This window comes from Taudactylus pleione, unplaced genomic scaffold (genome assembly GCF_031769625.1).
Source record: "Taudactylus pleione unplaced genomic scaffold, aTauple2 ptg001704l, whole genome shotgun sequence".
Classification (NCBI taxonomy): domain Eukaryota; kingdom Metazoa; phylum Chordata; class Amphibia; order Anura; family Myobatrachidae; genus Taudactylus; species Taudactylus pleione.
In genome coordinates this window covers 105,822-177,910 of record NW_028286101.1, presented here as the reverse complement: position 1 = coordinate 177,910, position 72,089 = coordinate 105,822, and the positions used below count along the sequence as shown (strand labels likewise).

General features: G+C 46.9%; 1 pseudogene; it reads left to right on the top strand.

Moving 5' to 3' along the window:
* The first annotated feature begins 56,370 nt into the window (after window positions 1–56,370).
* Window positions 56,371–58,498, top strand: LOC148439559 (E3 ubiquitin/ISG15 ligase TRIM25-like; annotated as a pseudogene).
* The last annotated feature ends 13,591 nt before the right edge of the window (window positions 58,499–72,089 follow it).

Genomic DNA, 72,089 nt, shown 5'->3' with positions numbered 1-72,089 from the left:
CCAGCAATCACCCCGCCCTGTCCCTGCAAATCATCAGAGACCACCGGGGCCCCAACTGGACAAGAAATGTTATGACTGTGGGAAAATCGGACATCTGAGGATGAACTGTCCCACACCCCAAGCACACCAGACTCGAGCCCCAAATCCGAGTGCTGGAGCCCGGCTTGCCTGACCCAGAGAGGTGAGCCCAAAGAGACTGTTCCTACTCCAGTCAGTCCAATGGAGTGTGGGGAGAATCAGGCAAACTCTACGGAGTCACCTGCATGGCCAAGGGGCCACCCCAAAATATGTGGCAGCACCTGCAGATGGTCCAAGTGGGGCCCCTGCAGGGACAAGGATTAAGAGACTCTAGGGCCTCAATCACTGTTGTGAGCCCCTGCCTAATTGATCCTGCTGCAGTACTGCCAGGTTGCACTGCCAAAGTGACCGTGACAGGCGGAATGGAGCGAGAGGTACCTATGGCGAGAGTCTACCTGGACTGGGGAGCTGGCCCAGAGTTGAGGGATGTTGCCATCATGGCTGGCCTTCCAACCGATGTGGTCCTGGGGAATGACCTTGGTGGTGGAATCGTTACCACGTTTGCTGACGACATCACCCAGAGTCAAGTTTCCAGATCACCGTCTACATCAACTGCACCAGAACAGCCCATCCGAAAGGAAAAGACTACAGCGGCTAGACAACTGCCAGTGCAGCTTACCACAGCATCAACCAGCCCAGAGGATAAGATTACAGCGGCTAGATCAGCACATCTACCCAGCATGCCTTTTGCCTCTGGTATGCCTACGTCCCCTAGCAACGCAGAGGATGTTGGTTCCGGCTCGTTGGATCCTATGAGGGTGCCCAGTGATGCTACTGCCCCTAGTGGTTTGCCAACTCTGGCGGTGAGTATGAATGACCACACTGACTTCCCTTTGACTGACCTCAACCAGACTGACCCTAGTAATCCCAACCCATATCCCCCTGTAGACTGTCCCTACTTAGAAGGAAGTGAGGGCCCCAGACAGGAGTTCAGGGAAGCTCAGCTTGCTGATCCATATCTGGAAGGCATATCGTGCCAAGCTGGCAGCGGCCTTCCAGGGATAGCAGCAGTGAGTGTGACCTGGCGGGAAGGGTTAAGGTACAGGATAGCCAGGAAGGTAGAAGGGGATAGGCAAGTTAGGGAGCAAGGTCCCCTGCTTGCACCAAGTAGATCGGGGAAGACACGCAGCCTACCCGTGGTGGATGTCACACGGAGTTCAGAGGCTGGTGATCTGTCCGCCATCACTGTGGAACAGGTAGCGGACAAGGTGGTGAGAGAAGGCCTAGGTGACAGGGTAGGTTCCCTTAGTCATAGGTCGTTGGAGGAGGATGGTAGGGCAGGTCTGACAGGTAGTGCAGACAGATGCCAGGTGGAGATGACAGAGGTGCAGTGCCCAGGGTATAGAGTGGGGGGAGACAGTGGTAGGCCCAGACCAGTGGGGGTGGAGGCAACCAGAAACTGTCCCCGTCCCACAACCCCAAGACAGGTACTGACCTTAGAAACTGTAAGGCCCTACGGACGAGTTGTCCCTGACCTTAGTGCTGTAGTGACACCCCTTACAGAGTTGACCAGGGAGGGACTTCCCAAGTCAGTGGACTGGATATCCGCTTGTGAGTTGGCATTCCAGTCATTGACAGAGGCTCTGATACCAGCTCCAGTGCAGATGGCGCAATTTCAGGACCAGGACATTGTGGTACGAACTAATGCATCATTGCACAGACTGGGAGCAGTACGGAGCAAGGAGGGGCCATATGGGCAGGAGCACCCTTTGGCTTGTTTGAGCAGGATACTGCTATGGTGGGAGGTGGGGTATGCCACAATTGGAAGACAGTGGTTGGCAATTGTTTGGGCATTAGACCTCCTTCGGCACTATGTGTGCGACCGGCTCCCCAAAAGGGAAACTGACAGACTGTTGTGGTGGAGCCTTGGACTTCACTGTGACTATTTGGACATTGTGCACAGACAAGGAAAGGCCCACTGCAATATGGATGAACTGTCCAGGCCAGAGCCGAAGCCCCCCAGGTAGCTTCCCTGAACCCCCAAAGAGACTGCGGGACCAGGAGCAAAATCGTTGGGACATGGCCCTCTGGTTGCCCGCTTGAGGGGGGGGGAGAGAAGTGTGGCTGGAGGCCGACCACAAGTGATTAAAATGGCTGCCAAGGCATTGAGGGGATTAACCCTCATGCTGTTGCACCATTTTTAAAAGGATAGTATAAAAGCACACTGCACATGGTTTATAATAAACTGGATTAAAGTATATATGTATTGCTGTAATGCACTGCAGCTGATCTGTAATGCATTAGTGCATGAAGCAACGTATATTTAATAGGCTATGCACTTTAAATGTATATTTTGTAGAGAAAATGCACTTCTTGAATATATGCCTGAATATGACATGACCAGCCTTTGTGTCTGCAGAAACTAGCAGGAGGTCTGATGAAAAGAAAGACCTGTTATGGTCAGTGAACTCTGGCTGGAAGCTTTCTGTATGAAGGTGTGAAGACAGTCAAATTGCCATATCTTCCTGCGAAATGGCCTGAGACTATCTCCTGTGTGTGTGCACTTCTGAGGAAAAAATTTTGTTTTTTCATGATTATTGCAGGAAGACCAAAACGAATACTATTGCTGGTTATTCTACTACATAGATATTTTGTCACTGTGTGATACATGTATCAAAGGATGAGAGTACATGTATCAAAGGATGAGAGTAAATGTCCAGTTCCTGTGGAATGTGAGTTGTAATTACATTTGGGACAGATGGTCTGATTGGGTTACAAGACCAACTGTGGGTGGATGTCACCATGCTGTAGTGTGTTTTCTGACTATATATACAGGGCCTGTGAGCCTCTGTTTGTAGTACAACCCTGTAACTTCTTTGAGGAGAAGAACTGATGACTTGATAAGAATACTGTATGCTGATTATTCCCCTTCATTCGGAAGGTTGAGTCTTCTTTAAGACTGTGAGCAATAAACACCTTTTGCCGTTTACTTCGACTACGTCCGTACCCTGCGACAACAGAATTGCGCAAAACGCTATTCCGTTCTCCTGCTGTTCTGGGTAAGAGCTCAGCATCTCCAAGTTCAAGCCCTCTGCCAAGCTACAGTGCAGACTTGGTCCACTGCGTGGGATCAGGTGGGAACAACCGACACCAAACAGGAGGTGTGTCTGCAGTTAGTCGACGCATACACAGCAGAGCGGTTCCAGGCGCCGGCGGTAGGAGCCTGAGGGTAACTAAGAAGCGGTTCCAAATGCCGATGGTAGAGTTTGGTGGTGGCAGCATCGTTACACGCCCGCAGTGCAGTGGGCGGAGTCAGTGACAGGCGGTCACTGACGGTGAGTGGGAGTCCAAAAGCGCTAACCCGTGACCAGGGCCGGCCTAGACGAAAGGCGTCCGGTCACACTGGTCCTGTATATGGTAGAATTATGACACACAATACACTATGTATGACACATATAATGGGTTACTGTGATCGCTGGGCCTGTATATGCTGGAATTATGACACACAATACACTATGTATGACACATATAATGGGTTACTGTGATCGCTGATCCTGTATATGCTGGAATTATGACACACAGTACACTATGTATGACACATATAATGGGTTACTGTGATCACTGGTCCTGTATATGCTGGAATTATGACACACAGTACACTATGTATGACACATATAATGGGTTACTGTGATCACTGGTCCTGTATATGCTGGAATTATGACACACAATACACTATGTATGACACATATAATGGGTTACTGTGATCGCTGGTCCGGTATATGCTGGAATTATGACACACAATACACTATGTATGACACATATAATGGGTTACTGTGATCGCTGGTCCTGTATATGCTGGAATTATGACACACAATACACTATGTATGACACATATAATGGGTTACTGTGATCGCTGGTCCTGTATATGCTGGAATTATGGCACACAATACATTATGTATGACACATATAATGGGTTACTGTGATCGCTGGTCCTGTATATGCTGGAATTATGACACACAGTACACTATGTATGACACATATAATGGCTTACTGTGATCACTGGTCCAGTATATGCTGGAATTATGACACACAATACACTATGTATGACACATATAATGGGTTACTGTGATCACTGGTCCTGTACTTCCTGGAATTATGACACACAATACACTATGTATGACACATATAAGGGGTTACTGTGATCGCTGGTCCTGTATATGCTGGAATTATGACACACATACATTATGTATGAAACATATAATGGGTTACTGTGATCGCTGGTCCTGTATATGCTGGAATTATGACACACATACATTATGTATGAAACATATAATGGGTTACTGTGATCGCTGGTCCTGTATATGCTGGAATTATGACACACAATACACTATGTATGACACATATAATGGGTTACTGTGATCACTGGTCCTGTATATGCTGGAATTATGACACACAATACACTATGTATGACACATATAATGGGTTACTGTGATCGCTGGTCCTGTATATGCTGGAATTATGACACACATACATTATGTATGAAACATATAATGGGTTACTGTGATCGCTGGTCCTGTATATGCTGGAATTATGACACACAATACACTATGTATGACACATATAATGGGTTACTGTGATCGCTGGTCCTGTATATGCTGGAATTATGACACACAATACACTATGTATGACACATATAATGGGTTACTGTGATCGCTGGTCCTGTATATGCTGGAATTATGACACACAGTACACTATGTATGACACATATAATGGGTTACTGTGATCGCTGGTCCTGTATATGCTGGAATTATGACACACAATACACTATGTATGACACATATAATGGGTTACTGTGATCACTGGTCCTGTATATGCTGGAATTATTACACACAATACACTATGTATGACACATATAATGGGTTTCTGTGATCACTCGTCCTGTATATGCTGGAATTTTTACACACAATACACTATGTATGAGGCATATAATGGGTTACTTTGATCACTGGTCCTGTTTATGCTGGAATTATGACACACAATACACTATGTATGATGCATATAATGGGTTACTGTGATCACTAGTCCTCTATATGCTGGAATTATGACACACAATACACTATGTATGATACATATAATGGGTTATTGTGATCACTAGTCCTGTATATGCTGGAACTATGACACACTATACACTATGTATGACACATATAATTAGGGGTGAGCGGGTTCGGATTTCTGAAATCCGAACCCCCCCGAGCCCCCCCGATCCGAGTCCGATCCGAGTCAGGCTCGACTTTTCCCGCCTGACTCGGATCTGACATCGAGGCAAAACGTCATCATCCCGCCTTCCGAGTCTCGCGGGTTTTGGATCCTATATAAGGTACCCGCGTCGGCGCCATTTTCTCACTCGGCTGTGGACAGTGAAGAGGGAGGGTGGGAGTTAGTGCTGTGTAGTGTAGTGTAGTGTAGTGCTGCTGTTGTCCACTACTTCAAAGTCCATAGGGGCTGGCTGTGTTGTGCTGTGCTGCTGTTGTTAATAGGGGCTGTGTCCACTACTTCAAAGTCCATAGGGGCTGGCTGGACTGTGTTGTGCAGTCAGTTCCAAAGTCCTGTGCAGTGTCCCAGTCCTAAAGGGGTGCTGTAGTGTTGTCCAGGGGGTGCTCTGTCCATCAGGGGTGCTCCCCCCAAGTGCTAAAAAAATAATATATTTTCTGTGTTTGTGAATTGTGTGCGCAGTAGCCGCACGTGCATCAACAAAGTAGTGCCAAGCGTGCGCCTGTGTCATAAGTAAAGGGCCGGCTGGCTTGACCGTTAAGGGTGCTGTAACCCCCGAAAGTACACTCCAGTCCAAACCAAAAAAAAAATTATTTTCTGTGTTTGTGAATTGTGTGCGCAGTAGCCGCACGTGCATCAACAAAGTAGTGCCAAGCGTGCGCCTGTGTCATAAGTAAAGGGCCGGCTGGCTTGACCGTTAAGGGTGCTGTAACCCCCGAAAGTACACTCCAGTCCAAACCTAAAAAAAAATTATTTTCTGTGTTTGTGAATTGTGTGCGCAGTAGCCGCACGTGCATCAACAAAGTAGTGCCAAGCGTGCGCCTGTGTCATAAGTAAAGGGCCGGCTGGCTTGACCGTTAAAGGGTGCTGTAACCCCTGAAAGTACACTCCAGTCCAAACCAAAAAAAAATTATTTTCTGTGTTTGTGAATTGTGTGCGCAGTAGCCGCACGTGCATCAACAAAGTAGTGCCAAGCGTGCGCCTGTGTCATAAGTAAAGGGCCGGCTGGCTTGACCGTTAAGGGTGCTGTAACCCCCGAAAGTACACTCCAGTCCAAACCTAAAAAAAAATTATTTTCTGTGTTTGTGAATTGTGTGCGCAGTAGCCGCACGTGCATCAACAAAGTAGTGCCAAGAGTGCCCCTGTGTCATAAGTAAAGGGCCGGCTGGCTTGACCGTTAAAGGGTGCTGTAACCCCCGAAAGTACACTCCAGTCCAAACCAAAAAAAAATTATTTTCTGTGTTTGTGAATTGTGTGCGCAGTAGCCGCACGTGCATCAACAAAGTAGTGCCAAGCGTGCGCCTGTGTCATAAGTAAAGGGCCGGCTGGCTTGACCGTTAAAGGGTGCTGTAACCCCTGAAAGTACACTCCAGTCCAAACCAAAAAAAAATTATTTTCTGTGTTTGTGAATTGTGTGCGCAGTAGCCGCACGTGCATCAACAAAGTAGTGTCAAGCGTTCGCCTGTGTCATAAGTAAAGGGCCGGCTGGCTTGACCGTTAAGGGTGCTGTAACCCCCGAAAGTACACTCCAGTCCAAACCAAAAAAAAAATTATTTTCTGTGTTTGTGAATTGTGTGCGCAGTAGCCGCACGTGCATCAACAAAGTAGTGCCAAGCGTGCGCCTGTGTCATAAGTAAAGGGCCGGCTGGCTTGACCGTTAAGGGTGCTGTAACCCCCGAAAGTACACTCCAGTCCAAACCAAAAAAAAAATTATTTTCTGTGTTTGTGAATTGTGTGCACAGTAGCCGCACGTGCATCAACAAAGTAGTGCCAAGCGTGCGCCTGTGTCATAAGTAAAGGGCCGGCTGGCTTGACCGTTAAGGGTGCTGTAACCCCCGAAAGTACACTCCAGTCCAAACCTAAAAAAAAATTATTTTCTGTGTTTGTGAATTGTGTGCGCAGTAGCCGCACGTGCATCAACAAAGTAGTGCCAAGCGTTCGCCTGTGTCATAAGTAAAGGGCCGGCTGGCTTGACCGTTAAGGGTGCTGTAACCCCCGAAAGTACACTCCAGTCCAAACCAAAAAAAAAATTATTTTCTGTGTTTGTGAATTGTGTGCGCAGTAGCCGCACGTGCATCAACAAAGTAGTGCCAAGCGTGCGCCTGTGTCATAAGTAAAGGGCCGGCTGTCTTGACCGTTAAGGGTGCTGTAACCCCCGAAAGTACACTCCAGTCCAAACCAAAAAAAAAATTATTTTCTGTGTTTGTGAATTGTGTGCGCAGTAGCCGCACGTGCATCAACAAAGTAGTGCCAAGCGTGCGCCTGTGTCATAAGTAAAGGGCCGGCTGGCTTGACCGTTAAGGGTGCTGTAACCCCCGAAAGTACACTCCAGTCCAAACCTAAAAAAAAATTATTTTCTGTGTTTGTGAATTGTGTGCGCAGTAGCCGCACGTGCATCAACAAAGTAGTGCCAAGCGTGCGCCTGTGTCATAAGTAAAGGGCCGGCTGGCTTGACCGTTAAAGGGTGCTGTAACCCCCGAAAGTACACTCCAGTCCAAACCAAAAAAAAATTATTTTCTGTGTTTGTGAATTGTGTGCGCAGTAGCCGCACGTGCATCAACAAAGTAGTGCCAAGAGTGCGCCTGTGTCATAAGTAAAGGGCCGGCTGGCTTGACCGTTAAAGGGTGCTGTAACCCACAAAGTACACTCCAGTCCGAACCAAAAAAAAAATTATTTTCTGTGTTTAGCCGCACGTATATATCAAATCGATATAACATAAATGGAGGACCAAACTTTCTCCGATAAAAATAAAATAGAGAAAGATCAAGAACCACTTCCTCCTAGTGCTGAAGCTGCTGCCACTAGTCATGACATAGACGATAACATGCCATCAACGTCGTCTGCCAAGGCCGATGCCCAATGTCATAGTAGAGGGCACATACAATCCCAAATGGCAAAGTTCAGGAAAATGACCTTGAAAAAGACATTTAAATCAGCTGAAGAGAAACGTAAACTTGCCAATATGCCATTTACGACACGGAGTGGCAAGGAACGGCTAAGGTCGATCCCTAGTATGTTCATGACTAGTGGTTCAGCTTCACATGACGATGGAAGCACTCCTCCCACTAAAAAAATCAAAAGAGTTAAGCTGGCAAAAGCACAGCGAAGAACTGTGCTTTCTAAGAAGATATCACAAATCCCCAAAGAGAGTCCAAGTGTGGTGGTGGTTGCGATGCCTGACCTTCCCAGCACTGGACGGGAAGAGGTGGCTCTTTCCACCATTTGCACGCCCCCTGCAAGTGCTGAAAGGAGCACCCACAGTCCACTTGCTGATATGCAAATTGAAGATGTCACTGTTGAAGTACAACAGGATGAGGATACTGGTGTAGCTGGCGCTGAGGAGGAAGTTGGCGAGGAGGATTCTGATGGTGATGTGGTTTGTTTAAATCAGGCTCCGGGGGAGACAGTTGTTGTCCGTGGGATGAAAAAGCCCATCACGGTCATGCCTGGGCAGAAGACCAAACATTCCACCTCTTTGGTCTGGCAATATTTCTATCCAAATCCGGATAACAACTGTCTTGCCATATGTACCATATGTAAAGGTGAAATAAGTAGGGGTAGGGACGTCAACCACCTAGGAACATCCTCCCTTATACGGCACCTGCAGCGCGTTCATAAAAAGTTACTGTCAAGTTCAGAAACTTTGGCTCAGACCGTAAGCAGTCCAGGGACACCTAAATCCCGTTGTCCTGTTGTATCCAAGCGCCTGCAAACCACACCGTCAACTCCCTCCTCGTCAATTTCCTCCTTAGTCAGGATCGGAAGTAGTCCTGCAGGCCATATCACTGGCATGACTGACTCTCCTATCCGGGATTCCTCCGGAGGATCCTGCATTGCTACGCCTACTGCTGCCGCTGCTGCTGTTGCTGCTGCTGCTGGGAGTCGTTCATCATCCCAGAGAGGAAGTAGGAACACCACTACTTTTACTAAACAATTGACCCTCCAACAGTCCTTAGCGAGGAGGATGAAGTACGACAGCAGTCATCCTGAAGCAAAACGTATAACTGAGGCCTTGACTGCTATGTTGGTGTTAGACGTGCGTCCGGTATCCGCCATTAGTGCAGTGGGATTTAGACAATTGATGGAGGTAGTGTGTCCCCGGTTCCAAATCCCGTCTAGATTCCACTTCACTAGGCAGGCGATACCGAGACTGTACAGAAACGTCAGAAAAAGTGTCCTCAGTGTCCTGAAAAATGCCGTTGTACACAATGTCCACTTAACCACGGACATGTGGACAAGTGGAACAGGGCAGACTAAGGACTATATGACTGTGACAGCCCACTGGGTAGATATATCACCTTACGCAGCAACAGCAGCAGCGTCACCAGTAGCAGCATCTCAGAAACGCCAGCTCGTTACAAGGCAGGCTACGCTGTGTATCACCGGTTTCAGTAAGAGGCACACCGCCGACAACCTCTTAGAGAAACTGAGGGAAATCATCGCCCAGTGGCTTACCCCACTTAGACTCTCCTGGGGATTTGTGATATCTGACAACGCCACCAATATTGTGCGGGCATTACATCTGGGCAAATTCCAGCACGTCCCATGTTTTGCTCACACAATAAACTTGGTGGTGCAGAATTTTCTGAAAAGCGACAGGGGCGTGCAGGAGACGCTTTGGGTGGCCCGAAAAATTTCTGGCCACTTTCGCCATTCAGCGACTGCGTGCCGAAGACTGGAGCGCCAGCAAACACTCTTGAACCTGCCCCGCCATCACCTGAAGCAAGAGGTTGTGACGCGGTGGAACTCAACCCTCTATATGCTTCAGAGGATGGAGGAGCAGCAAAAGGCCATACAAGCCTATACATCCACCTATGACATAGGCAAAGGAGGGGGTATGCACCTGACTCAAGCGCAGTGGAGAATGATTTCCGTGTTGTGCAAGGTTCTTCAGCCCTTCGAACTTGCAACACGTGAAGTCAGTTCAGACACTGCCAGCTTGAGTCAGGTCATTCCCCTCATCAGGCTTTTGCAGAAGCAGCTGGAGAAAGTGAAGGAGGAGCTAAGACGGAGCGATTCCGCTCGGCATGTGGGACTTGTGGATGAAGCCCTTCATTCGCTTTGCCAGGATTCCAGGGTGGTCAATCTGTTGAAATCAGACCACTACATTTTGGCCACCGTGCTCGATCCTAGGTTTAAAGCCTATGTGGTGTCTCTCTTTCCGGCCGACACAAGCCTGCAGAGGTGCAAAGACCTGCTGGTGAACACACTGTCAGCTGAAGCGGAACGTGACACGTCAACGGCTCCTTCTTCATTTTCTCCCGCAACTGGGGCTGCCAGGAAAAAACTTAGGTATCCTAAGCAACCCGCTGGCGGTGATGCAGGGCAGGCAGGACCAAGTTTGGACATCTGGTCCGGACTGAAGGACCTGGCAACAATTTCTGACATGTCTACTGTCACTGCATATGATACTGTCACCATTGACAGAATGGTGGAGGATTACATCGGTGACAGCATCCAAGTAGGCATGTCAGACAGTCCATACCTGTACTGGCAGGAAAAAGAGGCAATTTGGAGGCCCCTGTACAAACTGGCTCTATTTTACCTGAGTTGCCCCCCCTCCAGTGTGTACTCCGAAAGAGTGTTTAGTGCAGCCGGGAACCTTGTCAGCGAAAGGCGTAGGAGGTTGCTTCCACAGAATGTGGAGAAGATGATGTTCATCAAAATGAATTATCAGCTCTTCCAGGGAGACCAGCCTCCAGAAGGTACAGAGGGACCTGTGGTGGTGGATTCAAGTGGGGACGAGTTAATACTTTGTGAGGATGAGGATGTACACACTGAAGAGGGTGAGGAATCGGTGGATGAGGAGGATGAGGATGACATCTTGCCTCCGTAGAGCCAGTTTGTGCAGGGACACATTAATTGCCAGCTTGTTTTGTGGGGGCCCAAACGAACCAATCATTTCAGCCACAGTTGTGTGGCAGACCCTGGCGCTGAAATGATTGATTTGTTAAAGTGTGCATGTCCTGTTTATACAACATAAGGGTGGGTGGGAGGGCCCAAGGACAATTCCATCTTGCACCTCTTTTTTTCTTTGCATTATGTACAGTTTGGGGCCTAGTTTTTCTAACTGCCATCCTGCCTGCCACTGCAGTGTCACTCCTAGATGGGTCACGTGTTTGTGCCGCCCACTCGTGTCGCTTAGCATAGTCATCCAGCTACCTCGGTGCAACCTTTTGGACATAAAAACACTATTGTGAGGTGTGAGGTGTTCAGAATAGACTGGAAATGAGTGGAAATTAAGGTTATTGAGGTTAATAATAGCATAGGAGCAGAAAAACCTACAAATTCTGTGATTTTAGCTGTTTTTATGCTTTTTTTCAAAAAAATACAGATCCAAAACACAAAACCCAGAACCCAAAACACGGAAGGGTGGTTTTGGCAAAACCAATCCAGATCCAAAACACGAAGAAAGATCCAGATCCAAAACCAAAACACAAAACACGAAAAGTGGCCGGTGCACACCCCTACATATAATGGGTTACTGTGATCACTGGTCCTGTATATGCTGGAATTATGACACATAATACACTATGTATGACACATATAAATGGTTACTGTGATCACTGGTCCTGTATATGCTGGAATTATGACACACAGTACACTATGTATGACACATGTAATGGGTTACTGTGATCACTGGTCCTGTATATGCTGGAATTATGACACACAGTACACTATGTATGACACATGTAATGGGTTACTGTGATCACTGGTCCTGTACTTGCTGGAATTATGACACACAATACACTATGTATGACACATATAATGGGTTACTGTGATCGCTGGTCCTGTATATGCTGGAATTATTACACACAATACACTATGTATGACACATATAATGGGTTACTGTGATCGCTGGTCCTGTATATGCTGGAACTATGACACACTATACACTATGTATGACACATATAATGGGTTACTGTGATCACTGGTCCTGTATATGCTGGAATTATGACACATAATACACTATGTATGACACATATAATGGGTTACTGTGATCGCTGGTCCTGTAAATGCTGGAATTATGACACACAATACACTATGTATGACACATATAATGGGTTACTGTGATCACTGGTCCTGTACTTGCTGGAATTATGACACACAATACACTATGTATGACACATATAATGGGTTACTGTGATCGCTGGTCCTGTATATGCTGGAATTATTACACACAATACACTATGTATGACACATATAATGGGTTACTGTGATCGCTGGTCCTGTATATGCTGGAATTATGACACACATACATTATGTATGAAACATATAATGGGTTACTGTGATCGCTGGTCCTGTATATGCTGGAATTATGACACACAATACACTATGTATGACACATATAATGGGTTACTGTGATCACTGGTCCTGTATATGCTGGAATTATGACACACAATACACTATGTATGACACATATAATGGGTTACTGTGATCGCTGGTCCTGTATATGCTGGAATTATGACACACATACATTATGTATGAAACATATAATGGGTTACTGTGATCGCTGGTCCTGTATATGCTGGAATTATGACACACAATACACTATGTATGACACATATAATGGGTTACTGTGATCGCTGGTCCTGTATATGCTGGAATTATGACACACAGTACACTATGTATGACACATATAATGGGTTACTGTGATCGCTGGTCCTGTATATGCTGGAATTATGACACACAATACACTATGTATGACACATATAATGGGTTACTGTGATCACTGGTCCTGTATATGCTGGAATTATTACACACAATACACTATGTATGACACATATAATGGGTTTCTGTGATCACTCGTCCTGTATATGCTGGAATTTTTACACACAATACACTATGTATGAGGCATATAATGGGTTACTGTGATCACTAGTCCTCTATATGCTGGAATTATGACACACATTACACTATGTATGACACATATAATGGGTTATTGTGATCACTAGTCCTCTATATGCTGGAACTATGACACACTATACACTATGTATGACACATATAATGGGTTACTGTGATCACTGGTCCTGTATATGCTGGAATTATGACACATAATACACTATGTATGACACATATAAAGGGTTACTGTGATCACTGGTCCTGTATATGCTGGAATTATGACACACAGTACACTATGTATGACACATGTAATGGGTTACTGTGATCACTGGTAATGTACTTGCTGGAATTATGACACACAATACACTATGTATGACACATATAATGGGTTACTGTGATCGCTGGTCCTGTATATGCTGGAATTATTACACACAATACACTATGTATGACACATATAATGGGTTACTGTGATGGCTGGTCCTGTATATGCTGGAACTATGACACACTATACACTATGTATGACACATATAATGGGTTACTGTGATCACTGGTCCTGTATATGCTGGAATTATGACACATAATACACTATGTATGACACATATAATGGGTTACTGTGATCGCTGGTCCTGTAAATGCTGGAATTATGACACACAGTACACTATGTATGACACATATAATGGCTTACTGTGATCACTGGTCCAGTATATGCTGGAATTATGACACACAATACACTATGTATGACACATATAATGGGTTACTGTGATCACTGGTCCTGTATATGCTGGAATTATGACACACAATACACTATGTATGACACATGTAATGGGTTACTGTGATCACTGGTCCTGTATATGCTGGAATTATGACACACAATACACTATGTATGACACATATAATGGGTTACTGTGATCACTGGTCCTGTACTTGCTGGAATTATGACACACAATACACTATGTATGACACATATAATGGGTTACTGTGATCGCTGGTCCTGTATATGCTGGAATTATTACACACAATACACTATGTATGACACATATAATGGGTTACTGTGATCGCTGGTCCTGGATATGCTGGAATTATGACACACATACATTATGTATGAAACATATAATGGGTTACTGTGATCGCTGGTCCTGTATATGCTGGAATTATGACACACAATACACTATGTATGACACATATAATGGGTTACTGTGATCACTGGTCCTGTATATGCTGGAACTAATACACACAATACACTATGTATGACAAATATAATGGGTTACTGTGATCGCTGGTCCTATATATGCTGGAATTATGACACACAATACACTATGTATGACACATATAATGGGTTACTGTGATCGCTGGTCCTGTATATGCTGGAATTATGACACACAATACACTATGTATGACACATATAATGGGTTTCTGTGATCACTGGTCCTGTATATGCTGTAATTTTTACACACAATACACTATGTATGAGGCATATAATGGGTTACTGTGATCACTGGTCCTGTTTATGCTGGAATTATGACACACAATACACTATGTATGACAAACATAATGGTTAATGTGATCGCTGGTCCTGTATATGCTGGAATTATGACAAACAATACACTATGTATGACGAACATAATGGTTACTGTGACCGCTGGTCCTGTATATGCTAGAATTATGACACACAATGCACTATGTATGACACATATAATGGATTACTGTGATCACTGGTCCTGTATACGCTGGAATTATGACACACTATGTATGACACATATAATGGGTTACTTTGATTGCTGGTCCTGTATATGCTGGAACTATGACACACTATACACTATGTATGACACATAATGGTTACTGTGATCTCTGGTCCTGTATATGCTGGAATTATGACACACAATACACTATGTATGACACATATAATTGGTTACTGTGATCGCTGGTCCTGTATATGCTGGAATTAAGGCACACAATGCACTATGTATGACACATATAATGGTTACTGTGAGCTCTGGTCCTGTATATGCTGGAATTATGACACACAATACACTATGTATGACACATATAATTGGTTACTGTGATCGCTGGTCCTGTATATGCTGGAATTATGACACACAATGCACTATGTATGACACATATAATGATTACTGTGATCTCTGGTCCTGTATATGCTGGAATTATGACACACAATACACTATGTATGACACATATAATGGGTTACTGTGATCGCTGGTCCTGTATATGCTGGAATTATGACACACAATACACTATGTATGACACATATAATGGGTTACTGTGATCGCTGGTCCTGTATATGCTGGAATTATGACACACAATACACTATGTATGACACATATAATGGGTTACTGTGATCGCTGGTCCTGTATATGCTGGAATTAAGGCACACAATGCACTATGTATGACACATATAATGGTTACTGTGATCTCTGGTCCTGTATATGCTGGAATTATGACACACAATACACTATGTATGACACATATAATGGGTTACTGTGATCACTGGTCCTGTATATGCTGGAATTATGACACACAATACACTATATATGACACATAAAATGGGTTACTTTGATTGCTGGTCCTGTATATGCTGGAACTATGACACACAATACACTATGTATGACACATATAATGGTTACTGTGATAGCTGATCCTGTATATGCTGGAATTAAGACACACAATACACTATGTATGACGAACATAATGGTTACTGTGACCGCTGGTCCTGTATATGCTGGAATTAAGGCACACAATGCACTATGTATGACATATATAATGGGTTACTGTGATCGCTGGTCCTGTATATGCTGGAATTAAGGCACACAATGCACTATGTATGACACATATAATGGTTACTGTGATCTCTGGTCCTGTATATGCTGGAATTATGACACAGAATACACTATGTATGACACATATAATGGTTACTGTGATCGCTGGTCCTGTATATGCTGGAATTAAGGCACACTATACACTATGTATGACACATATAATGGGTTACTGTGATCGCTGGTCCTGTATATGCTGGAATTATGACACACAATACACTATGTATGACACATATAATGGTTACTGTGATCTCTGGTCCTGTATATGCTGGAATTATGACACACAATACACTATGTATGACATATATAATGTGTTACTGTGATCGCTGGTCCTGTATATGCTGGAATTATGACACAGAATACACTATGTATGACACATATAATGGGTTACTGTGATCGCTGGGCCTGTATATGCTGGAATTATGACACACAATACACTATGTATGACACATATAATGGGTTACTGTGATCGCTGGGCCTGTATATGCTGGAATTATGACACACAATACACTATGTATGACACATATAATGGGTTATTGTGATCACTGGTCCTGTGTATGCTGGAATTATGACACACAATACACTATGTATGACACATATAATGGGTTACTGTGATCGCTGGTCCTGTATATGCTGGAATTAAGGCACACAATGCACTATGTATGACACATATAATGGTTACTGTGATCTCTGGTCCTGTATATGCTGGAATTATGACACACAATACACTATGTATGACACATATAATGGGTTACTGTGATCACTGGTCCTGTATATGCTGGAATTAAGGCACACAATGCACTATGTATGACACATATAATGGTTACTGTGATCTCTGGTCCTGTATATGCTGGAATTATGACACACAATACACTATGTATGACACATATAATGGGTTACTGTGATCACTGGTCCTGTATATGCTGAAATTAAGGCACACAATGCACTATGTATGACACATATAATGGTTACTGTGATCTCTGGTCCTGTATATGCTGGAATTATGACACACAATACACTATGTGTGATACATATAATGGGTTACTGTGATCGCTGGTCCTGTATATGCTGGAATTAAGGCACACAATGCACTATGTATGACACATATAATGGTTACTGTGAGCTCTGGTCCTGTATATGCTGGAATTATGACACACAATACACTATGTATGACACATATAATTGGTTACTGTGATCGCTGGTCCTGTATATGCTGGAATTATGACACACAATGCACTATGTATGACACATATAATGATTACTGTGATCTCTGGTCCTGTATATGCTGGAATTATGACACACAATACACTATGTATGACACATATAATGGGTTACTGTGATCGCTGGTCCTGTATATGCTGGAATTATGACACACAATACACTATGTATGACACATATAATGGGTTACTGTGATCGCTGGTCCTGTATATGCTGGAATTATGACACACAATACACTATGTATGACACATATAATGGGTTACTGTGATCGCTGGTCCTGTATATGCTGGAATTAAGGCACACAATGCACTATGTATGACACATATAATGGTTACTGTGATCTCTGGTCCTGTATATGCTGGAATTATGACACACAATACACTATGTATGACACATATAATGGGTTACTGTGATCACTGGTCCTGTTTATGCTGGAATTATGACACACAATACACTATGTATGACACATATAATGGGTTACTTTGATTGCTGGTCCTGTATATGCTGGAATTATGACACACTATACACTATGTATGACACATATAATGGGTTATTGTGATCACTGGTCCTGTGTATGCTGGAATTATGACACACAATACACTATGTATGACACATATAATGGGTTACTGTGATCGCTGGTCCTGTATATGCTGGAATTATGACACAATACACTATGTATGACACATATAATGGTTACTGTGTTCGCTGGTCCTGTATATGCTGGAATTATGACACACAATACACTATGTATGACACATATAATGGTTACTGTGATCACTGGTCCTGTATATGCTGGAATTATGACACACAATACACTATGTATGACACATATAATGGGTTACTGTGATCACTGGTCCTGTGTATGCTGGAATTATGACACACAATACACTATGTATGACACATATAATGGGTTATTGTGATCACTGGTCCTGTATATGCTGAAATTAAGGCACACAATGCACTATGTATGACACATATAATGGTTACTGTGATCTCTGGTCCTGTATATGCTGGAATTATGACACACAATACACTATGTGTGATACATATAATGGGTTACTGTGATCGCTGGTCCTGTATATGCTGGAATTAAGGCACACAATGCACTATGTATGACACATATAATGGTTACTGTGAGCTCTGGTCCTGTATATGCTGGAATTATGACACACAATACACTATGTATGACACATATAATTGGTTACTGTGATCGCTGGTCCTGTATATGCTGGAATTATGACACACAATACACTATGTGTGATACATATAATGGGTTACTGTGATCGCTGGTCCTGTATATGCTGGAATTAAGGCACACAATGCACTATGTATGACACATATAATGGTTACTGTGAGCTCTGGTCCTGTATATGCTGGAATTATGACACACAATACACTATGTATGACACATATAATTGGTTACTGTGATCGCTGGTCCTGTATATGCTGGAATTATGACACACAATGCACTATGTATGACACATATAATGATTACTGTGATCTCTGGTCCTGTATATGCTGGAATTATGACACACAATACACTATGTATGACACATATAATGGGTTACTGTGATCGCTGGTCCTGTATATGCTGGAATTATGACACACAATACACTATGTATGACACATATAATGGGTTACTGTGATCGCTGGTCCTGTATATGCTGGAATTATGACACACAATACACTATGTATGACACATATAATGGGTTACTGTGATCGCTGGTCCTGTATATGCTGGAATTAAGGCACACAATGCACTATGTATGACACATATAATGGTTACTGTGATCTCTGGTCCTGTATATGCTGGAATTATGACACACAATACACTATGTATGACACATATAATGGGTTACTGTGATCACTGGTCCTGTTTATGCTGGAATTATGACATACTATGTATGACACATAAAATGGGTTACTTTGATTGCTGGTCCTGTATATGCTGGAACTATGACACACAATACACTATGTATGACACATATAATGGTTACTGTGATAGCTGATCCTGTATATGCTGGAATTAAGACACACAATACACTATGTATGACGAACATAATGGTTACTGTGACCGCTGGTCCTGTATATGCTGGAATTAAGGCACACAATGCACTATGTATGACATATATAATGGGTTACTGTGATCGCTGGTCCTGTATATGCTGGAATTAAGGCACACAATGCACTATGTATGACACATATAATGGTTACTGTGATCTCTGGTCCTGTATATGCTGGAATTATGACACAGAATACACTATGTATGACACATATAATGGTTACTGTGATCTCTGGTCCTGTATATGCTGGAATTATGACACACAATACACTATGTGTGATACATATAATGGGTTACTGTGATCGCTGGTCCTGTATATGCTGTAATTATGACACACAATGCACTATGTGTGATACATATAATGGGTTACTGTGATCGCTGGTCCTGTATATGCTGGAATTATGACACACAATACACTATGTAGGACACATATAATGGATTACTGTGATCACTGGTCCTGTATATGCTGGAATTATGACACACAATACACTATGTATGACACATATAATGGGTTACTTTGATTGCTGGTCCTGTATATGCTGGAATTATGACACACTATACACTATGTATGACACATATAATGGGTTATTGTGATCACTGGTCCTGTGTATGCTGGAATTATGACACACAATACACTATGTATGACACATATAATGGGTTACTGTGATCGCTGGTCCTGTATATGCTGGAATTATGACACAATACACTATGTATGACACATATAATGGTTACTGTGTTCGCTGGTCCTGTATATGCTGGAATTATGACACACAATACACTATGTATGACACATATAATGGTTACTGTGATCACTGGTCCTGTATATGCTGGAATTATGACACACAATACACTATGTATGACACATATAATGGGTTACTGTGATCACTGGTCCTGTGTATGCTGGAATTATGACACACAATACACTATGTATGACACATATAATGGGTTATTGTGATCACTGGTCCTGTGTATGCTGGAATTATGACACACAATACACTATGTATGACACATATAATGGGTTACTGTGATCGCTGATCCTGTATATTCTGGAATTATGACACAATACACTATGTATGACACATATAATGGTTACTGTGTTCGCTGGTCCTGTATATGCTGGAATTATGACACACAATACACTATGTATGACACATATAATGGTTACTGTGATCACTGGTCCTGTATATGCTGGAATTATGACACACAATACACTATGTATGACACATATAATGGGTTACTGTGATCACTGGTCCTGTGTATGCTGGAATTATGACACACAATACACTATGTATGACACATATCATGGGTTACTGTGATCACTGGTCCTGTATATGCTGGAATTATGACACACAATACACTATGTAGGACACATATAATGGATTACTGTGATCACTGGTCCTGTATATGCTGGAATTATCGCACACAATACACTATGTATGACACATATAATGGTTACTGTGATCTCTGGTCCTGCATATGCTGGAATTATGACATACAATACACTATGTATGACACATATAATGGGTTACTGTGATCGCTGGTCCTGTATATGCTGGAATTATCGCACCCAATACACTATATATGACACATATAAAGGGTTACTGTGATCACTGGTCCTGTATATGCTGAAATTATGACACACAATGCACTATGTATGACATATATAATGGGTTACTGTGATCGCTGGTACTGTATAAGCTGGAATTATGACACACAATACACTATGTATGACACATATAATGGGTTACTGTGATCGCTGGTCCTGTATATGCTGGAATTATGGCACACAATACACTATATATGACACATATAATGGCTTACTGTGGTCACTGGTCCTGTATATGCTGGAATTATGACACACAGTACACTATGTATGACACATATAATGGGTTACTGTGATCGTTGGTCCTGTATATGCTGGAATTATGACACAAAATACACTATGTATGATACATATAATGGTTACTGTGATCACTGGTCCTGTATATGCTGGAATTATGACACACAATACACTATGTATGACACATATAATGGGTTACTGTGATCACTGGTCCTGTATATGCTGGAATTATGACACACAATGCACTATGTGTGATACATATAATGGGTTACTGTGATCGCTGGTCCTGTATATGCTGGAATTATGATACACAATACACTATATATGACACATATAATGGCTTACTGTGATCACTGGTCCTGTATATGCTGGAATTATGACACACAATGCACTATGTGTGATACATATAATGGGTTACTGTGATCGCTGGTCCTGTATATGCTGGAATTATGACACACAATACACTATGTAGGACACATATAATGGATTACTGTGATCACTGGTCCTGTATATGCTGGAATTATGACACACTATGTATGACACATATAATGGGTTACTTTGATTGCTGGTCCTGTATATGCTGGATATATGACACACAATACACTATGTATGACACATATAATGGGTTACTGTAATCGCTGGTCCTGTATATGCTGGAATTATGACACACTATACACTATGTATGACACATATAATGGTTACTGTGATCGCTGATCCTGTATATGCTGGAATTATGACACAATACACTATGTATGACACATATAATGGTTACTGTGATCGCTGGTCCTGTATATGCTGGAATTATGACACACAATACACTATGTATGACACATATAATGGTTACTGTGATCGCTGGTCCTGTATATGCTGGAATTAAGGCACACAATGCACTATATATGACACATATAATGGGTTACTGTGATCGCTGGTCCTATATATGCTGGAATTATGACACACAATACACTATGTATGACACATATAATGGTTACTGTGATCACTAGTCCTGTATATGCTGGAATTATGACACACAATACACTATGTATGACACATATAATGTTTTTCTGTGATCACTGGTCCTGTATATGCTGGAATTATGACACACAATACACTATATATGACACATATAATGGGTTACTGTGATCGCTGGTCCTGTATATGCTGGAATTATGACACACAATACACTATGTATGACACATATAATGGGTTACTGTGATCGCTGGTCCTGTATATGCTGGAATTATGACACACAATACACTATGTATGACACATATAATGGGTTACTGTGATCGCTGGTCCTGTATATGCTGGAATTATGACACACAATACACTATGTATGACACATATAATGGGTTACTCTGATCACTGGTCCTGTATATGCTGGAATTATGACACACAATACACTATGTAGGACACATATAATGGATTACTGTGATCACTGGTCCTGTATATGCTGGAATTATCGCACACAATACACTATGTATGACACATATAATGGTTACTGTGATCTCTGGTCCTGCATATGCTGGAATTATGACACACAATACACTATGTATGACATATATAATGGGTTACTGTGATCGCTGGTCCTGTATATGCTGGAATTATGACACACAATACACTATGTATGACACATATAATGGGTTACTGTGATCACTGGTCCTGTATATGCTGGAATTATGACACACAATACACTATGTATGACACATTTAATGGTTACTGTGATCTCTATTCCTGTATATGCTGGAATTATGACACACAATACACTATGTATGACATATATAATGGGTTACTGTGATTGCTGGTCCTCTATATGCTGGAATTATGATACACTATACACTTTGTATGACACATATAATGGGTTACTGTGACCGCTGGTCCTGTATATGCTGGAATTATTACACATAATATTGTTTGTATGATGCATATTAAAGCTGGATAAGTGCTAATTATGCCCTCTTCATGGACTGGCCACACTCACTCTAAAATCAAGCATTTGGAAACCCCCCTCTAGAAATCCTGCGTTTGCCACTGCTGCGTATGGCATAATGTGTTTATGAAGGGCATTACTACATGTGGCATAATGTGTTATAAAGGGCATTTCTATGTAAGGTGCATTACTGCCACATGGCAATTATTCGCCACAAGGGTAGAGCTTGGGGGAAGCACAGCACCTTCGTAAGTGCTGGGCACGCCCCACAGTGTGATGAATTGGGAGTGTTCCTCAAGGACATGCCCCCTTTCCGGTAGCATGTGCGCTTTTAACGCACGCAGAGGAATGCCATTTAAAAATATGTTATGGAGGGGGGCGCAACAGTGAACTTTTGCCCTGAGCTCCACAATGTCTAGAACTGGCCCTGATCACAGGAGCACCTATAGGGATCACTAGTGGATATATTGGTCACTGGAGAGCAGAGTATTGAAATAGTGTAACTGTACTGGTGACGTAAATATTCTTTATTATCACTTAGAAATGAGAATATATGGTTATACAGGCAGCAGGGAACAGGAAAGGATACACCTTTGCACACAATTGTTTCCACTAGTAACCACTGCTGGTATTTCGCTTGACTTATATGAGGCCCTGATTCAGAGCCGGACGCTCTGACAGAGTGCTCGCTCTGAATCAGGGCCGGGCTATTTTTTTTTTAGAGCGGCCTCCTGCTATAGCGAGCGGCCATGATGATGGTCGCGATGGTCAAGACCATCGCGACCATCGGGCTTGCGACGACACCCTTGTGGTAGGGTCTCGTTCCCGCAAGTCCCAGAGAAATTTAGGCTCTACTAGAGCCGGAATCTCTCCACTGACATCACTCATGATGTCAGTGGGGCCATCCCCAAATGGGAGGCGTTCTTATGGGAACGCCTCCGTTTGGCCGGCCACGCCCCCGGCCCACCTACCAAAGGGGGTGAGCTGTCACTCACCATCGACAGCTCGCCCCCTTTGTTACGAGACCCGGAGCGATGGAGCGCCCGTCGCTATCCGGGTCTCACGCATGCGCACGATGGAGCCGGCTAAATCGTGCGCATGCCCAGTGGGCCACCATCGACCCGTTTGCGAGTGCTCAGCGTTTGCGACTGGGTCTGAATCAGGCCCTGTATCCATTCACCTTTCCAGTCATTTCCAGACATTTCAATTAATTGAGAAAGGGAGTTGAACTGACTACTCAGGACTAGGATTAATGTAAATGGTGCCAGACTACTTGATATAGTTATGGACGACTATGGTTACCATATAAATTATACTAGTGAAATGTAATGTTCATAAATGTATAATGTAATGTATTATTTGAATGTGTTATGTAATGTGTTGTGGGTACTAAGGGTAGTTATATATATATTTTGTGATGTAATGTAGTAATTATTGTAACTACAGGATATCAGAAGGGAAGAGGACTTGGTAAGAATTGTAATACTGTAACAAATTATCTGTATTCACTCTGTGTAATGCATAAAATTACAAACTGTGACCTCCAATTGGTTGTTTAAATACATGACTTACCTCTAAAAACATCCAGGAGAAGAGTTGGACTATTGTAGTCAAAATCTATTAGAGAAAACATAAATATTACTAAAAGCTAATTAATAGTCATCAATATCAATATCTACACCTAAAGCATTAAATTCCCCATTTAGTAATGGATAGCAGGAGATAGGTCTCCCAAGCGGTATGCAATCGGGAAGCCGAGTGCCTAAATACCGGCAGCCGGCTTCCCGACTGTCATATCCCAGCAAGGGTGAAATGCCGGGCATCTAGATGTAGACGCCCGCATTTCCCCGATGCCAGGAGACCGGCGCCCGGCATCCCGATCGTAGTGATGCCGGGCGCCGCGAGCGGACAGCTGCGGGGGGGGAGGGTTAGGTTTAGGGCTCCCGGGGGGAACTTAGGGTTAGGCACCCCCCCGGGAGGGTTAGGGTTAGGCTAGGGGGAGAGAGGGTTAGGGTTAGGCACCCCCGGGGGGGACTTAGGGTTAGGCGCCCCCCCGGGGGACTTAGGTTTAGGCAGCGGGGAAGGGGGTGGTTAGGGTTAGGCACTTGGGGGGGGAAGTTAGGGTTAGGCACCCCTAAGGAGGGTTAGGGGGGTTAGGTTAGGTTAGTAGATACTCACCTATCCACGATCAGGATTTCCAGCGCTGTCGGGCTTCCGCTGCTCGGAACTCTGCTCATGTCAGGCTACCGCTGACGGGAATCGAACCATGCAGCCGGCGGTATTTCATACCAATTCCCTCCCAAGCATTCCTCCATCTACAAATACCAGTAGACTAAAGCAGGGGTGGAGGCAGAACCCTTTTTGTTGTTGTGAATAACTCGAGTGCTGGCGGCACCGACTGCACCGCCGCTAGTTTCGCCCCTGCCCTGTAATATAGCACACACACCCCCTGTAATATAGCACACACACCCCATGTAATACAGCACATACCTCCTGTAATACAGCACACACCTCCTGTAATACAGCACACACACCCTGTAATATAGCACACACACACACCCTGTAATATAGCACACACACCCCATGTAATACAGCACACACCTCCTGTAATACAACACACACACACTGTAATACAGCACACACCTCCTGTAATACAACACACACACACTGTAATACAGCACACACCTCCTGTAATACAGCACACACACCCTGTAATATAGCACACACACCTCCTGTAATACAGCACACACATCCTGTAATACAACACACACACACTGTAATACAGCACACACCTCCTATAATACAGCACACACCTCCTATAATACAGCACACACCCCCTGTAATACAGCACACACCTCCTGTAATACAGCACACACCTCCTGTAATACAACACACACACACTGTAATACAGCACACACCTCCTATAATACAGCACACACCTCCTGTAATATAGCACACACCCCCTGTAATACAGCACACACCTCCTGTAATATAGCACACACCCCCTGTAATACAGCACACACCTCCTGTAATATAGCACACACCTCCTATAATACAGCACACACCTCCTATAATACAGCACACACCTCCTGTAATATAGCACACACCCCCTGTAATACAGCATAAACACCTCCTGTAATACAGCACACACCTCCTGTAATATAGCACACACCCCCTGTAATACAGCACACACCTCCTGTAATATAGCACACACCCCCTGTAATACAGCACACACCTCCTGTAATATAGCACACACCTCCTATAATACAGCACACACCTCCTGTAATATAGCACACACCCCCTGTAATACAGCATAAACACCTCCTGTAATATAGGACACACCCCCTATAATACAGCACACACCTCCTATAATACAGCACACACCTCCTATAATACAGCACACACCTCCTATAATACAGCACACACCTCCTGTAAAACAGCACACACCCCCTGGCTGTAATACAGCACACACCTCCTGTAATACAACATACACACCTCTTGTAATATAGCACACACCTCCTGTAATACAGCACACACCTCCTATAATCTATACTACAGCACACACCCTGTAATACAGCATAAACACCTCCTGTAATATAGGACACACCTCCTGTAATACAACACACACCTCCTGTAATACAGCACACACAACCCCTGTAATACAGCACACACCCCTGTAATACAGCACACACCTCCTATAATACAACATACACACCTCTTGTAATATAGCACACACTCCCTGTAATACAGCACACACCTCCTGTAATACAGCACACACAACCCCTGTAATACAGCACACACCTCCTATAATACAACATACACACCTCTTGTAATATAGCACACACCTCCTGTAATACAGCACATACAGCCCCTGTAATACAGCACACAGACCTCCTGTAATACAGCATACACACCTCTTGTAATATAGGACACCCCCCTGTAATACAGCACAAACCTCCTCTAATATAGCAAACACACCACATGTAATTGAAAAATAGGAAATGAGCGCTTAATTGGAATTAAAGAAAACAATTTGGCTGCGCTCATTCAATCACACTTGTATAAATATTGTAAGCAGTTGCTCCTGATGAAGGTGTGCGGACACACAGAAACACGTTGAGCAACCAAACTTGAACTTGTGGCATTCGACTTACAAGAAGCAACACTTTTTCTCTTTAGAGCCGATCTATCATCTAAAGATCATCACCCAGCTAACCACCACCTCCAATAGGGAGATCCCGGCAACAGTCTAACCTGCACAAAGTCTTCACTGTCAGCCACGTAATTACATTGTGACCGCAAGAACCTGCCCACAAGCGGGTCCCCAGTCAAGCCGGCCGGTGGCTCCAATAGCCAGGGACACATTGCCTGATACAGAGCGGAGCTTCAATATCGGGAGTTCCCGCGATGAGAGGGGATAAGGTTTCCATCCAGTGACTGATACACTTTCGGAGGAACGAAGGAATATGCTGCAGCCACCGGGATTTATACAGCCATCTACACGTGAATATTGGTGTATCTGATCTGCAGATCACAGGCTGTCACGCATATCAGCATAATAAGAGACACAACCAACAAAAAGCAGAATCGGGTGAGCTCATTCCATGTTGCCTTAACTTTCATAGCAACACCTAACAAGATTGTTGCATTAGCCACATTATTGCCACAGAAACAGTGTATCTTTATTTAAAGGACACATGCCCTCATTCAGAGGCGGTCGGAGGATGCAAGCGGTCGCTCAGAAACTGGGCGGCCGCTTGCATCCTGACCGCCCGACTCTGTTTCAGTCGTTAGGCTGTGGGTTAACAACCACAGCTCTAACGACCGCTCGGGTGACGGTCGCGATGGCCATAAACCATCGCGACCATCGGGGCTTATGATGAGACCCTAGGGTAGGGTCTCACTTGTCCTAAGCCCAGGAGAGCTTCTGGCTCTGTCAGAGCCGGAAGCTCTCCACTGACATCACTAGTGATGTCAGTGGGGCCTCCCCCAAACGGTAGGCGTTCCCATGGGAACGCCTCTGTTTGGGCTGCCACCCCCCGGCCCGCCTTCCAAACAGGGCGAGCTGTCAATCAACATCGACAGCTTGCCCCCTTTGGAAAGAGACCCGCTACGACCGGCACTGTCGGTCGTAGCGGGTCTCACGCATGCGCACGAGGGAGCCGGCTCCCTCGTGCGCATGCGCACTGGCAAAACATCGAGGTGGCCGTGCGGTCGTAGACCGTATGGCCGCTTCTGAATAAGGTCCACAGTTCTGATCTCTAGCCTGCTCACAATCTAACCAGGATAAACTGACTATACCCATTGATCTTATTTTGGATATTAATTCAATGTCTTGTATATGTATTTATGTTTTTTAATTTCTGTAGGAGTATATATATATATATATATGTTCCAATCAGGTCCTGAATATTTTTATATATATATCTATGTATGAGATTGTCTAATTAAAATTATTTTATACTCCATACCAAAGATACGGTTCACAATATTTATACAAGTGTGATTGAATGAGCGCAGCCAAATTGTTTTCTTTAGTTTCTGAAGTAAATACACACATTCTTCTCAATGGTAGCAGCCTCTTCTCACCCTCAACAGATCATTAATGAAACGCTATTTTCTTCAGGTTTTTTTTGTATTTTAGCTTAATTGAAATATGTAGCTATGTTTATGTGGCACCTGTAAAAGAATTGGATTAAATTGATGTTTACAGCTCCTTTTATGGAGATAAAAATGGGTGGGTTCCGTATAGCAATCACTGTGCCTGATGATGGAAATGGAACTAACTCTAACTATCTTACCCTTACTGGTAGATCCAGTTCCTCCATTCTCTCTCCAGAGAGTCGGTCCGGGCTACGCTCAGGGGGCTGTTGGCTTGAGCTGGGTCCTGGCTCTTGGCTCCATGTGGACCACCAGCGCCAGGCTGTGAGCGGCCGATGTTGATGACAGCAGCGGGAGAGTGAGCGGCTGTGCGGCCGAGGCATGCAGTGTGCAGGGAAAAAGACCACCAGTTGCCTCCAACGCTTTTCGTGCACATGCGCACTTTGTCATGGATGGCATCATAGTCAGCAAGTTGCCTTTATATACATTCTAAACTTTTATTGATTTTTTTTTTTAAAAATTCAACTTCCTCCCGGAAATGTATTTAAAAAAAGCGGTAACCATGTGCTTTTCTTCCATTTTGGAGTCTTTATCCTCCTCCAGAATGTTTTTTTTTTTTGAGAATAATTAAAAAATCATAATAGATCTGTTTTTAAGGTGCCACATAATATAAAAATATAAATGATGAAATATGTCATCAACATCGGCCGCTCACAGCCAGGCGCCAGTGGTCCACATGGAGCCAAGAGCCAGGACCCAGCTCAAGCCAACAGCCCCCTGAGCGTAGCCCGGACAGACTCTCTGGAGAGAGAATGGAGGAACTGGATCTACCAGTAAGGGTAAGATATGTAGAGTTAGTTCCATTTCCATCATCAGGCACAGTGATTGCTATACAGAACCCACCCATTTTTATCTCCATAAAGGAGCTGTAAACATCAATTTAATCCAATTCTTTTACAGGTGCCACATATATATATAGCTATATATTTCAATTAAGCGCTCATTTCCTATTTTTCAGTTTAATTATTACATTGGGCTGCTGCACATACCAAAGCGCGGAAGTTACCTCACCTTTTTTTACACCACATGTAATACAGCACCCACCTCCTATAATACAGCACACATCCCCTGTAATACAGCACACACCTCCTATAATACAGCACACACCTCCTATAATACAACACACCTCCTGTAATACAACACATCCCCTGTAATATAGCACACACCTCCTATAATACAGCACACACCTCCTATAATACAACACACCTCCTGTAATACAACACATCCCCTGTAATATAGCACACATCCCCTGTAATATAGCACACATCCCCTGTAATGCAGCACACACCTCCTATAATACAGCACACATCCCCTGTAATACAGCACACACCTCCTGTAATACAGCACACATCCCCTGTAATACAGCACACATCCCCTGTAATATAGCACACATCCCCTGTAATACAGCACACATCCCCTGTAATATAGCACACATCCCCTGTAATACAGCACCCACCTCCTATAATATAGCACACACCTCCTGTAATATAGCACACACCTCCTGTAATACAGCACACATCCCCTGTAATACAGCACACATCCCCTGTAATATAGCACACATCCCCTGTAATATAGCACACATCCCCTGTAATACAGCACACACCTCCTGTAATACAGCACACATCCCCTGTAATACAGCACCCACCTCCTATAATATAGCACACACCTCCTGTAATATAGCACACACCTCCTGTAATACAGCACACATCCCCTGTAATACAGCACACATCCCCTGTAATACAGCACACATCCCCTGTAATATAGCACACATCCCCTGTAATACAGCACACACCTCCTGTAATACAGCACACATCCCCTGTAATACAGCACACATCCCCTGTAATACAGCACCCACCTCCTATAATACAGCACCCACCTCCTATAATATAGCACACACCTCCTGTAATATAGCACACACCTCCTGTAATACAGCACCCATCCCCTGTAATACAGCACCCACCTCCTATAATACAGCACCCACCTCCTATAATACAGCACACACCCCCTGTAATACAGCACACACCTCCTATAATACAGCACACACCTCCTATAATACAGCACACATCCCCAGTAATACAGCACACATCCCCAGTAATACAGCACACACCTCCTATAATACAGCACACATCCCCTGTAATACAGCACACACCTCCTATAATACAGCACACACCTCCTATAATACAACACACCTCCTGTAATACAACACATCCCCTGTAATATAGCACACACCTCCTATAATACAGCACACACCTCCTATAATACAACACACCTCCTGTAATACAACACATCCCCTGTAATATAGCACACATCCCCTGTAATATAGCACACATCCCCTGTAATGCAGCACACACCTCCTATAATACAGCACACATCCCCTGTAATACAGCACACACCTCCTGTAATACAGCACACACCTCCTGTAATACAGCACACATCCCCTGTAATACAGCACACATCCCCTGTAATATAGCACACATCCCCTGTAATACAGCACCCACCTCCTATAATATAGCACACACCTCCTGTAATATAGCACACACCTCCTGTAATACAGCACACATCCCCTGTAATACAGCACACATCCCCTGTAATATAGCACACATCCCCTGTAATATAGCACACATCCCCTGTAATACAGCACACACCTCCTGTAATACAGCACCCACCTCCTATAATATAGCACACACCTCCTGTAATACAGCACACACCTCCTGTAATACAGCACACATCCCCTGTAATACAGCACACATCCCCTGTAATACAGCACACATCCCCTGTAATATAGCACACATCCCCTGTAATACAGCACACACCTCCTGTAATACAGCACACATCCCCTGTAATACAGCACACATCCCCTGTAATACAGCACCCACCTCCTATAATACAGCACCCACCTCCTATAATACAGCACCCACCTCCTATAATATAGCACACACCTCCTGTAATATAGCACACACCTCCTGTAATACAGCACACATCCCCTGTAATACAGCACCCACCTCCTATAATACAGCACCCACCTCCTATAATACAGCACACACCCCCTGTAATACAGCACACACCTCCTATAATACAGCACACACCTCCTATAATACAGCACACATCCCCAGTAATACAGCACACATCCCCAGTAATACAGCACACACCTCCTATAATACAGCACACACCTCCTATAATACAGCACACATCCCCTGTAATACAGCACACATCCCCTGTAATACAGCACACATCCCCAGTAATACAGCACCCACCTCCTATAATACAGCACACACCCCCTGTAATACAACACACACATCCTATAATACAGCACACACCTCCTATAATACAGCACACATCCCCAGTACTACAGCACACATCCCCTGTAATATAGCACACACCTCCTATAATACAGCACACATCCCCTGTAACACAGCACCCACCTCCTATAATACAGCACACATCCCCTGTAATACAACACACACCCCCTATAATACAACACACACCCCCTATAATACAGCACACACCTCCTATAATACAGCACACATCCCCAGTAATACAGCACACATCCCCAGTAATACAGCACACACCCCCTATAATACAGCACACACCTCCTATAATACAGCACACACCTCCTATAATACAGCACACACCTCCTATAATACAACACACACCCCCTATAATACAACACACACCCCCTATAATACAGCACACACCTCCTATAATACAGCACACATCCCCAGTAATACAACACATCCCCAGTAATACAGCACACACCCCCTATAATACAGCACACACCTCCTATAATACAGCACACACCTCCTATAATACAGCACACATCCCCTGTAATACAACACACACCCCCTATAATACAACACACACCCCCTATAATACAGCACACACCTCCTATAATACAGCACACATCCCCAGTAATACAGCACACATCCCCAGTAATACAGCACACACCCCCTATAATACAGCACACACCTCCTATAATACAGCACACATCCCCTGTAATACAACACACACCCCCTATAATACAACACACACCCCCTATAATACAGCACACACCTCCTATAATACAGCACACATCCCCAGTAATACAGCACACATCCCCTGTAATATAGCACACACCTCCTATAATACAGCACACACCTCCTATAATACAGCACACATCCCCTGTAATATAGCACACACCTCCTGTAATACAGCACACACCTCCTATAATACAGCACACACCCCCTATAATACAACACACACCCCCTATAATACAACACACACCCCCTATAATACAGCACACACCTCCTATAATACAGCACACACCCCCTGTAACACAGCACCCACCTCCTATAATACAGCACACACCTCCTATAATACAGCACACACCCCCTATAATACAACACACACCCCCTATAATACAGCACACACCTCCTATAATACAGCACACACCCCCTGTAACACAGCACCCACCTCCTGTAATACAGCACACACCTCCTATAATACAGCACACACCCCCTATAATACAACACACACCCCCTATAATACAGCACACACCCCCTGTAATACAGCACACACCCCCTGTAATACAGCACACACCCCCTGTAATACAGCACACACCTCCTGTAATACAGCACACACCCCTTGTAATGTAGCACACATCCCCTGTAATACAGCACACACCTCCTATAATACAGCACACACCTCCTGTAATACAGCACACACCCCTGTAATGTAGCACACATCCCCTGTAATACAGCACACACCCTGTAATACAGCACACACCTCCTGTAATACAGCACACACCCCTTGTAATGTAGCACACACACCCTGTAATACAGCACACACCTCCTATAATACAGCACACACCCCCTATAATACAACACACACCCCCTATAATACAGCACACACCCCCTGTAATACAGCACACACCCCCTGTAATACAGCACACACCTCCTATAATACAGCACACACCTCCTATAATACAGCACACACCCCCTATAATACAACACACACCCCCTATAATACAGCACACACCTCCTATAATACAGCACACATCCCCTGTAATACAGCACACACCTCCTGTAATACAGCACACCCCTCCTGTAATACAGCACACACCCCTGTAATGTAGCACACATCCCCTGTAATACAGCACACACCCTGTAATACAGCACACACCTCCTGTAATACAGCACACACCCCTTGTAATGTAGCACACACACCCTGTAATACAGCACACACCTCCTGTAATACAGCACACACCCCCTGTAATGTAGCACACACACCCTGTAATACAGCACACACCTCCTGTAATACAGCACACACCCCTTGTAATGTAGCACACACACCCTGTAATACAGCACACACCTCCTGTAATACAGCACACACCCCTTGTAATGTAGCACACACACCCTGTAATACAGCACACACCCTGTAATGTAGCACACATCCCCTGTAATACAGCACACACCTCCTGTAATACAGCACACACCTCCTATAATACAGCACACACCCCTTGTAATGTAGCACACACACCCTGTAATACAGCACACACCTCCTGTAATACAGCACACACCCCCTGTAATGTAGCACACATCCCCTGTAATACAGCACACACCTCCTGTAATACAGCACACACCTCCTGTAATACAGCACACACCCCCTGTAATACAGCACACACACCCTGTAATACAGCACACACCTCCTGTAATACAGCACACATCCCCTGTAATGCAGCACACACCCCCTGTAATGCAGCACACACCTCCTGTAATGCAGCACACATCCCCTGTAATGTAGCACACACCCCCTATAAAGCAGCACACACACCCTATAATACAGCACACACACCCTATAAAGCAGCACACACACCTCCTGTACTACAGCTCACACCTATTGTAATACAGCACACATCCCCTGTAATGTAGCACATATCCCCTGTAATGTAGCACATATCCCCTGTAATACAGCACACATCCCCTTTAATACAGCACACACCCCCTGTAATGCAGCACACACCCCCTGTAATGCAGCACACACCTCTTATAATACAGCACACATCCCCTGTAATGTAGCACATATCCCCTGTAATGTAGCACATATCCCCTGTAATACAGCACACATCCCCTTTAATACAGCACACACCTCCTGAAATACAGCACACACCCCCTGTAATGCAGCACACATCCCCTGTAATGCAGAACACATCCCCTGTAATACAGCACACATCCCCTGTAATGCAGCACACACACCCCCTGTAATACAGCACACACCCCCTGTAATGCAGCACACACCCCCTGTAATGCAGCACACATCCCCTGTAATGCAGAACACATCCCCTGTAATACAGCACACATCCCCTGTAATGCAGCACACACCCCCTGTAATACAGCACACACCCCCTGTAATGCAGCACACATCCCCTGTAATGCAGCACACATCCCCTGTAATACAGCACACATCCCCTGTAATGCAGCACACACCCCCTATAATACAGCACACACACCCTATAAAGCAGCACACACACCTCCTGTAATACAGCTCACACCTATTGTAATACAGCACACATCCCCTTTAATGCAGCACACATCCCCTGTAATGCAGCACACACCTCCTGTAATACAGCACACACCTCCTGTAATACAGCACACACCTCCTGTAATACAGCACACATCCCCTGTAATACAGCACACGCCCCCTGAAATACAGCACACACCCCCTGTAATGCAGCACACACCCCCTGTAATGCAACGCACACACCTCCTGTAATGCAGCACACACCTCCTGTAATACAGCACACACATCTCCTGTAATACAGCACACACCTCCTGTAATACAGCACACACCTCCTGTAATACAGCACACACCTCCTGTAATACAGCACACACCTCCTGTAATACAGCACACATCCCCTGTAATACAGCACACACCTCCTGTAATACAGCACACACCTCCTGTAATACAGCTCACACCTCCTGTAATACAGCACTCACACCCCCTGTAATACAGCACACACCCCCTGTAATACAGCACACACCTCCTGTAATGTAGCACACACCCCCTGTAAAGCAGCACACACCTCCTGTAATGTAGCTCACACCTCCTGTAATACAGCACACACCCCCTGTAAAGCAGCACACACCTCCTGTAATACAGCACACATCCCCAGTAATACAGCACACGCCCCCTGAAATACAGCACACACCTCCTGTAATGCAGCACACACCTCCTGTAAAGCAACGCACACACCTCCTGTAATGCAGCACACACCCCATGTAATACAGCACACATCTGTTATAATGCAGCACACACCCGCTGTAATCCATCACACATCCCCTGTACTACAGCACACACCCCCTGTAATACAGCACACACCTCCTGTAATGCAGCACACACCCCCTGTAATACAGCACACACCTCCTGTAATACAGCTCACACCTCCTGTAATACAGCACACACCCTGTAATGTAGCACACACCCCCTGTAATGCAACATACACCCCCTGTAATACAGCACACACCTCCTGTAATACAGCACACACCTCCTGTAATACAGCACACACCCCCTGTAATACAGCACACACCTCCTGTAATACAGCACACACCCCCTGTAATACAGCACACACCTCCTGTAATACAGCACACACCTCCTGTAATACAGCACACACCCTCTGTAATACAGCACACATCCCCTGTAAAGCAGCACACACCCCCTGTAATGCAGCACACACTTCCTGTAATGCAGCACACACCTCCTGTAATACAGCACACACCCCCTGTAATACAGCACACACCTCCTGTAATACAGCACACACCCCCTGTAATATAGCACACACCTCCTGTAATACAGCACACACCTCCTGTAATACAGCACACTCCTCCTGCAATACAGCACACACCTCTTGTAATGTAACACCCCCCCTGTAATATAGCACACACCTCCTGTAATACAGCACACACCACCAGTAATACAGCACACATCCCATGTAATACAGCACACACCCTTGTAATACAGCACACACCCCCTGTAATACAGCACACACCCCCTGTAATACAGCACACTTCCCCTGTAATACAGCACACATCCCCTGTAATGCAGCACACACCTCCTGTAATGTAGCACACACCTCCTGTATGTATCCCCCCTCTACCTCTATAAAGGGAATATGGGTTACTAATTACCTTGGTGCCTAATATATATCCACCTTTAATTTTTATACTGGTGGTGTACCCTAATATCAGTGCCTCCACCCAAGTATTGGTAGTAGTTATGGGCCTACTTGGGAAAACCCACCAATATCAGTAATATCTTACTACCTCCAAATGTACGGTGAACATATATAATTTAAACGTATTGTACCACTTACACAAACCTCTGAGTGTATCTCATATGATACTAGTTTATTTCCTTCTTCGATCTTCAGTATAATTCATATAGGAATTTATACAAAGAGTAAAAGAAAATACAACAATAACAATCTATCCATCTACAATGGTAACAAACTTGTATATTGTATATGAGCTCATATAACTACGATATTGAATAGTCTTTCATCAGTGTTCATATGCTGTATGTAGATATTTTATACTGGGTATATATATGCATATATATCTATTGAGTTAGATGAAGCCTACGTGCAGGTAATATTTCAGTTTATTTCATGAGCCGAGCCTGAACATTAAAGTCACGGACTTAGTAAAACTTTGTATCCTTCCCGTAGCCTTTTTTCAGTTCTTTAGCTATATTCCTTTGTAAGATATGTTCATTAAAAGTTAGTTAGATGTTATACCACTTTTGGTCACTAGATGGCGATCTTAGTCCAGATATGAATTTTACAGTCCAGGGCTATATGGAGTGGCAGTGTAACAGTAACGTTTGGTATAGTCACCAAGCTCTGGATTACTAGCACAAGCAGGCAGTTATATGGCAGCAATTATGTAGCTATAAGCCTTAGTGTTCTCTCCTGCACTATCTCAGCCCCTGTCTCCTGTGTTCTGTATATGTGGTGCTGGTGTCATTAATATTCACTCTCACCACTCGATGAAGCAGCTTTGTGATTGGCTGAGGGGGACACTCCCTTCTGCTGCTGCTGCTGAGTTTGTACACTCCCCCAACTCATCACTGTGATGCTGTGATTGGTGGTCAGTGGGAAACTGGGCGGAGCTTAGCCTGTCACTGCTCCTCCGAGGCTGCCGGGATCCTGCACAGCTGCTGTCACACACACTGACCACCCGACGCTGCTGTCACACACACTGACCACCCGACGCTGCTGTCACACACGCTGACCACCCGACGCTGCTGTCACACACGCTGACCACCCGGCGCTGCTGTCACACACGCTGACCACCCGACGCTGCTGTCACACACGCTGACCACCCGACGCTGCGGTCACACACGCTGACCACCCGACGCTGCTGTCACACACGCTGGCCACCCGACGCTGCTGTCACACACACTGGCCACCCGACGCTGCTGTCACACACACTGGCCACCCGACGCTGCTGTCACACACACTGGCCACCCGACGCTGCTGTCACACACACTGGCCACCCGACGCTGCTGTCACACACACTGGCCACCCGACGCTGCTGTCACACACACTGGCCACCCGACGCTGCTGTCACACACACTGGCCACCCGACGCTGCTGTCACACACACTGGCCACCCGACGCTGCTGTCACACACACTGGCCACACACTGACCACCCGACGCTGCAGTCACACACACTGACCACCCGACGCTGCTGTCACACACACTGGCCACCCAACGCTGCTGTCACACACACTGGCCACCCGACGCTGCTGTCACACACACTGGCCACACACTGGCCACCCGACGCTGCTGTCACACACACTGACCACCCGACGCTGCTGTCACACACACTGACCACCCGACGCTGCTGTCACACACACTGGCCACACACTGGCACACACACTGGCCACCTGACGCTGCTGTCACACACACTGACCACCCGACGCTGCTGTCACACACACTGACCACCCGACGCTGCTGTCACACACACTGGCCACACACTGGCCACCCGACGCTGCTGTCACACACACTGACCACCCGATGCTGCTGTCACACACACTGGCCACCCGACGCTGCTGTCACACACACTGACCACCCGACGCTGCTGTCACACACACTGGCCACCCGACGCTGCTGTCACACACACTGGCCACCCGATGCTGCTGTCACACACACTGGCCACCCGACGCTGCTGTCACACACACTGGCCACCCGACGCTGCTGTTACACACACTGGCCACCCGACGCTGCTGTCACACACACTGGCCACCCGACGCTGCTGTCACACACACTGGCCACACACTGACCACCCGACGCTGCAGTCACACACACTGACCACCCGACGCTGCTGTCACACACACTGGCCACCCAATGCTGCTGTCACACCCACTGACCACCCGACGCTGCTGTCACACACACTGGCCACCCAACGCTGCTGTCACACACACTGGCCACCCGACGCTGCTGTCACACACACTGGCCACACACTGGCCACCCGACGCTGCTGTCACACACACTGACCACCCGACGCTGCTGTCACACACACTGACCACCCGACGCTGCTGTCACACACACTGGCCACACACTGGCACACACACTGGCCACCTGACGCTGCTGTCACACACACTGACCACCCGACGCTGCTGTCACACACACTGACCACCCGACGCTGCTGTCACACACACTGGCCACACACTGGCCACCCGACGCTGCTGTCACACACACTGACCACCCGATGCTGCTGTCACACACACTGGCCACCCGACGCTGCTGTCACACACACTGACCACCCGACGCTGCTGTCACACACACTGGCCACCCGACGCTGCTGTCACACACACTGCCCACCCGACGCTGCTGTCACACACACTGACCACCCGACGCTGCTGTCACACACACTGACCACCCGACGCTGCTGTCACACACACTGGCCACCCGATGCTGCTGTCACACACACTGGCCACCCGACGCTGCTGTCACACACACTGGCCACCCGACGGTGCTGTCACACACACTGGCCACCCGACGCGGCTGTCACACACACTGGCCACCCGACGCGGCTGTCACACACACTGGCCACCCGACGCTGCTGTCACACACACTGGCCACCCGACGCTGCTGTCACACACACTGGCCACCCGACGCTGCTGTCACACACACTGGCCACCCGACGCTGCTGTCACACACACTGGCCACCCGACGCTGCTGTCACACACACTGACCACCCGACGCTGCTGTCACACACACTGGCCACCCGACGCTGCTAACTCCTGCAGCACATCTCATGCAGCACATCTCTCCCTCCCAGGCCATGTGTTCCTCTACTCCTGCAGCACATCTCATGCAGCATTATCTCTCCCTCCCATGCTATTCCAGTCACATTATGACAACAATATACATAACCAATGAACACTGTAAATAAATTAAATAGCATATTAAACATAGATATATATTTATCTTATTCTTTTTATTTATTTTCTTTAAGACAGATAGAATTTTACCAGATAAATATATGTAAATTATTAGTGTACATATATGTATTGAACTTACAGTTAGTTATAACTTATAGCAGTCCCTATATTTTATACATAGTGTTACATGTATTACAGCACACACCTCGTGTAATACAGCACACACCCCCTGTAATACAGCACACACCTCCTGTAATACAGCACACACACCCTGTAATACAGCAAACATCCCCTGTAATACAGCACACATCCCCTGTAATACAGCACACACCTCGTGTAATGCAGCACACACCCCCTGTAATGCAGCACACACCCCTTGTAATACAGCACACACCTCCTGTAATACAGCACACACCCCCTGTAATACAGCACATACCTCCTGTAATGCAGCACACACCTCCTGTAATGCAGCACACACCTCCTGTAATGCAGCACACACCCCCTGTAATGCAGCACACACCCCCTGTAATGCAGCACACATCCCCTGTAATGCAGCACACATCCCCTGTAATGCAGCACACACCCCCTGTAATGCAGCACACATCCCCTGTAATGCAGCACACATCCCCTGTAATGCAGCACACATCCCCTGTAATGCAGCACACACCCCCTGTAATGCAGCACACATCCCCTGTGATGCAGCACACATCCCCTGTGATGCAGCACACACCCCCTGTGATGCAGCACACACCCCCTGTAATGCAGCACACACCCCCTGTAATGCAGCACACACCCCCTGTAATGCAGCACACATCCCCTGTAATGGAGAACACATCCCCTGTAATACAGCACACACCCCCTGTAATACAGCACACACCCCCTGTAATACAGCACACACCCCCTGTAATACAGCACACACCCCCTGTAATACAGCACACACCTCCTGTAATACAGCACACAACTCCTGTAATGCAGCACACACCCCCTGTAATGCAGCACACACCTCCTGTAATACAGCACACATCCCCTGTAATGGAGAACACATCCCCTGTAATGCAGCACACACCCCCTGTAATACAGCACACATCCCCTGTAATGGAGAACACATCCCCTGTAATGCAGCACACACCCCCTGTAATACAGCACACATCCCCTGTAATGGAGAACACATCCCCTGTAATGTAGCACACACCTCCTGTAATACAGCACACACACCCCCTGTAATGCAGCACACACACCCTGTAATGCAGCACACATCCCCTGTAATGCAGCACACATCCCCTGTAATGCAGCACACATCCCCTGTAATGCAGCACACACCCCCTGTAATGCAGCACACATCCCCTGTAATGCAGCACACACCCCCTGTAATGCAACACACACCCCCTGTAATGCAGCACACATCCCCTGTAATGCAGCACACACCCCCTGTAATGCAGCACACATCCCCTGTAATGCAGCACACACCCCCTGTAATGCAGCACACACCCCCTGTAATGCAGCACACATCCCCTGTAATGCAGCACACACCCCCTGTAATGCAGCACACACCCCCTGTAATGCAGCACACACCCCCTGTAATACAGCTCACATCCCCTGTAATACAGCACACACCTCCTGTAATACAGCACACACCCCCTGTAATGCAGCACACACCTCCTGTAATGCAGCACACACCTCCTGTAATGGAGAACACATCCCCTGTAATGCAGCACACACCCCCTGTAATGCAGCACACATCCCCTGTAATGCAGCACACACCCCCTGTAATACAGCACACATCCCCTGTAATGCAGCACACATCCCCTGTAATGCAGCACACACCCCCTGTAATGCAGCACACATCCCCTGTAATGCAGCACACACCCCCTGTAATGCAGCACACACCCCCTGTAATGCAGCACACACCCCTGTAATGCAGCACACATCCCCTGTAATGCAGCACACACCCCCTGTAATGCAGCACACATCCCCTGTAATGCAGCACACATCCCCTGTAATGCAGCACACATCCCCTGTAATGCAGCACACATCCCCTGTAATGCAGCACACATCCCCTGTAATGCAGCACACATCCCCTGTAATGCAGCACACATCCCCTGTAATGCAGCACACACCCCCTGTAATGCAGCACACACCCCCTGTAATACAGCACACACCCCTGTAATGCAGCACACATCCCCTGTAATGCAGCACACACCCCCTGTAATGCAGCACACATCCCCTGTAATGCAGCACACATCCCCTGTAATGCAGCACGAATCCCCTGTAATGCAGCACACATCCCCTGTAATGCAGCACACACCCCCTGTAATGCAGCACACATCCCCTGTGATGCAGCAAACATCCCCTGTGATGCAGCACACACCCCCTGTAATGCAGCACACACCCCCTGTAATGCAGCACACACCCCCTGTAATGCAGCACACACCCCCTGTAATACAGCACACATCCCCTGTAATGGAGAACACATCCCCTGTAATACAGCACACACCCCCTGTAATACAGCACACACCCCCTGTAATACAGCACACACCCCCTGTAATACAGCACACACCCCCTGTAATACAGCACACACCTCCTGTAATACAGCACACAACTCCTGTAATGCAGCACACACCCCCTGTAATGCAGCACACACCTCCTGTAATACAGCACACATCCCCTGTAATGGAGAACACATCCCCTGTAATGCAGCACACACCCCCTGTAATGCAGCACACACCCCCTGTAATACAGCACACATCCCCTGTAATGGAGAACACATCCCCTGTAATGCAGCACACACCCCCTGTAATACAGCACACATCCCCTGTAATGGAGAACACATCCCCTGTAATGTAGCACACACCTCCTGTAATACAGCACACACACCCCCTGTAATGCAGCACACACCCCCTGTAATGCAGCACACATCCCCTGTAATGCAGCACACATCCCCTGTAATGCAGCACACATCCCCTGTAATGCAGCACACATCCCCTGTAATGCAGCACACACCCCCTGTAATGCAGCACACACCCCCTGTAATGCAGCACACACCCCTTTAATGCAGCACACACCCCTTTAATGCAGCACACATCCCCTGTAATGCAGCACACACCCCCTGTAATGCAGCACACATCCCCTGTAATGCAGCACACATCCCCTGTAATGCAGCACACACCCCCTGTAATGCAGCACACATCCCCTGTAATGCAGCACACATCCCCTGTAATGCAGCACACATCCCCTGTAATGCAGCACACACCTCCTGTAATGGAGAACACACCTCCTGTAATACAGCACACACCCCTGTAATGCAGCACACACACCCTGTAATGCAGCACACATCCCCTGTAATGCAGCACACACCCCCTGTAATGCAGCACACATCCCCTGTAATGCAGCACACATCCCCTGTAATGCAGCACACATCCCCTGTAATGCAGCACACATCCCCTGTAATGCAGCACACACCCCCTGTAATGCAGCACACACCCCCTGTAATACAGCACACACCCCTGTAATGCAGCACACATCCCCTGTAATGCAGCACACACCCCCTGTAATGCAGCACACATCCCCTGTAATGCAGCACACATCCCCTGTAATGCAGCACACACCCCCTGTAATGCAGCACACATCCCCTGTAATGCAGCACACATCCCCTGTAATGCAGCACACATCCCCTGTAATACAGCACACACCTCCTGTAATGGAGAACACACCTCCTGTAATACAGCACACATCCCCTGTAATGCAGCACACATCCCCTGTAATGCAGCACACATCCCCTGTAATGCAGCACACATCCCCTGTAATGCAGCACACATCCCCTGTAATGCAGCACACACCCCCTGTAATGCAGCACACACCCCCTGTAATACAGCACACACCCCTGTAATGCAGCACACATCCCCTGTAATGCAGCACACACCCCCTGTAATGCAGCACACATCCCCTGTAATGCAGCACACATCCCCTGTAATGCAGCACACACCCCCTGTAATGCAGCACACATCCCCTGTAATGCAGCACACATCCCCTGTAATGCAGCACACATCCCCTGTAATACAGCACACACCTCCTGTAATACAGCACACACCCCTGTAATGTAGCACACACCTCCTGTAATACAGCACACACCCCCTGTAATGCAGCACACACCCCCTGTAATACAGCACACACCCCTGTAATGCAGCACACATCCCCTGTAATGCAGCACACACCCCCTGTAATGCAGCACACATCCCCTGTAATGCAGCACACATCCCCTGTAATGCAGCACACACCCCCTGTAATGCAGCACACATCCCCTGTAATGCAGCACACATCCCCTGTAATGCAGCACACATCCCCTGTAATACAGCACACACCTCCTGTAATGGAGAACACACCTCCTGTAATACAGCACACATCCCCTGTAATGCAGCACACATCCCCTGTAATGCAGCACACATCCCCTGTAATGCAGCACACATCCCCTGTAATGCAGCACACATCCCCTGTAATGCAGCACACACCCCCTGTAATGCAGCACACACCCCCTGTAATACAGCACACACCCCTGTAATGCAGCACACATCCCCTGTAATGCAGCACACACCCCCTGTAATGCAGCACACATCCCCTGTAATGCAGCACACATCCCCTGTAATGCAGCACACACCCCCTGTAATGCAGCACACATCCCCTGTAATGCAGCACACATCCCCTGTAATGCAGCACACATCCCCTGTAATACAGCACACACCTCCTGTAATACAGCACACACCCCTGTAATGTAGCACACACCTCCTGTAATACAGCACACACATTGATAAAGGCAAGTTGTCAGGTAACCAGGATAATTGGAAAGGAAAGGGTTAGTTATGGCCGGAGAGTAACAGGAGACACACACAGCCATGGTTTCAGACAATGCTCTAAGCAGGGATTAGTAATATAACGGAGGTTAGGAATAGAGCCGACGGCACATAAACTTCTAGTCAGGGATAGAGGGGTTAATAAAGTAAAAAATGTTTGTTGACAGCAAGTAGGCAGATGTGATAGGACGTTAGGTTAGGGGCGGGGTTAGTGAGAGGGTGTGGTGATAGGATGTTAGGGGCGGAGATAGTGGGAGGGTGTGGTGATAGGACGTTAGGTTAGGGGCGGAGTTAGTGAGAGGGTGTGGTGATAGGACGTTAGGTTAGGGGCAGGGTTAGTGAGAGGGTGTGGTGATAGGACGTTAGGTTAGGGGCGGGGTTAGCGAGAGGGTGTGGTGATAGGATGTTAGGTTAGGGGCGGAGATAGTGGGAGGGTGTGGTGATAGGACGTTAGGTTAGGGGCGGAGTTAGTGAGAGGGTGTGGTGATAGGACGTTAGGTTAGGGGCAGGGTTAGTGAGAGGGTGTGGTGATAGGACGTTAGGTTAGGGGCGGAGTTAGTGAGAGGGTGTAGAGAATCTACTGTGGTAAAATCTGCCTCTTTGAATTGATCTGTGACCAGGAAAGTACTGTTCTTCCTTAGCAGATCTGTCTTTTGGGATTAAAAGTTCTTTATTCATCCCTACTTTCTCTTTCCCTACTGTATATCTAACTCTCTTCTCCATACTTTCCCTATACCTACACTCTCTTTTCTTATCTTCTAACTTTCTTTCCCTTGCTAGTAAATCTGTGGGGAGCAGCACGAGCCATCCCCAACGTGCGCGCTCGGTACCCGCCCATCTGTCAGACGGTGTCAGGTCCGGCGCGCTTTATCCCCTGCCCTCCTGGCATTCGGGAGGGTCAGGCGTGCCCTCCTTACCTCCAGGGAACGGGACGGTCGCGGGCACGTGGCCACGGCGGTGCCACGAGAAATCGGCTGCACTGCCTCCGCCTGCCTCTGGTTCCCCTCTGGTCACCAGTATTAGCGCGACCAGTGACCAGGGCAGGTGGATCGGGAGAGGCCGGGCATGCTACAGTGCCCGCGGGAGTCGCGGGCGCGCGCTCTGGTCGTTCCCGCGGGTGGCAGCGGGCAGTAACACCGCCTATCTCTTCTCCCCCGGTGGCCGCCACTGTGTGGGCGGAGGGGCGGCGGAAGAGGAGGCATAAGCGTGCAGGCCGGGTGCCTGTCATGGCGCCGGCCTGCACGCATGATACTACAAGCACAGGCGGGGGGCGGAGATGAACAGCGACAGGCAGGTTGGTCCTCCTCCTATTCTGCTCCCCTCTGTGTATAATGGTGACTCAGACATGGGTTCCCCCATGTCTGTAGCAGCCAGTTCTTCCAGGCCTGCAGGTGTGGCAGCTACACAGGCGGTCTCTATGCCTGAATGGCCTGCGTCGACAGGGAGTGTTCCCTCGTTTGACGCTGGTGCCATTGCTGGACTGCTGGTCTCTGTGGTGGGTGCACTGATGCCACTTTTGACCCAGCAACCCGGAAACGCTGACACGGGGGGTCCTTCTGCGTCAGCGGCGTCCGCCGTCCAGACGCAGCTTGGCCCTCTGGTGCAGCAGTTAGGCAGGATTTGTTGTCTCTCCCTCGCTTCCATGCCAGCAACTCCTTCTCTTTCTTTCTCTCCCTCTGCCATCTCCCTTCCTCAGCCTAATCAGGCTGCGGGCACAGAAAATGCGCACGATGCTGCTTCAGTTTCTTCTTTTACAGACGACAGTCTGTAGGAGTTACCAGTGGTCGCAGCTCCGACCAGAAGTGCGGCGGCTGAAGTCACAGCTGGCGCAGGGATTGGAGGCAGCAATGCCTTTGCCGGTGCTTCTGGTGAGTGTGACAGTACATCTGACTGCGGGTCTACTTCCATTTCCTCCTCCTCTTCAAGCGATAGTTCGCATAAGGCTAGGCGTAAAAGGGCAAGGAGGTCTCGTAGACATCGCTCACATCGTCAAAGGCATTCTAGCGAACGGTCCTCCGGCAGTAGTACCAGTGTAGATCATGGAGCGGGTCCGGAGGATGTAGTACACTGCGCTAATATAGCTGTCACTCGAGGTATGCGTACCAGGGTTAAGCAGCGGTTCAAAAAAGTGCGCTACATAGATATGTTCACCCTTACAGCTTCGGCAAAAAATGCTGCTGCGACCGCAAAGGCAAAAGGGGGTATTGGTCTGGAGGCCTTTAAGTCCTACACGAATTGGCTATCTGGGTTTTGCGTGTTCTCAACTTGCTATCTTGAAACCAGGCCTTCCGAGTACCTTAATGTAATACGATACTTACACCTGATACATGGCCTGTTCAAGGCATCACGCAGTACGGCGTGGCGTCAATACGACGAAGAGTTTCGTCAAAAGCAAGATCGGGTCAAGGTCATGGAATTGGGTTGTAAAGATGTTGAGGTGTGGATGGAGGTGACACAGCCTACACGCATCCTTTCTGATCAGTTCCCTGGGCGGCCAGTTCAACCCTCGTCCCCCTCGGCACCAAGGACAGCAAGTGGAGGGCAAAACAAGCGTAAGTGTTACGCATACAATAATGGGAATTGTACTCTGGGTAACAGGTGTCGCTTTCGACACCAGTGCCTCCGCTGCAGCGCGGCACACCCCAGTAAGGACTGCTCCCGTAGTCCAGGAGGAGCTCAGGCCTCCGCCACGACACCCTCTGCCAAATGGTCAGGGGCCGGGACTTCAAAGTAAAGTGACAACTCCCATCCGTCTGGATGCCATGGCAAAATGGTTAGACTGGTATCCTGTGCGGGATGACGCCGCTTTTTTGAGTAAGGGTTTTGCAGAGGGGTTTTCGCTTCCAATAATACGGCCTGTCGGTTCCGGGTCCCCTAGGAATTTACGCTTGGCCTGCGATTTGCCTCACGTGCTTAAGGACAAGGTTATGAAGGAGGTCGGGCTAGGTCGCATGATTGGACCTTTCCCACAGCCTCCGATACCCGATCTGGTCCTTTCCGCGGTGGGTGTCGTCCCCAAGAAGGCCCCCTGGAGTTACCGTTTAATTCAGCACCTGTCACATCCGTCAGGCACGTCAGTTAACGATGCCATAGATGTTGAGGTCTGCCGCGTGCAGTACCAGTCATTCGAATCTGCGTTAGCGTTAGTTCACGCAGCGGGTCCGGGTTCTTTCATGGCGAAAGTGGACATTGAGTCCGCCTTCAGAGTGTTGCCCCTGCATCCTAAATCATTTCGCTTCATGGGGTTTCGGTTGCCGGATGGCTACTACCTGGACAAATGTCTTCTGATGGGTTGTTCGATTTCCTGCGTGTTCTTCGAGCATTTCAGTTCCTTTCTCCATTGGTGTGTCGCGGTGGGGTCTGGGGAGACGAGCATAGCATATTACTTGGATGACTTCTTGTGCGTGGGTCCAGCCGGTTTGCGTCGCTGCAATCGCCTCCTTTTTTCATTGCAAGCACTCTTCTCGGAATTTGGAGTACCTATTGTGCATGATAAAACTGAGGGCCCAGCTACTAAGCTGGTTTTCTTGGGTATTGAAATTGATACCTTGGAGGGTTTTTGCCGGCTGCCACCGGACAAGATTCATCATTTGCAGGATTCTATCCTCCTAGCGTTGGCAGGAGGAAAGGTAACATTTCGTCAAGGTCAATCCCTGCTCGGGCTGTTTAACTTCGCGTGACTAGTTATCCCGATGGGGAAGATTTTTTGTCGGAAGCTACAGAGGGCCTTGGTAGGGCTACGTCAACCGCACTTTCTGCGGCTGTCGGCTGAACTAAAGCTGGACCTGGCGGTTTGGGAGACATTTTTGGGCGATTTTAATGGAGTGCACGTCTGGCCTGCAGATCCTCAGCCTAATGCTTGCCTGCAGCTCTTCACAGATGCTGCTGGATCATCAGGTTTCGGATCTTATCTGGGGGGAGATTGGTGTTTTTCGGTTTGGCCGGTGGAATGGGTGCAGGCAGGATTGACCAAGAACTTGCTCCTACTGGAGCTGTTTCCCATAGTGGTGGCATTAGAGCTATGGTGTCAGCGGTTGCGCGACCGTTCCATAGTGTTTTGGTGCGATAACCTGGGGGTAGTACATGTGATCAATAACCAAAGATCGTCGTCGCTACCTGTGTTGCGGCTTCTTGCTTGGCTGGTTCTGCGCGCTTTGCAATTTAACATATTGTTCACAGCTCGTCATGTGCCGGGTACTGATAATTCCATTGCAGATGCGCTCTCCAGACAGGATTGGCGGAGGTTCCGCAAATTGGCCCCGTACGCGGCATTAAAAGGTGAGCCTTCTCCATTTCATTGTTGGCAGATCATCAGACCAGAATGGAAGATCTCGCACGTCGGTCCGTGGCCCCACGGATGTTGACGGCCTACCAGACATCTTGGCAACAGTGGGAGAATTTTTTGCAAGGACGGAGTTCGTCAGGTAGCTCTCGTTATAGTAATATGGTTGCTTTTGTTTGTTTCTTGTTCGATCCGGCAGGTCGCGGGCTTATGTTGCCCAGAGGCTTGCTGGGATTTAATTTTTTTTGCACCTAGCGGGGCAGAGAGACATCACTAAGGGTTTTTGTAATACAAAGGGCCCTTAGGGGTTGGTCTCGCGTCAGGCCTGCCACGGATGACCAGCGTCGTCCTATTGGTCCTGATTTGTTAGCGCGTCTAGGTGAAAGTTTGACGGGCATTTGTTCTTCGCAATTCGAGGTTCTGTTATTCCGCCTCGCTTTTGCGATGGCCTTTCATGGGGCATTTCGCATCAGCGAGCTGATAGCGTCTTCGCGCCACGCTCAACTCCCTCTGCTTCGTTCCCACATTCTGCTGCGCGATACGCTGTTGTGCCGTATTCGGCTTTCCAAGACCGATCAGATGGGTAGAGGTCGCTGGGTGTCCCTGAAGTCCTGTCCTGATGACTGGATTTGTCCGGTTCACTTGGCCTCCCAATATACTCTTTGCAGGCCGGGCTTGGCTTATGCATGAGGATGGATCTCCTCTGACTAAATTCCAATTTAGATCGTTCTTCCATCGCTGCATTCGGCACCTCGGTCTTTCCCCTTCGGTTTACGGCACCCATTCTTTTAGAATAGGTGCCACCACTTTTGCGGCCTCATTGGGTCTTTCTTCACAGGAAATCCAGGCTCTCGGAAGATGGAAGTCCAATGCCTACAGAAGATATGTTCGTGTGGAATCATAAATTGTTATACTTTATTTGTTTGGACTTGAGTGCCTTGGCCAACTCGCTGCCTTTCCGGTGGGGGTCCCGAGAGATTTTGTCCTGTTTTTTGCCCTGCTTTGGACATTGATCGATCAGCTTAAAATAATATTAATATGAATAAAAGAAGCATAGAAAAGATCCAGCAGGTTTTTTGTAGGTTTTCACCTTGGGTCAAGTCTTCCTCCCCCCCTCCCACTCCTCCTTTGTGATTTACATGTTGCATATATACTCATCTATTTTATTTCTGTATATTTGCAGGTGTCCAGGACGCTAGGCCCATTTGGTTTATTGGTCACTCTTTTATTTTTTGGGCCGGGCAGTCGCGCTTTGCTGTAGATGCCTCCGTGTTCCCACGTTGGGAGAGTGTTAGGTGGTTGGGGCAGAGGGGCATGCTTTGGGAAGCTTTGTTGCGCAACTTGCACAGGTCAGTAGCTGAATTTGGTCCCCCTTTAGTGTTAATTATCCATCTAGGGGGCAATGATCTGGGCCAGCAAACTTCCTTAGAGTTGCGCCATGCGATTGTTCGTGACTTGAGAGAGGTGGTTCGGTTATTGCCTAACTGCCTTTTGGTGTGGTCCCCTATCATCGCCAGGCTTTCCTGGCGCTATTGCTATAATAGTGTGGCTTTGGACAGGTCCAGGAGGAAAGTGAACAAATGGGTGGCTAGGCACGTGCTGGAATTGTGAGGGCTAGTGGTGCATCATCCTTTAATTCGGATTCAGGATGCCCACCTTTTCCGCAGGGATGGAGTACATCTTACTGAGGAGGGTAATTTTTTGTTTCTAGAAGACATTTTTGCAGTATTAAGGGTTTGGTTGGTTAGCATGGTGGCGAGCTGCTTCTCTCCTGTGAACCGCTGTGGTGGGAAAGACCGGCAATATTGAAGTGTCCATCTTGCAGCAGTAATAGCGGTGCGCACCCCTTCAATGCACTGATAGGCTGATTTCACCCTATTGGGGTCAGCGGTACCTCTCGACTGAGCAGGATGAATGGTGCATTGGCATGGGTGTTGGGGCCGCATCACTTGCTCTGAAAGGGATAGTTGGCCCTTGCAAGTTTTTAATATCACCCTACCCTTTTCTGGGATAGTTGGCCCTCACAAGTTGTGATATACTTCCGGCCTAAGACAAGTGGACGCTGGTTAGTTGCCGTTCTTTCTCCTGCCACCATGTCTACCTTGTAACCAAATAAAGCTGACCAAATAATTTAAATGGCATAACTTGGTCTCCTGTGTTTATTTTAGCTAAGTTTAGTTTAAGTTTATGGGTCACATCTATCATCTGACGATAGAAAGTTTATAGCATCTTCATTACATATCTTATCATTTCTGTGCATGTGTAATCATTGCTAACAATTTGATTAATAGTCACGTATACACTGGGAGCTATTACTTGTATTAGAAGCAAGAGGGCAGCATTGTACTATTAATAAGCCAGTACTAATGCGAAACACTCCTTGACACATAATTAGGAGGTTCTGCTCATTATTTCTGAGAATGATGATGATGACCATTGTAATAGGATCTGGGTAGGAGGTCCCTCTCCTGGGGTAGATGGACACCTCCAGATGCACAGCAGCCAGGAAATTCCTGTATTCCCACAGACCACTAGCCAATCAGCAGGTGCATGTAGCAGCCGCTGATTTGAGCCAATGAGCGGCCGCTGATTTGCTAGTGGTCCATGGGAAAGCGATCATCTGTCATTTTGCGTAGTGTAAGTATATGTGACAACATACAGTATACTTACACATGTGCGGCATGGATGGGGTCAGTCGTATTTTTATTTTGCCAAGTATGGGGATGCTATGGAGATCAGCGCGAGGATGGAGGTCAGTATCGGATCTTTTTTCCAGGTACCCCCATTGGAATCTACGAGAGAAGGGGACAGAACAGCTGGCAGCAGGTATGTGTGAATGAGTTAGGTAGGTATGTAATAAAGTTTTACTATACACGGTGTGTAAGTGTTGTGGTTATTTAACTATTTATTTTGTAGTTCCACAAGTGCCAAAGGGCAGGCATGCTGGCATCTATAGTTCCACTGTAAAATACAATAGTTTCTAACTATTTCCACCATTATTACTCATGTACCCACAGCCCAGGGGTGCGGGGGAGAGCCCTCGGATTTAGACTAAGCCTGGGGTGTCGGGAGAGGGGGCCTCCTTTCTTGGGGGGGGCACCTCCCCCGAGATCCCTGGCTTGGGCTGACCAGCTTGGGGTGCAAATGATTTGGCTAGGGAGACCCGGTGATAGGGTCCCCTGGCTGTGGCATTACACCCCGGTCGGTGTGGGTTCGGTGCTGGTTTTAAATATAGGGTGACCACTATGCATTTGTCCTACTATATTTAAAACTAGGACTGGCCCTGCAGCCAGGTGCTGGTACCAAAATTATGGGGGAACCCTACACGTTTTTTTCCCCCATCATTTAAGGAACCAGGACTGGTTATGTCTTTTTGGGGGGACCCTACGTCATTTTTTTAACAAAACTTAACCCTTCATTTACTACTTACGGGCAGAAACATACATGGATCACACTGATCTGCAGAGCCGTAAGTAGACATTTTGGTACCCTGTGCCAGAAAGAGCATTGGCACCCCCCTCATTTTTCAAAGGGACATAATGCACCAAAAAAAGGGCCATGGCTTCATGGGGAAGGGCCAGGGAAGAGATAGGAGAGGCCAGGAGATGCTGGGGATAAATAGGGACATAATATAGTGCACCTGAGAGAGGGCCATGGCCTCATGGGGAAGGGCCAAGGAAGAGATAGGGGAGGCCAGGAGATGCTGGGGATAAATAGGGACATAATATAGTGCACCTGAGAGAGGGCCATGGCCTCATGTGGAAGGGCCAGGGAAGAGATAGGGGAGGCCAGGAGATGCTGGGGATAAATAGGGACATAGTATAGTGCACCTGAGAGAGGGCCATGGCCTAATGGGGAAGGGCCAGGGAAGAGATAGGGGAGGCCAGGAGATGCTGGGGATAAATAGGGACATAATATAGTGCACCTGAGAGAGGGCCATGGCCTCATGGGGAAGGGCCAGGGAAGAGATAGGGGAGGCCAGGAGATGCTGGGGATAAATAGGGACATAGTATAGTGCACCTGAGAGAGGGCCATGGCCTCATAGGGAAGGGCTAGGGAAGAGATAGGGGAGGTCAGGAGATGCTGGGGATAAATAGGGACATAATATAGTGCACCTGAGAGAGGGCCATGGCCTCATGGGGAAGGGCCAGGGAAGAGATAGGGAAGGCCAGGAGATACTGGGGATAAATAGGGACATAATATAGTGCACCTGAGAGAGGGCCATGGCCTCATGGGGAAGGGCCAGGGTAGAGATAGGGGAGGCCAGGAGATGCTGGGGATAAATAGGGACATAGTATAGTGCACCTGAGAGAGGGCCATGGCCTCATGGGGAAGGGCCAGGGAAGAGATAGGGGAGGCCAGGAGATGCTGGGGATAAATAGGGACATAATATAGTGCACCTGAGAGAGGGCCATGGCCTCATGGGGAAGGGCCAGGGAAGAGATAGGAGAGGCCAGGAGATGCTGGGGATAAATAGGGACATAATATAGTGCACCTGAGAGAGGGCCATGGCCTCATGGGGAAGGGCCAGGGAAGAGATAGGGGAGGCCAGGAGATGCTAGGGATAAATAGGGACATAATATAGTGCACCTGAGAGAGTGCCATGGCCTCATGGGGAAGGGCCAGGGAAGAGATAGGGGAGGCCAGGAGATACTGGGGATAAATAGGGACATAATATAGTGCACCTGAGAGAGGGCCATGGCCTCATGGGGAAGGGCTAGGGAAGAGATAGGAGAGGCCAGGAGATGCTGGGGATGAAATAAGAGGAAGCTACAAGCAAGAATGATCATAAACAGAAATTTGACAGGCCCAAACAGCGCCCCCTGACCTGTGGTGCCCTGTGCGATGGCACCAGCCACACTACCCTAGCTATGGCCCTGCTGATCTGTGTATGTTTCTGCTGAACTCACAGCTCACAGACAGGTGAATTGATTTCATGAATTTGGAGTATTGTCTGTTCTCATGAGAGTTTAGAAACTCTCATCTTGATAGATTCCTGAATCTTATCTTCACTAGTGAAAAGTAACTGGAGTTTGGCCAATGGTGAAGTGAAGACAGTTTGCTAACTCTCTAGAATTTTCCCGTAGCAAAGGAGATTTCTCTCCCAAGTTTTACATTAGTAAATTTGCGAGTGGAAAAAATGCCCAAACTCTCCAGAGAATCCAAACTCGAATCTTAGTAAATTTACCCCTAAGTGTCATCTGAATGTATGGGCCGGCTCCTTTGCAGACAGTCTATTAATGCTAGTTCTTTACATATAAACTATACAGCATAAGCTTACTCAACTCCTGGTGCTGGTTGGCTCATTACCCCTGTCTGTCAGAGAACAAACCTACCTTCTCCCTGCTGGCAGTGCTGCTGGCTCAGGGATGGGGCTGGTTATGCTTCCAATGGCAGCCTCAGGAAAACAATCACTCTTTCATCAGTCAGTCACCCCCCTTGAAGAGCATCCACTCCGTGTCTGGATCACTTAGCTTCCACTCACTCTCTGATGCCTGGTGTGTTTGCGATCCTCCAGTCTGAGATAAGGGACAGTGAGGCCAGCTCCTCTCCTCTCCTGTCAGCCACTGCACTTCCCGTTGGGGTGCTGCTCTCCTATTTATTATGGATGGCCATCGACAATCGATAGTGAACAATCATCGATTGTTAACTGTCAATAGCCGATGGTTTTGCCATCAATGGATGAGTGGGAGCCGATGATTATTTTTTTCTTGAGGGGACAGAGATTGGCCCCACCACCCGGCAGCTGCTATGCCCCGTCCTCATTTTTGATTGGCCCATGGCCAACCATGCCCCCAGCAGTGTGAATACAAAAAAGTAAATCCTAAGTGAATAACTGTGTTACACATTTTTTGTGTTTTTTAATGTTTTTATGAAATCACATATATACTGGAGGATAAAAGAGGAGAAGAATCACTTCAAGTCCACATCAAATCCATTCCACAGGATATCACGTTTTTTAAGGGAAGTAATGCGACTATAACGCATGTTTATTATTTTTTGTTATTAAGCGCCATTTGTTAGAGTCACACATTTTTTTCTGTTTACGCCCCCAGCAGTGATGGCCATCAAGGGGTGCAAGCCATTGATGGTTCACCATAGATGGTTTGTGCACCATCGATAGTAATCACTGATGGATGCAATGATAACAACCATTGATGGACACCCCTTAGATGGCCATCCCTATTTATAGGGTTGTTGCACGTGTCACCATCTCTTCCCACCTGCCGCTCGAGGCTGTCAGTTCAGGAGATGGGGCAACTGGCAATCAGGTGGATGTAGCAGGGAAGCTGGTGTGCAGACAATGACACCGGCTTCCCCTGTTCTCTCAGGGCTTGTCAGTTCTGCTGCTCTGAAGGGAGTGGGCACAAGGACACTAGTGCATGGCTTTCCCCGGCTCCACACAGTTCTGAACCATTGATCTGGCCACCTCATATAGCCGGTGATGGGGTATACAATTAAACTATCTTGCCCCCCAGTAGTAGTAAATACAAGGGCTGTGTGGCATGAACATATTATTTACAAGTATAAACAGTTACATACAGGGACACAAGTCACTTTTGTAGCTGTCAATGTACTGGAGAGCGGTGGCCATTTTCTTGTAGCACACGTCTTCCTTATTCCTATCCCCAGGGTTTACTCCATGCTGGTCAGTGAGTGATGGATTACTATTTCAACTTTTGCATCTGTAGCCGTTATGGGACTTTGCATTTCTTTAACAAATAAGTGAAGCATGAGCCTATAGGATGTAGCCAATAACTTCTGTATATTTATAATGTAAAAACTTGTTTCTTAGCAAGATAAATAGTAAAACATATTATGGAATATCTGATAGTTTTTCCTTTTATTTGGCCACAGAAGCCTATACTGTGTGACAGGTATTGTATAGCTAAACTCTTTATTCATTTATTATATATTTTTATAATCACAAAATCATAACAAATTAAATAACATTATTTTGTAGTGTAATTTTTGTGTAAAATATACAGAATTAATATTTATCATTAAATTACCTTTACAGTTTATAAATATTATTTTCTAGCTGACCTATAGATTTAATTTGTGTGACAGGCCGTGAGGGGAAATTGTGCAACACACATGTTGGTATCTGAGTGTCAGAGACTGTCACTTTCATTTCTCTCTCCTGCTGACAACGATGGCGTCTGCTGATCTGAGACAGGAGCTGGTGTGTTCCATCTGCCTGAGCATTTATACAGATCCTGTAACCCTGACATGTGGCCACAACTTCTGCCGGGGCTGTATTGCTCGTGTGCTGGATACACATGAGGAATGGACAGAAGATTATACCTGTCCTGAATGCAGAAAAAAGTTCAGAAGACGTCCAGCACTGATACGGAACATAACTCTGTGTAACATAGTGGGGAGTTTCCCATCTACTCGGCCAGATCAGGAGGAGACTGGGATCTTCTGCACTTAGTGTGTGGACTCTCCTGTACCTGCTGCTAAATCCTGTCTGCATTGTGAGGCTCATCTGTGTGATAATCACCTGAGAGTACACAGCAACTCACCAGAACACGTCTTATCTGATCCCATCACTGCTCTGGGGATCAGGAAATGCTCCATCCATAAAGAGCTCTTCAGATATTACTGCACTAAGGACTCTGCCTGTATCTGTGTGTCCTGCTGTCTGATTGGGGAGCACAGAGGACACCAGGTGGAGACACTGGATGAGGCCTCTGAGAAGAAGGAGAAGCTGAGAGATGTTCTGCAGAAACTGATCACAAAGAGAGAGGAGACTGAAGATAGAGTGCAGAGATTGCAGGAGCATAGAAGAAGACATAAGGAAAAAGCAGCTGGTGTAACAGAGAGAGTCACTGCCCTGTTTAGAGACATCAGGAGACAGCTGGAAAACCTGGAGAAGAAAGCCCTGAGTGAGATCTCCAGGCAGGAACAGCACGTTTCACTCTCAGTCTCTGATCTGATCCAGCAGCTGGAAATAAAGAAGGACGAGCTGTCCAGGAAGATGCGTCACATTGAGGAGCTGTGTAACATGTCTGATCCAGTGACTGTCTTACAGGAACCTGACACAGGTGACTTGTGTAATACTGAGGACAGAGAGACACATGGTAACCAGGTCCATGATGTAGGAGATCTGGATGTGGGTTTCATTTCAAGGAAATTACAGAAAGGATTATCTAAAATAATAAAAGGCATAAACACAGGGGTCTATGTGCTTGAAGCTACAGACATATTGCTGGATGTAACCACAGCTGGCAATGATATAGATATATTAAGTGATATGAAAACTGTATTCTGCTCACCTGGCCAAGAAAGGCCAGAAACAGCAGAGAGATTTCAGTGTTCTCAGGTAATAAGCACCAGGAGATTCTCCTCAGGTGAACATTACTGGAAAGTGGATATCAGGGAATCAGTGGGGTGGAGGGTGGGGATTTGTTATCCCAGTATAGACAGGAAAGGGCCGCAGTCACTCATTGGACGTAATAGCAAGTCCTGGTGTTTATATAAGGGGTATAATAATCAGTACATATTGATGCATGACAGTGAAATTATTCAGTTACTTTGCAATATTCCGTGTGACAGAATGGGGATATTTCTTGATTATGAGGCAGGACAGCTGTCCTTTTACTCTCTATGTGACCCCATCAGACACTTGCACACCTTCACTGCCACCTTCACTGAGCCCCTTCATGCTGCATTATGTGTAAGCACAGGGTGTATAGAGATATCTGGATGAACGTAAGATATCTGCTTGGAGACTGATGACATCACAGGGAGGGGAATCTGATTGGTAGAACTTTTAAATAGCAAAATTAAATAATTTTTTTGGGGGGGAGGGATCTCAGTGGTTTATCTACAATAGGTGCAGGGTGTGTGGCGCACATGGACAACTGAGTGAAGGGGCATTCATGCCGCACACCCTGCACCCAATCCATGTACTTACCTTGTGGCCAGCACCATATTTTGTGGAGATATGCAATATAGATTGTGGCACAATGCCAGGATCATCAGCGCTTGTGCTGGTTTCAAGACAGGGCAGCACATAAAGCAGATCTGGTGAATCTACTGCTCCAGTCTCACACCAGTTGATGGAGTCACTAGGAGCTGTGATTGGCTGCAGTAACTGTCTGTCAGTCAGTGTGTACCCTATCAATGTGATCTGCGCTGTGCTTGCTCCTATTGGCTGTGGTGTACGCAGGGGGTAAAAGGGGTGTTGTTTTTGCAAAGCTCCACCTACTGGGAGTTCCATGACTTTCTTATACAAGATGTGTTGGACTACAAGTCACAGCATGCCTCTTAGTTAAGCTTTATTGTATTTTACTGATCATAAAATTAAATGATTTCTATTCTGTCTCTTTAATTAATAATGGTCATTATACAGTGTTTCCTCTTTATAGTACCCTCGTTATAACACCACCCTAACATACTTAAGCAGATTTCATACATTTCTAGGGGTACATTTACTAAAGTGAGAGTTTTAGAAGTGATGTTGAGCATAGAAACCAATCAGATTCCAGCTATTATCCTCTAGAAGATGCTAGTTAAATGTTAAGTAGAATCTGATTGTTTGCTATGGGCAACATCACTTCTAAGCAACATAAAAACCTGCTTTACGTAGAGTTATATTTTCAGTGCAGACAGTCTAATATTTTTTTTTATGCTAGGGCTCCCCAAATGTGTGTACACAGGGCTCCCCAAATGTGTGTACACAGAGCTCCCCAAATGTGTGTACACAGGGCTCCCCAAATGTGTATACACAGAGCTCCCCAAATGTGTGTACACAGGGCTCCATAAATGTGTGTACACAGAGCTCCCCAAATGTGTGTACACAGGGCTCCCCAAATGTGTGTACACAGAGCTCCCCAAATGTGTGTACACATGGCTCCCCAAATGTGTGTACACAGGGCTCCATAAATGTGTGTACACAGGGCTCCATAAATGTGTGTACACAGGGCTCCCCAAATGTGTGTACACAGGGCTCCCCAAATGTGTGTACACAGGGCTCCCCAAATTTGTGTACACAGAGCTCCCCAAATTTGTGTACACAGAGCTCCCCAAATGTGTGTACACAGAGCTCCCCAAATGTGTGTACACAGGGCTCCCCAAATGTGTGTACACATGGCTCCCCAAATGTGTGTACACAGGGCTCCATAAATGTGTGTACACAGGGCTCCCCAAATGTGTGTACACAGGGCTCCCCAAATGTGTGTACACAGGGCTCCCCAAATGTGTGTACACAGAGCTCCCCAAATGTGTGTACACAGAGCTCCCCAAATGTGTGTACACAGAGCTCCCCAAATGTGTGTACACAGGGCTCCCCAAATGTGTGTACACAGGGCCGACTGCAGACCAACTTGAGCCCAGAGGGAAAAGTACCCAGTCCTGAAAACACACTGAGAACAAGAAGCTGCACATTTCCCAGCACAGAGGCTGCAGTGCACCAGTTACTATGGGTATTGTGTAGTATAGTCCTCAGTCCATACTATGACATCTCCCCCCACTGTACAGGGGCATTACTACCTCCCTGGTCATTGCTAATATCACCTAATATATTACAGCTTATATGTGTCACATGGCATGATCCTATGGGAAGGACGTCTCTCATTATCCTACACCCAGCCTGTGTGTCACTTATACCACAAAATATAATGGAGGTTTGGGCTAGAACCGAGAGCACATAAACTTCTAGTCAGGGATAGAGGGGGTTAATAAAGTTAAAGATGTTTGTTTTTTGTTTGACAGAAGGTAGGCAGATGTGAAAGGGCGAGAGGTTAGGGGGCGTGTTATGGGCATGATTCAGACCCGCTCGCGAGTACTATGCACTCGCAAGAGGGTCAATGGTGGCCCAGTGTGCATGCATACGATGGAGCCGGCTCCGTCGTGCGCATGCGCGAGACCCAGATAGCGACGGGCAAGGGGTGTGCTATCGATGTTGAGCGACAGCAAGCCCCCTTTGGTGTGTGGGCCGGGGGCATGGCTGCCCAGATGGAGGCGTTCCCATGGGAACGCCTACCACCTGGGGTCGGCCCCACTGACATCACAAGTGATGTCAGTGGGAGTGCTTTTGGCTCTGTTAGAGCCAAAAGCACTCTGGGGCTTGCGGCAACGAGACCCTACCGCAAAGGTCTCGTCGCAAGCCCGATGGTCGCGATGGTCTTGACCATCATCATGGCCGCTCGCAATAGCTATGCGAGTGGCCAAGAGGCCGCAACGAAAAATACAAAACGCCCTGATTCACAGCGGGCGCTCGTTCAGAGCGGCCCTATGTGAGAGGGTGTGGTGATAGGATGAGAGGTTAGGGGGCGTGTTATGTGAGAGGGTGTGGTGATAGGATGAGAGGTTAGGGGGCGTGTTATGTGAGAGGGTGTGGTGATAGGATGAGAGGTTAGGGGGCGTGTTATGTGAGAGGGTGTGGTGATAGGATGAGAGGTTAGGGGGTGTGATGTGAGAGGGTGTGGTGATAGGATGAGAGGTTAGGGGGTGTGTTATGTGAGAGGGTGTGGTGATAGGATGAGAGGTTAGTTGGCATGTTATGTGAGAAGGTGTGGTGATAGGATGAGAGGTTAGGGGGTGTGTTATGTGAGAGGGTGTGGTGATAGGATGAGAGGTTAGGGGGTGTGTTATGTGAGAGGGTGTGGTGATAGGATGAGAGGTTAGGGGGTGTGTTATGTGAGAGGGTGTGGTGATAGGATGAGAGGTTAGGGGGCGTGTTATATGAGAGGGTGTGGTGATAGGATGAGAGGTTAGGGGGCGTGTTATATGAGAGGGTGTGGTGATAGGATGAGAGGTTAGGTGGTGTGTTATGTGAGAGGGTGTGATGATAGGATGAGAGGTTAGGGGGTGTGTTATGTGAGAGGGTGTGGTGATAGGATGAGAGGTTAGGGGGTGTGTTACATGAAAGGGTGTGGTGATAGAATGAGAGGTTAGGGGGTGTGCTATGTGAGAGGGTGTGGTGATTGGATGAGAGGTTAGGGGCATGTTATGTGAGAGGGTGTGGTGATAGGATGAGAGGTTAGGGGGCGTGTTATGTGAGAGGGTGTGGTGATCGGATGAGAGGTTAGGGGGCGTGTTATGTGAGAGGGTGTGGTGATAGGATGAGAGGTTAGGGGGTGTGTTATGTGAGAGGGTGTGGTGATAGGATGAGAGGTTAGGGGGTGTGTTAAGTGAGAGGATGTGGTGATATGATGAGAGGTTAGGGGGGTGTGTTAAGTGAGAGGGTGTGGAGATAGGATGAGAGGTTAGGGGGCGTGTTATGTGAGAGGGTGTGGTGATAGGATGAGAGATTAGGGGGCATGTTATGTGAGAGGATGTGGTGATAGGATGAGCGGTTAGGAGGCGTGTTATGTGAGGGTGTGGTGATAGGATGAGAGGTTAGGGGGTGTGTTTTGTGAGAGGGTGTGGTGATAGGATGAGAGGTTAGCGGGCGTGTTATGTGAGAGGGTGTAGTGATAGGATGAGCGGTTATGGGGTGTGTTATGTGAGAGGGTGTAGTGATAGGATGAGCGGTTATGGGGTGTGTTATGTGAGAGGGTGTGGTGATAGGATGAGAGATTAGGGGGTGTGTTATGTGAGAGGGTGTGGTGATAGGATGAGAGGTTAGGGGGCGTGTTATGTGAGAGGGTGTGGTGATAGGATGAGAGGTTAGGGGGTGTGTTATGTGAGAGGGTGTGGTGATAGGATGAGAGGTTAGGGGGTGTGTTATGTGAGAGGGTGTGGTGATAGGATGAGAGGTTAGGAGGCATGTTATGTGGGAGGGTGTGGTGATAAGATGAGAGGTTTGCGGGTGTGTTATGTGAGAGGGTGTGGTGATAGGATGAGAGGTTAGGGGGTGTGTTATGTGAGAGGGTGTGGTGATAGGATGAGAGATTAGGGGGTGTGTTATGTGAGAGGATGTGGTGATAGGATGAGAGGTTAGGTGGTGTGTTATGTGAGAGGGTGTGATGATAGGATGAGAGGTTAGGGGGTGTGTTATGTGAGAGGGTGTGGTGATAGGATGAGAGGTTAGGGGGCGTGTTATGTGAGAGGGTGTGGTGATAGGATGAGAGGTTAGGGGGCGTGTTATGTGAGAGGGTGTGGTGATAGGATGAGAGGTTAGGGGGCGTGTTATGTGAGAGGGTGTGGTGATAGGATGAGAGGTTAGGGGGTGTGATGTGAGAGGGTGTGGTGATAGGATGAGAGGTTAGGGGGTGTGTTATGTGAGAGGGTGTGGTGATAGGATGAGAGGTTAGTTGGCATGTTATGTGAGAAGGTGTGGTGATAGGATGAGAGGTTAGGGGGTGTGTTATGTGAGAGGGTGTGGTGATAGGATGAGAGGTTAGGGGGTGTGTTATGTGAGAGGGTGTGGTGATAGGATGAGAGGTTAGGGGGTGTGTTATGTGAGAGGGTGTGGTGATAGGATGAGAGGTTAGGGGGCGTGTTATATGAGAGGGTGTGGTGATAGGATGAGAGGTTAGGGGGCGTGTTATATGAGAGGGTGTGGTGATAGGATGAGAGGTTAGGTGGTGTGTTATGTGAGAGGGTGTGATGATAGGATGAGAGGTTAGGGGGTGTGATGTGAGAGGGTGTGGTGATAGGATGAGAGGTTAGGGGGTGTGTTACATGAAAGGGTGTGGTGATAGAATGAGAGGTTAGGGGGTGTGCTATGTGAGAGGGTGTGGTGATTGGATGAGAGGTTAGGGGCATGTTATGTGAGAGGGTGTGGTGATAGGATGAGAGGTTAGGGGGCGTGTTATGTGAGAGGGTGTGGTGATCGGATGAGAGGTTAGGGGGCGTGTTATGTGAGAGGGTGTGGTGATAGGATGAGAGGTTAGGGGGCGTGTTATGTGAGAGGGTGTGGTGATAGGTTGAGAGGTTAGGGGGTGTGTTATGTGAGAGGGTGTGGTGATAGGATGAGAGGTTAGGGGGTGTGTTAAGTGAGAGGATGTGGTGATATGATGAGAGGTTAGGGGGGTGTGTTAAGTGAGAGGGTGTGGAGATAGGATGAGAGGTTAGGGGGCGTGTTATGTGAGAGGGTGTGGTGATAGGATGAGAGATTAGGGGGCATGTTATGTGAGAGGATGTGGTGATAGGATGAGAGGTTAGGAGGCGTGTTATGTGAGGGTGTGGTGATAGGATGAGAGGTTAGGGGGTGTGTTTTGTGAGAGGGTGTAGTGATAGGATGAGCGGTTATGGGGTGTGTTATGTGAGAGGGTGTGGTGATAGGATGAGAGATTAGGGGGTGTGTTATGTGAGAGGGTGTGGTGATAGGATGAGAGGTTAGGGGGTGTGTTATGTGAGAGGGTGTGGTGATAGGATGAGAGGTTAGGGGGCGTGTTATGTGAGAGGGTGTGGTGATAGGATGAGAGGTTAGGGGGTGTGTTATGTGAGAGGGTGTGGTGATAGGATGAGAGGTTAGGGGGTGTGTTATGTGAGAGGGTGTGGTGATAGGATGAGAGGTTAGGAGGCATGTTATGTGGGAGGGTGTGGTGATAAGATGAGAGGTTTGCGGGTGTGTTATGTGAGAGGGTGTAGTGATAGGATGAGAGGTTAGGGGGTGTGTTATGTGAGAGGGTGTGGTGATAGGATGAGAGATTAGGGGGTGTGTTATGTGAGAGGATGTGGTGATAGGATGAGAGGTTAGGTGGTGTGTTATGTGAGAGGGTGTGATGATAGGATGAGAGGTTAGGGGGTGTGTTATGTGAGAGGGTGTGGTGATAGGATGAGAGGTTAGGGGGTGTGTTACATGAAAGGGTGTGGTGATAGAATGAGAGGTTAGGGGGTGTGTTATGTGAGAGGGTGTGGTAATAGGATGAGAGGTTAGGGGGCGTGTTATGTGAGAGGGTGTGGTGATCGGATGAGAGGTTAGGGGGCATGTTATGTGAGAGGGTGTGGTGATAGGATGAGAGGTTAGGGGGCGTGTTATGTGAGAGGGTGTGGTGATAGGATGAGAGGTTAGGGGGTGTGTTATGTGAGAGGGTATGGTGATAGGATGAGAGGTTAGGGGGCGTGTTATGTGAGAGGGTGTGGTGATAGGATGAGAGGTTAGGGGGCGTGTTATGTGAGAGGGTGTGGTGATAGGATGAGAGGTTAGGGGGCGTGTTATGTGAGAGGGTGTGGTGATAGGTTGAGAGGTTAGGGGGTGTGTTATGTGAGAGGGTGTGGTGATAGGATGAGAGGTTAGGGGGTGTGTTAAGTGAGAGGATGTGGCGATATGATGAGAGGTTAGGGGGGTGTGTTAAGTGAGAGGGTGTGGTGATAGGATGAGAGATTAGGGGGCATGTTATGTGAGAGGATGTGGTGATAGGATGAGAGGTTAGGAGGCGTGTTATGTGAGGGTGTGGTGATAGGATGAGAGGTTAGGGGGTGTGTTTTGTGAGAGGGTGTGGTGATAGGATGAGAGGTTAGCGGGCGTGTTATGTGAGAGGGTGTAGTGATAGGATGAGAGGTTAGGGGGCGTGTTATGTGAGAGGGTGTGGTGATAGGATGAGAGATTAGGGGGTGTGTTATGTGAGAGGGTGTGGTGATAGGATGAGAGGTTAGGGGGTGTGTTTTGTGAGAAGGTGTGGTGATAGGATGAGAGGTTAGCGGGCGTGTTATGTGAGAGGGTGTGGTGATAGGATGAGCGGTTATGGGGTGTGTTATGTGAGAGGGTGTAGTGATAGGATGAGCGGTTATGGGGTGTGTTATGTGAGAGGGTGTGGTGATAGGATGAGTGATTAGGGGGCGTGTTATGTGAGAGGGTGTGGTGATAGGATGAGAGGTTAGGGGGCGTGTTATGTGAGAGGGTGTGGTGATAGGATGAGAGGTTAGGGGGTGTGTTATGTGAGAGGGTGTGGTGATAGGATGAGAGGTTAGGGGGTGTGTTATGTGAGAGGGTGTGGTGATAGGATGAGAGGTTAGGAGGCGTGTTATGTGGGAGGGTGTGGTGATAAGATGAGAGGTTTGCGGGTGTGTTATGTGAGAGGGTGTAGTGATAGGATGAGAGGTTAGGGGGTGTGTTATGTGAGAGGGTGTGGTGATAGGATGAGAGATTAGGGGGTGTGTTATGTGAGAGGATGTGGTGATAGGATGAGAGGTTAGGTGGTGTGTTATGTGAGAGGTTGTGATGATAGGATGAGAGGTTAGGGGGTGTGTTATGTGAGAGGGTGTGGTGATAGGATGAGAGGTTAGGGGGTGTGTTACATGAAAGGGTGTGGTGATAGAATGAGAGGTTAGGGGGTGTGTTATGTGAGAGGGTGTGGTAATAGGATGAGAGGTTAGGGGGCGTGTTATGTGAGAGGGTGTGGTGATCGGATGAGAGGTTAGGGGGCATGTTATGTGAGAGGGTGTGGTGATAGGATGAGAGGTTAGGGGGCATGTTATGTGAGAGGGTGTGGTGATAGGATGAGAGGTTAGGGGGTGTGTTATGTGAGAGGGTATGGCGATAGGATGAGAGGTTAGGGGGCGTGTTATGTGAGAGGGTGTGGTGATAGGATGAGAGGTTAGGGGGCGTGTTATGTGAGAGGGTGTGGTGATAGGATGAGAGGTTAGGGGGCGTGTTATGTGAGAGGGTGTGGTGATAGGTTGAGAGGTTAGGGGGTGTGTTATGTGAGAGGGTGTGGTGATAGGATGAGAGGTTAGGGGGTGTGTTAAGTGAGAGGATGTGGCGATATGATGAGAGGTTAGGGGGGTGTGTTAAGTGAGAGGGTGTGGTGATAGGATGAGAGATTAGGGGGCATGTTATGTGAGAGGATGTGGTGATAGGATGAGAGGTTAGGAGGCGTGTTATGTGAGGGTGTGGTGATAGGATGAGAGGTTAGGGGGTGTGTTTTGTGAGAGGGTGTGATGATAGGATGAGAGGTTAGGGGGTGTGTTATGTGAGAGGGTGTGGGGAATCTGATGTTGTAAATCTGCCTCTTTGAATTTGATCTCCCACCCTCTATTGTGTCTTGTGTCGGCTTTATTTCATAGCAGGGAAAGACCGGCAATATTGAAGCGTCCATCTTGTGGCAGTATGAGTGGTGCGCACCCCTTCAATGCACTGATTAGGCTGATTTCACCCTATTGGAGTCAGCGGCTTTGCTCTGAAAGGTATAGTTGGCCCTCACAGGTTGTGATATACTTTTGGCCTAAGACAAGTGGAGACTGGTTGTTTGCCGTTCTTTCTCCTGCCACCATACTTATCATTGTAACTAAATAAAGCTGACCAGTTAATTTAAACGGCATAACTTGGTCTCATGTGTTTATTTTAGTTAAGTTTAGTTTAAGTTTATGGGTCACATCTATCATCTGATGATAGAAAGTTTATACCTTGGATAATACAAACCATCATGTTGGCCAGATGGTGGCTCCCAGCGTCCTGGTGGGAAATCCCCACTGACCCCACCAATAGGCTGGTTGTCAGATGGCGACGACACTACTATGGATACCTATTTAAAACCTCTATGCAATCCTGCCTATAACCTATAAACCCTAGATGATGCTAAATAGCATTATCAATAGTCGCACACAAAAATAAACACTTCCAGACTTTGATTGTGGTTCCAAAGCACAAAAAGTTATTATTCAAAATAAAAACAGATAGTTACATACTGTGATCTAAATACAATTATGCAAATAAATCATACAGACCCAAGAGGTACAGTCATTACATACGCCAGCGCACCGGTCCCAGTTACAGTCATCAATCCAGAAGCCTGTGGTCATCAAGAAGAATGGCTCCTAACTGGGGTTGGGACGAGGCTATATACCTTACAGATCATGATAACAACAATGTAGACAGACAAACATAATTCCATTGGTTCTTGCTCGTGGGTGATCTTCTTATTGGGCAGTTCTAGGGGTATGTCCAATCTTCTCCAGATTGCATTGTCTTTCTTTACTTCATTTAAATTAACCACAGGCTCAGCATACAGAGTTTTATATTTCAAACAATAATTCACTATGGTCCATAACTCCCGAACGCATGATCCGATTCCCTTGCCGATATAACTGGAGATCTGCAAATAAACAGCGGATCAGAATGGCGCCAAACATGGTCTGCTTATCATGTACTAAACCATAGATATCATATAACATTTATTTCACAACATTAATAACACTGAATAAACCTTGAATATTAACCTGCAATACTGCAGAACCTTTTAATGTAATTGTGTGTATATTTAGGATTATATGTAAGTATGCGTTGTGTGTCTGTTTATATCTGAAATAGCAACTGTATATATATATATGCACGCATTGTGGGAACACATGCGATTGTCTATGTGCATGCATGTATTTACCATGAATTAATATATATATAAATATTTATATAAATATATATATATATATATAGAGAGAGAGAGAGAGAGAGAGAGATTTATATCTCTCTCTATATATATATATTATATATATATATATATATATATATATATACACACACACATATCTCTCTCTATGCATTACTTGGTTTTGATATTACTGGGCTACAACAATGACAGGCAATGTGTTTACACATGTGATCAACAAGAGGCTTGATGAGATCACACAGGTAATGCTAATTTGTTTAAGCCTCAGACTTAAATACAATGGTTTATTTAGCTTAACCCCATCAGATACCATGCCTACAATGGCTAACAATAGCTTAAATGCCTAACAATTGTTTTCAAATTCATTCTGTCTGAGTAGATCAGTGTTTTTGTGTATTCTCAATTTTCATAGGCATACTGTTCTGTGTGCAGAGCAAACGATCACGATACCTTTGTGTATTCTTAATTATTTTTTACAGACAAATCAAAAAAAAAAACCTGTCTTGTCATCACTGAATATTTAATGTAAGGATTATTTTAGTTGTAGCTAAAATGGCGTTTTGCGACCAGTCACAAATTGGCGTCTTGCAGATCTTGATTGTAAACAGATTCTGTCTCAGCCAATCATCCGGCTTCGACATTACAAATATGTCTGTATATAAAACTGCTTCACACTTCAGGATCTCTCCTAGTTCTGAGCATGTATATTTCAGCAATCTTTGGGGAAAAAAGAAAACGGAGACTTACATATTCATTCTGTCTCGAATGCACTTCAAGGTTCCTTTTCTTCTCAGTGGACACAAATAAGCAGCTTATATACAAATAGCAACACTTACATCTGCGTTCTGCCTCGCATTCCCATATAGGTATCTTTAGTCTGGATCCCCAGCACAGAGGTCACGCACAGATAGATCCCAGGCAGAAGCAGGAAATATATATTCGATCACATGCACAGTCCTTACATGGTCATCTATAAAACAAGTCTATAATCTATAAAATCTATAAACAATAAAAATGTAAATTCCAAGGAGTATGTACAGTACAACACTCTAATTCACAGTGAAGTTTACACACCCAACATCGTTAGGCTGCAGTCATCAGGGGCAAGGGGTGTGTGCTCTGATCTCCTATACACACGTAATCCACTTCTAAGTGAAAATCATAGTCCTCCTTGGTTCAAAATATTTAAAAGATGACTTTAACGCATTTCAAGGAGTCCACTACTAGGAGACTTCCTGAAATGTGAAGCGCTGGTTTATCCTACTTTTTGTTCATTTGTGCATGTTATACCACTTTTACACCGGAGCTAAAACCCGGGTTATTGCAGGGTAACCCGGGCAGCTCCCTGGTGTAAAAGGGGAGAGGGTTGGATCGCTGGGTCGAGTGACCCGGCAATCCAACCCAGGTAAGTAGCAGGGTTTTTACACGGGCATAGCCCATGAAACCCTGCTGTGAGAACAGTGCACTCCGGGTCACGATGACCTGGAGTGCGCTGCAAGCCGGCCAATTGGTCCGGCTCCAGTGGCGCTTGGAGATGACGTCATCTCCAAGCATCCACTTTCACGCTGGGAAATCCGGGTCTATGCAGACCCGACTGCGGTGTGAGCGGTGCCGACTCGGGAATATCCCGAGTCAACGCCGGCTAAATTACAGGTCTGATCTGGATAGGAACTCCAGCCCTGATTCAGAGCCGGACGCTCTGACAGAGCGCTCGCTCTGAATCAGGGCCGTCCTATTTAAATGTGGAGCGGCCTTTTGGATGCTCGCATAGCTGTGGGTTACCACCCACAGCTTATGCGAGCATCCATGATGATGGTCGCGATGGTCAAAGACCATCGCGACCATCGGGCTTGCAACGAGACCCTGCTGTAGGGTCTCGCTGCCGCAAGCCCAGGAGTGATTTTGGCTCTATCAGAGCCAAAGTCACTCCCACTGACATCATTACTGATGTCAGTGGGGCCAGACTCAGACGGTAGGCGTTCCCATGGGAACGCCTCCGTCTGGCAGCCACGCCCCCGGTGTCACCATCGACAGCACGCCCCCTTTGGTGCAAGACCCATAGCGACGGCTTGGCCGTCGCTATCTGGGTCTCGCGCATGCGCATGGCGGAGCCGGCTTGTGCATGCGCAGTGGGCCAATATCGACCTGCTTGCGAGCGCTCAGCACTCGCGAGCGGGTCTGAATTAGGCCCTCTGTTCCAACTCCAAGTCAGACCTGGAATTTAGGTGGAAAAGGGGTGTAATATACTGGAATAATTAAGGGTGTGCCCAGTTTGTAGAGGTCAACTAGCTGAGGAAGCGCAGGTTGGGCCACTGTTTCTGGTATTCACACCACAATATGTAACATACAGTATATCACACTGACATAGAGTCTATGGGGCATATTCAATTGTGTGCGAGAATTGCAAAAAAACCTGCACCTGCGAGGTTTTTCCTGCAGGTGCGGGTTTTCTGCTATTCTATTAGGTGCGTGGTTTTTAAAAAAAAACACGCACTGGGAGGTTTTTTTTCATGCACCTCCTGAGCAAGCGTGATTTTTCCTAAAATTGATTATTTAAGGAAAAATCACCGGGACTTGCTCTGACACCCATGCGACCCCCCCCCCGAGGACTAATTAAGCAATTGAAACTATCCAATTAGCTTAATTAGTCCTGAATTACTCACCTTACTCAGCGCTGTCTTCTGCATACAGTGTCGGGAGCCGGCTCTTCTGCAGCAGGGTAAGTATGTCAGTGTGCATGAGTGTGTGTGTGTGTTTGTGTGTGTGACCCCCGGTGCGGTGTATGTGACCCCCCCTGGAGAGCTACATCTCCCAGCAGCCCTTGCTCCTCCCATCAGCCCCCGGGACTCCCAGCAGCCCCCTCTCCAGTAAGAAGAGAGAGGGGAAGCCACTGGAAGCCGTGGAGACCCGGGCAGGTAAGTGATTTTTTTTTTTTTAAACTACGCGGCGCAGGGTTTTCATTGATGAAAACCCCGCATCCACTGTTTTTTTAATTGAATCCCGCGGGTATCGGGAGCGCGCATACCCGTAGGATTCCAAAATTGGCCGCAAGGAGCGCTCAAAAATCCCTACTGCTGCTATTGACAACGACACCTGTCAGCAGGGGCTGGCTGACAACTTTAAGCCTGGGGGGCAAGTAAAAGACAGTGGCCCTGATTTACCGATAATCACTCCACTCCATAAACATCGGTATTGCTTAAAACTATGAATGGGTTGATGGGACTGAGGGTCTCATTCAGACCCGCTCGTGAGCGCTGTACGCTCGCAAGCGGGTCGATGGTGCCCAAATGCGCATGCGCACGACGGAGGCGCCTCCGTCGTACGCATGCGCGAGACCCGAATAACGACGGGGTAGCCGTCGTTATGGGTCTCGCACCAAAGGGGGCATGCTGTCGATGGTGAGTGACAGCACGCCCCCTTTGGTGGGTGTGGCTGCCCAGACGGAGGCGTTCCCATGGGAACGCCTACCGTCTGGGTCCGGCCCCACTGACATCACTAGTGATGTCAGTGGGAGTGTTTTTGGCTCTGATAGAGCCAAAAGCACTCTGGGCTTGCGGCAGACGAGACCCTACCACAGATAGGGAGCAGGCGCGCCACATAGGCGCAAGAGTACAAGCTCCTGAATGCTGTCCAACTCAGCATCACTGGGAGGGAGGCACTGTCTTCTTACAAACATACAAAGGTGAGCGCTGGCACCGGACGCAAACTAAGACAAATCATAAAAATGATGAACAGTAAATGCAGTTAGTAAAGTCACTCTCCATGTTTAAAAACAAATAAGAATATTATGGACTTCACATAAAAACATACATTTATGTAATCCTTAAACCGCTCACACTCAGTGCTGCTCTGTGAGTGTGGGAAAGGCCTCTAATGCTCAGCGCCGCTGTCACGGACTCATGTAGATAGATAGTGTATATATATCCCCTCAGCATTTTATCTAATTGCTCCTTTGTGTGCAGTAGCTAGTGGTGACCTGCAGAGCTGACAGTCTCCTCTAAATCCAGGAGCTGCAGCAACTTTTTATGGGGAGGCTGTAATCTCTCCCTCCCCTTCTCCCCGGGGGCAGCTGTCACAGACACCCAGGGGTGGATGGGATGGAAAACCAGCCCAGGTCATTGTTGGAAGCAGCCCTCATGTGGGCAGGCCCCGTTGAGAGGGTGGGGTCTGCTGAGTGACTACCACATAATACAGAGGACAACGCAGCAACCAGCATAAAATGCAGAGAGCATAGCAGTGATATATATATATATATACACACACACACTCAGATATAGCCACGCTCATCTATCCCACAATGCAAGTGCATTGCAGCATGGATGGCATGACTAGTGTGCCTGCGCCACTCCATGGACTTCAATGCGGCAAACGCCAGCTGTGAGTATTTGCAGCCTAGTGTATGCTGTGCTACGCAGTGATGCGTGCGGAAGCATCACCGCAACGATGAACGTGACTACATCTGTGTATAGTTCCACTTGAAACCAGCAGCACACACTTCAAATATACAGTGTAGGAGTGCAAGGCACATAAAATGTTACCAATATGCAAAAAAGAGACAGCACATCCTCTAATATATTACCCAGCATTAGTGCAAATTAGCATCATTGCATCCATAAAGTGCATATCAATTAGGGGTGTGCACCGGCCA